This window comes from Amblyomma mixtum, chromosome 2 (genome assembly GCF_055824585.1).
Source record: "Amblyomma mixtum isolate Tamu chromosome 2, ASM5582458v1, whole genome shotgun sequence".
Classification (NCBI taxonomy): Eukaryota; Metazoa; Arthropoda; class Arachnida; order Ixodida; family Ixodidae; genus Amblyomma; species Amblyomma mixtum.
The window spans coordinates 25,007,617-25,078,294 of record NC_143013.1 but is presented as its reverse complement, the minus strand read 5'-3'; the positions used below and the strand labels follow the sequence as shown (position 1 = coordinate 25,078,294).

Sequence of the window (70,678 nt, the reverse complement as noted above, 5' to 3'; positions counted from 1 at the left end):
TTGATTGAGGTTTACTGATTGCAAGTGCTGCCGTTTTGCCTCATAGTTTTAGTAATGAGCTGTCTTTACTTAATTGTTCATTGCTCACTGTAACCATTAGCCCCGATTTTTTTTAATAGTTAGTGCATTTCAAAGACATCTTTTTGCTGTCAGCTGAGGATAACTTTCATGCAACAGGGTTCAGTCTGGTCTCGATTGGGAGCCCATGTGACAGCGGTCGAGTTCTTGGGCCATATTGGTGGCATGGGCATCGACATGGAGATCTCAAAGAACTTCCAGCGCATCCTCACAAAACAGGGCCTGAAATTCAAGCTGTCCACAAAGGTGACCGGAGCCACCCGCTCAGGCAGCACCATCAAAGTCAGCGTAGAGGACGTCAAGGACCCCTCCAAGAAGGAAGATGTAGGTCATCCACCTCTTCGGCTTTTTTCCGAGACTAATGCTATTTTCAAGACAGCCATTTCAGCTCCTAGGTGCAGCAAAACCGCTTCATGCATTCATCTAAAATGTAATAATGGCTTGATAACTTGTGTATACAAGAACTGTGTATATTTAGTTGCTTGGTGGCATTTCTGCTCTCCAGGGAAAAAGAAAAAAGGAAAGTTTTATCTTCTTTAATGTCTACTTTTCTTCAGCCATTCTCACATATGTGGGAATGGCTGTGCTCTTCCAAAGTTCGATCATGCTGAACAAGTCACGAGAGCCACAAGAGACCAAATAATCTAAATTTACTAAGAACAGAAATTGGGTCGAGTTGTCCCTGGTATCCCTTTTAGTAGGTACTGGCTCTTCCCGCTTATAGCTGTTGTTAAACAGTTCCATTTGAGTGCTGGCTTTGGTAAGCTTTCCTTATTTTCATAGTTATTGGAGTTCTTTTGTTGCACAGGTATTTTGGCATAGCAGTTGTGCAGCCACTAACCAGTTTGTGCCTGAAGGATCTTTACTCAACCCATCTGTCTTTGCCAATAAGTAAAAGCATTCAGCATGACAGTGCTGCTCTTTGCTTGAGATTTTGTATCAGTTATCCTTGAATTCTTCTCCTTCACTATCCAGAGGATGTGTGGACTACTGTATGGGTTCTAAAAGCTGCACTTATGTCATACATGCACCTTTTACATTTTCCTTTCACCTTACCTATTGTGTGTGTTTGTAGCTTTGCATGTGCTTCCCTTCCACTTGCCTTTATTTCTCAACATCAAGCCCCTCAGTACTGCGCTACTTATCAATTCCAACCAAAAGTAATAATGCTGGCCAAGCTGCTAGTATTGTTACCAAGAGCAAAAACTGGCTTGTCTACTTTCGAAAGCAGGTGTCGTCCAAGCAAGCTGACACTGCGCTGTGTGATGTCAGCGCGTGTTAAAGAACACCAAGTGGTCTAAATTATTCTGGAGCCCTCCATTACATCATCCCTCATAGCCTGTATATCGCTTCAGGACGTTAAAACTCCACAATTTACAATTTATTTGCCAGAGTGTGAGTGCTTGGCATTTATGCTGCCACATCTTATTGCTGTTTAGGTGCTGTTTCCTGCATGCATACAATAGATAGAGCCCAGTGTGGCACACGTGCTTGGCTGCATTAGATGACATGAGTGGCGACAGGCCAGAAGTGTGCATGTGTGTAAGAAACAGACAAATGCTCGTGCATGTGCAGTTGAGATAGCTGTAGGAAGTGCTGCTATAGCATCGACGAGGAGTTAAGAAGCCTGTTTTTACAGCGGCCCTTAGGGCAGAACTTTTGTGAGTATAGTTGGTGCCATTTGTGATCTTATTCTGTGATTTTTGATGGAATCTTATCACTTTTCTAGCTGGAATGCGATGTCCTCCTGGTGTGTGTGGGCCGGCGACCCTATACCGAGAACCTTGGTCTGGAAGAAATGGGCATCCCAAAGGACCAGCGTGGTCGCATCACCGTCAACTCTCGCTTCCAGACAAGCATCCCCAAGTAAGTGGTTGATCTATATTGGAACCAGGCCTTGCTCCAGTGAACATTAGAACTTTAAAATATTCATGAAAGATTGCCATAGTGACACTGCCATAATTACTGCTGGTCAATTTCATTTTGAGTGAAATTAAGCACGGTTGCTTCAGTTATGCGCACGCTCTTAAAGGATTCCATTCCTGAATTGGTAGTCTCGCAGCTGAATGTCTATTAAAGTTGAGAGTTAATGTTCTGTCATGCGCTTTGTTTACTGTGCTGGTATTAGGAACATATCCGTGAGGAACGTCAATAGGGCTGTAGTGTCAGCGGCCGCAACCAGGCAAAGAAGCTTATGCTGCTGGCATTTTGTGTTTCTGGGCACATGTTTCAGGATTATAAATTTGGATGTAACAAACCTCCACGTAGCGAATTCCTTGTTATTGTGAAATTTCTCTATTCTCCAATGCCACCCACTTTGCAGATTTTGTATTTATGGGCTATATGATTGAGAATGTTGCTGCGGTTAACCTTGATATAACAAACTTGCTATGCCAACTATCTGTTAGATAGTGCTATATTGCTTGAAATTTGGCGGAACCACAGGAAAGTTTGGCAACGATAAAACACAAGCTGCCATGAGATGGTGGTGTAGAAAACCTTTATTGCCAGTGCCCCTAGTCCAGGGCTGTACTGCCATAAGAGGAATATCTTCAATCGTAACAAGTGAATGCAGTCGGCACAACACGCCATGCTCCAGCGGGATCAGTGCCTCTTCATAACAAATGCAGCAGTCTTTACTTTTTTAGCATCACGGCAGGTGGCACTACAATAGCTCATGTTCAAAAGCAGAAAAAAAAACAACAGGACATAGCAAAGAAGACAGAGGACGACATGGAAGGCAGGCCCATCACTGGTGCTCGGTTGCTCGTGTGATTCCGGTGCCGACGGCAGATGCGCGATGGGAGCAGGGATAGCGGAAAGCGCCATTGATGCGAGAAGAAGGCAAGAGTCTGTTTCTTAGGGCATCGGCAGTCGGGCAGGCTGAGAGAGAGATGTGCGGAAAGAGGGAAGTGCTTCCAACTCCCTTGCCTCTACTCTTGTTTCCCAACATATTTTTGTCCCGTGCCTCCCCCTCTTTCCCCAAATTGCATGTAACACTTTTGTGAGCTGTGGTGGCTCCTGCCACACTTGCATTATCAACGTGATTGCGAAACATTTCTCTGTGATTTTGACTTCGAGCAATGGGGTTTACTGTAAGCAGTTCCTAGGCCATTTTGTCTAAACGTGCTTTTCATTTTGGTTTCTATTCCGCATTGTCCTTTCTAGCCTTCACGCAAAAACTGCATGTAACAAAAAATTGGGGACTTTTCTCAATTTTGTGCAGTCCAGGTTTAACTGTGCTTCTTTCCTGATAGATTTTGAAGGAAGAGAAGAAGAAAGAAATGATTACTGAAGAGAATTGTAGACTCAAGCAATGGAGTCAGCTACTCCAAAAACCTTGTTTCTAGTAAAACGGAATAGTTTGGGAGCTAAAAATACTATAAGGGCCAGCCTCTTTCCACAGGAAGATTAGCTCGAAAAGCTACGAGTTCCCTGAAAAGTTGCATCTGAATCATTGAATAATGCTTTCTTCAGAACACGTGATCAGCAAGGAACATTTTCCAAGCATATAGTACTTTACTGGTTAGCAGTACTGTGGCAAGGTTTTTTTTTTTTTTCTGCTTTGTGCTTCAGCTGGTGCATTATTGCAGTAGAAATGTGCTTCAAAGTAGTGTTTGGCCTGGTTGGCTTCAGAATTGTGCTCCACTGGCTAAATGTTAAACAGCCGCGCTAAATTTTGGGACGTGTAATCTCCACTGCGCAGGCTAATTTTTGCACTTCAAACTCTTCAGATAATCTTTGCTCAGTGTCTGTTTTCCTAATTAGTTATATCCTAGCTAAAATCAAGACGAGGAAGTAGACCTGAGCAGGGCATGTAATGCGCAGAGCAGATAGCTGATGGCCCCTCATTGTGATGGAGGGGATTGCAAGGGAAGGTCCAGACTTTGTGAGAATATTACAACCCAAAGCTGGTCTGTTTCTCAGCCATGCTTGTGGCTCGTTATGTATCTAAAGCATTCCAAATACCTTAAGCATAAGAAGAGCTCTGGTCCTCTACCTTCCCAAGGTTAGTCGTTGGTGCTAGAAGAGCCTCGTTTCAAGGCTTAGGAGCACACCTCACTTTTGACAGAGGCTGTACATGTTAGCAGGGGGCAGCAGGAAGTCTGGCTGGCAGGCGAGGTTAAGAAGTTTGTGGGGATTGGGTGGCTGCAGCTGGGGCAGGACAGGATTAATGGGATGTTGATGGGTGAGGCCTTTGTTCTGCAGTGGACGTAGGCAGGCTTATGATGATGATGGTGATGATCGTTTGCTTACTTGTGAATTGACTGAGTTTGGTTGACCAAACGTTTCTTCCTCACAGCATCTATGCAATTGGTGATTGTGTGCCTGGTCCCATGCTGGCCCATAAAGCAGAGGATGAAGGTGGGTGGATTTATGCTTGACTTATTACACCAGGCATACTGTGTGCAACGAGTGTGTATGATTCTCTTGGATGTTATGCGTATAGTATCTGTTGTGTATGCTGTGCACTGCTGTATTGGTATACACATAAACTTTTATTTTCACAGGAGGCAAATGGAATAAGCTGCAGATAAAGTTGTGAGCTTTGCAGAACTGCTGCCTTTTGGCCCTAAGCTGCCGTAATCAGTTTAAGGACATTTGAGGACATGATTGTTGCTACTAAATTCACAGAACTGACAAAACTTGTCTGGTGCCAGGTACAGATTTGTAGAGCAGCTGGCTTGGCATAGTGACATTCATCACAGACAAGTGAAACACAAAAAAGAAAATTCAAGTTGTCAGTGTTGAACTGCTCTGATTTATAAAGGTTAATTGGTGGAACAGTTATCGTGTGATTCTTTAACAACCATAAGCCAGAACTTTGGTCTTAGTGCATGCAGTTTTGAGTTGTCCTCGTCATGTTTTATTTCATTCCTGTGCAGTAATAGTTAAGGCTCCTAGCTTGCTGCAGCAGAAAATTTAGATTCCACGATTTGGAAATGTTAGGAATATAGCGTGAATTCTTTTCCGATAAGAGCTTTTCAAGGTAGCTAAAGCCACCTTCACTGCTAGGCTTTATTCCCGCTAGGAGAAGCCAGCTTTTTAATAACCTTGGGCCAAAGCACGCGCAGATAAGGCAAAAATGATATATTCATGCAGGTAAGGTAACAGTTAACTTTTCCGTAGTACTGTCATTTCTACTGATATCTGTAACAACAATGTAGCAACAATTAATAGGATCATAAATAGCATGTGGCTACTGACACTCAACTCTGTGAAAAATGCCTAAATCCACAATTTTTCACAGTTAGCTGAATCATGGGAAACTAGGGGCCTTAATTATGGTACATTTTTGATAGTGTGTTAATTGTTTTGCAGCTTGTGTTTTGAGAGACACTGCACATCCCTGGTTGAAAGTCTTCCGGTTACAGGGATTTTCTTTTGAAGCTGTATGGTGCAGTGCTTGTGGCGCCCGTCATGCTAAAAAAAGTTAGAAAAGGTTGGAACCAGAGTCTTCGTTCCATTCTGTAGATTTGCGTACTGTGGTGCTCCGTAAACACCCCACCACACGACTCATAAGCAAATACTACGGCCTGAGGACTTTTGAACAGAGCTATACCTGTCTCATAGTATTCTTTGTTGTGTGACTTGTGTCCTTACATTTGGGCCTGCTTGATCAGCAAAATGATGTAATGATGAATGATAGCAGCAATGAAAAATCACTCGCCTCATGTGCAGGCATAGTCTGTGTTGAAGGCATCGTGGGAGGTCCTGTGCACATCGATTACAACTGTGTGCCTTCAGTCATCTACACCCATCCAGAAGTCGGTTTCATTGGCAAGACTGAAGAAGACCTCAAGTCACAAGTGAGAAGCAGATTCTGTTCTCTTTTACAGCGCTAGCGGTTAGAGGAAAGCTCCCCAGTTTTGCCCGGTTTTGCTAGTTTATGCGGTTCCGCCTCTGCATTGGAGCATCCGCGATTAACTGGCCCATTAAAGAACCTAAACAGCTGACATGGCAGGTTTACAACAGCAGTGTTATGGACGAGGTGTAAGACCGCTGCGCAGAAGTCCGTGCCCAGAACACACCATGTAAAGCGAGATGAACGCACTTGGAAGTGTGCTGTGCATGGTCTTTTATTAAAAAAAAAAAAAATGAATGTTTGCTCACATTTTCCTTTTTGCTGCATGAAATGTAAGCCAGGGCCATCAAAACTTCCATATGTGTGCAACGAGCACTTGCGAGTGCTTAAATTTTGATTGGTACTGAGAAAAATTGCTACATTGGTAATTGATTTCTTCAAAGAGGGAGTGCCCAGATTTTGGTTAGTACAGTAACACTGTAATATAAATTATGGCAAGCAACCTTGATGCTTCAACAGCAGTGTGCCATTCTGGCTGAGCGGTGTTGTAAGCGCACTGCCACTTTGCGCAGGGCGTCGAGTACAAGGTCGGCAAGTTTCCCATGGCTGCGAACAGCCGTGCCAAAACCAACAATGAAACAGACGGTGTTGTGAAAATCCTGGCTGACAAGCAGACAGACAGGATATTGGGGTGCCACATGATTGGACCGGTGAGTCCCTGTGCACACATTCTGCGTGAAGGAGAATGCGTGGAGTGCACTGTCTTTCGCTTTTTTTTAGCCTTCATTTTAACACGCATGCTAAAATCGAATTGCTTGCTTTTAGCCTGAAGTATCGTGAACATGTGCTGGTGTTCTTACAACTGAGGCAGAACAATACATCACCTTGGTTTTTGCTAAATAGCACACGAGCATCAGATGTCACTGGTAGTGTGCATTTGGTCTTCCGATCATCCCCACTGTGCGGCTTCATGAAATGAGCTGTAGTGTGCGTGGAATTCAAGTGATCCTTTCTGCAGTCATGACATCAATAGCTGGTGCTAGTGAAATGCTTTTTTGCATGCAACAAGGTGCAATGCTGGGCCAGTTGCCACACCTTCGTATTGCAAGATTAGTGCAAACACAGCTACATAATCTTTTTCTTGTGATCAGCAGGGCTTCAAGAGTCAGCACAGCGTGTGCGCCTTCTTATTTTTTACCTTGGGCTCGATGTTGTAAACTGTTTTCTGACGAGGTTTCTGCGATGCCTGCAGAGTGCTGGTGAGATCATCAACGAAGCTGCCTTGGCAATGGAGTATGGAGCATCTGCTGAGGACGTTGCCAGGGTCTGCCATGCACACCCTGTGAGTAGCACTTACTGGCACTGTCTTGTGTTGCTTTTACGTTGTGCCGCTCTGGTATGGCAGAGAAGGTCACGGGGAACTTTTTGCCTTGGCTGCTGTGGGGTTCAGTCATGATGCAAGAGCATCTGGGTTCCAGGATTTTGGTGCATATTAAAGCAGACCAGGTGGATGAGATTTGTCAAAACCTCTCCACTGACGCATTCCTCATGGCACATGATAAATCCTTTGGATCTGTAAATACAGAACATTGCACACCATCCCCCCCTTCCCTTTTGTAATCATCAGTGTGGTGATAGGACATAGATTCTGTGTTGCATGCCTTCTTGGAGACAAGCGCACATTTTAATGTAGTCAGGTAGAAGACTTTATGTTTACAGAATGGTGGAATTTATAAGTGATTTTGAGCTGACTTAGAGACACGGAACCTGCGTGAATTCAGTTAGGCCATTCCTTCTTTTTTTTTTTTTTTAGAAAATCTGTGGTGCCTAACACGCTGGTGTTCATCAGCTTGTCTTTTGTTGCCTGGCCTCTGAAGTGCAATGAAGTCTTCCTTTTTTCTCTTTCAGACTGTTTCTGAAGCATTTCGGGAAGCAAATCTTGCTGCATACTGTGGCAAACCCATAAACTTTTGATGTGATCCAATTGGTCCTGATGACAGCAATGTGGCATCACATTACCAGTTGGCTGGTATTTTGCCTGAGACAGACAGGCACCATGTGCAACCAACTATAGAGGAGCCCGCGTGCATTGTATAGAGTCATGTTCTTAAAGGAAGCATTACAAAGTGCTCGAAAGTGTAATAAAGCCACTTCTAACACCTACTTGAAGCTTGGCAGTTGTTTAGAGAAGGTGAGGTTTAATTTTTGGACCTTATTATTATTTCTTTTTAAGCCTTCAAGAAATTTTTGTCTTTCATTCCTGCTTGAAATGTTAGTCTTGGGGTTTGTACTTTACAAGTGCAATATCTAGACAGAATCTGGATGAGAAATTTGTGAAGTATATGCATTTGACTCATGGCCCCATTACGAGTACAACATGCCTACAACTTTGATGTACTGGTTTTATTTATATTCTAAATTTCACTGGCCCATTATATACAGCTTGTATTTTCTGCATTTATCGAAGTACTATAACTTGCATTTTGTTTTTCTAAAAAAAGAAAATGGAGCCCAAAATAGCATGCGCATGAGCTTTGTAAGAGGCAAAAGTAGTTGATACCATGTATGGGTGCATGTTGGGATTATATGAGTGTGGCATTTGTTACAACATAGCAAAACCTCATGAGCATGTCAGTCCCTTCTGGTGATTTTAGTAGCCTTAGGTACCTGCCAGTCTTGAACATTTTTTTTTTGTAAGATAGTCAAAAGTGTTTCCAAGTTGTACAGTCTTTGACAGGCTGCATGATTTGCTTTTTGTCTTGGAGTGGATTACTTATGCCACCTTTCAAGCTCTAAACCTCTAAGGTAAGGAAAACCCCTGACCTTACCTTTTGAGGCCTTTTTCATCTTTAGGGAAGCCGTAAGTTCTTCACTATATGAGCACGAAGCAAGCCGTGTAGCCTGGTTACCTTTGGCTAAAACTGCACATTCTTGCACATGCATTATAGGTACCTTTCAGCCTTCTAGAGCTTGTGAGCTTTAATATAAGTCATTATCTATGCTACTTTTGCTGAACTTGGAATTGAAAGCGAATAAACAAATTTATTTTTACATATGTTGTGGGGCACAAAAGCTGCTTGAAAGCTGACGTGGCTCAGTGGTTATGACGCTCGGCTGCTGACCTGAAAGACGCGGGTTCGATCCCGGCCGCGGCGGCCGAATTTCGATGGAGCCGAAATTCTAGAGGCCCGTGTACTGTGCGATGTCGGTGCACGTTAAAGAACCCCAGGTGGTCCAAATTTCCGGACCTCCTCACTACGGCGTCCCTCATAGCCCGAGTCGCTTTAGGACATTAAAATTCCAATAAACTAATGTGCATTAGTTCTTGGCATGTTTTAATATAAGATGGCTTCCCAATATGTAACAATATTCTCAGAAAAAGTCATTGTTTGCAAATATACACAACATAACATGCGCCACAATACAGGGACAAGACAAAATTTTGCTGGGTTCCCAGTCACATTGGAATCACTGGCAATGAGAAGGCAGATGAATGTGCTGGAAAAGCTCGGAACAAAGAAATAAAGAAAGTGTACATTCCCTACAAAGATGGTATGAAGTTGGTGCAGTGCAAATTAAGAAATAAATGGCAGTCGCAATGGAATATCGAAAGAAATAATAAGCTACATTTAGTAAAACCCATTCTAGACGAATGGAAATCATGCTCACACCAAAAACGATTCATCGAAGTTATTTTATGCCGTCTCCGTATTGGACACACACATCTCACCCACAACTTCCTGCTAACAAACAAAGACAAACCTGTTTGCGAGCAATGCGGACATGAACTTACTGTAAACCACATACTACTATCATGCACAAAACTTGAATCATTAAGGAAAAAATATTTTGCTACATTTTACAAAGAACCATTTCATCCAGCGTTGATTTTAGCTGAACATGCACCCATTAGTATACTTGATGTTTTTAGCTTTTTAAGGGAAGCCGGTGTTCTTCAAAACCTGTAATGTTCTGACCCTGTGCTTCTCTACTTAGAACGATACACCTCAGCCACTTTCTCAGTCCTGAGAAGGAGGCTGGGGTTTTTATGAGTAGTTGGGGGCCTCGAGATCCTTGGCAAGCCAAGGATGTCCACGGAGGTTAACCAACTTTTAAAAGCTTCTGCAAACAGCCATTTCTAAAAAGTTTGTATTTAATCAGCCAGGTAATAAAAATAACTTTTAGGCCCTTTACACCACCTTTTTCATCAACTTTGTTTTCACACTCTGCTCAAGCCAATTTTTCCATACCTTGTTCTTGGCGCATGATAGGCTTAGCTGCTTATGCGCTAATAAACCCAACACAACACAACACGCAAATATGAACAAATAATTCCTTGCAATTTTGTATTACATGCTAGAGGTGAATCAAACATCGAACACTAATGACGTCATGCAGTCTTGGCTGCAAATCACTGCTGTAGGTGCATGGCTATGCAAACTATGCCAAGCCATACTCGCCAGTACAGTTATTTTGTAAAAGCCTGTAATCTGTGCAATAAACTGCAGTAAACTGCTCCACTTAAGTAGCATGTGTTATGCCAGCCTGGAAAGCCAATCTTTAACTTGTAGGCTTTAACTTTTAGCAAAGAGGCACATCGTAGTTTTTTTTTATCCTTTCTGGTCTATTCAGTTGTCTGAAGACTGCAGCAGAAACAATATTACTGCTGCCTTTAAAGTTTTTCTCTTAAGATTTTGAGGCCGAACTGCAGTTTGCAGTATGTAAAAATTGCAAATTACACTCGACAGCGCATTTACAGCTGTCAAAAATCCGGTACAAATGATTTAGCACTTTCCTTAGATGCACATTACGACATTTATGAAACCCTAGTGCAAACCAAGAATGTGCATACAGTGTGGACCATATTCAAAAATAAAATTCTCGATTTGCATGATCGATATATGCCATCATGTATAATGACGGCGTGATGCAGCAGATGTAAGCTGCGGTGTACTAAGGCAGTGCACAGGGTTACCAGGAGAGCGACTGCTTACTCTGCATACAGGAAAACACTTTTGCTACACTTGAAAAAAAAATCTAAGGAGATAAGAAAACACACAATAGGCACCTCGAAGCTAGAGAAAGACAAATTCTTGGAGTCTTCATTCAAGTATACAGAGGTGCCCTAAGCAACTCTGCCAGCTTATCCAATTGAATGGCAAAGATGCAGTGTCAATTCCACCGCTCGACAATGATGGCAACTTGATCCACAGTGCCCTTACTCTTTAGCTGATACTTCAGCCTTGTTTGCTCGTCACCTCAGCAGCCACGACTGTGAAGGGCAGATAACACATGGAGGGTATTGCTTTTGATACGCGGGGAATTCAGACATTGTCAAGCAACTGAATGCTTCAAAAGCCACTGGGTCCGATGGCTTGCCATCTCCATTACTTTCTTTGTACGCACGCCTAGTATCGATATACTACTTATGTCATTTTCACAAAATGGCTACAAGAAATTGTTTTGTCAGATGACTTGAAACTTGCGCATGCCGTTCCAGTAGTATTGTGTCGAATTACTGCCCGACATCACTCGCAAATATTAGCTGCAAATTTTTTGAACCTGCTTTTTCCCAAACATAACGAGTCATTTGAATGCTTTTTCGTTACTAAGCCCGCTGCAACATGGCTCATGCACTGGTTTTTCTTGTGTTACACAACTGACTGAATGTACGTATGATCTGGATGGTGCCCTAGACAAGTGATTCGCATTTCAATGTATTTAGATGTCAGAAAAGCCTTTGGCTTAGTCCCTCATTCTTTACTGCTTGAATTGAATTGTTCAGTTATTGCGTAGATTAAAGAATACTTACATTTAAGACACCAAATGGTTGTGTTAAATGGAACACAGTCTGGTCAAGTAGACATACCGTCTTATGTACCACAGGGGTCTGTATTGGGCCCACTCCTCTTTTTCATCTACTGAGCGACATATGTTTTGCTATTTCCTCAAAAATGCATTTATTTGCAGACTGCGTTTTATACAAGGTCATACTGCAGATAATTGTATTGCTCTGCAGAACAATCTGACATTGATTACTAACTGGTGCAATACTTGGCACATGGATATTAAGAAGAGAAAATCTGCGTACATGCGTTTCGCTACAAAAAAAAGAGCTCTCATGACTTTGCATACGGAACTAACGCAGAAACTGTCTACAGTTTTCAAACATAGATACTTCGGTGTTTGCTTTACTGCCAAAAAATAGCCTGGCATTGTTATTTAGATTATTTTACAGAAAGACAGGGTTCGCTTCGCAGAAATGCAAAGAATGTACCACTCAGTGCTTAAGAATTCTTGCTTAAAACTAATGTTTGACCTGCAGTTGGATATGCTTGTTGTTTGTGGGACCCTTGGCTGCAAGTGGAGATTCATAAGTTGGAAAGGATACAGAATTTGGCTATGCAATTTATGCATGCCAATTATTTCAAGAATTCCAATTAAAAAAAAACTTCAGGTCGGAACTACTGCAGCAGCATAAAAAATTATTGAGGCTAAAATTTCTGAACGGTATATATCGCAGCAAGACCGCTATTAATCGGGAGCATTATCTTTGCGATTTTGACTGCGTCTCACCACAGCATGATCCTGCTTATAAAATCAAAGCAATACGATGCAAAATGAAATCCTTCGGACTGTCCTTCGGAATAAACTGCCACATGATATTGCCATCATTACTACCGTATTTTTTTACCCTTTATGGAACGTGCATTTTAATTAAGCCCTTGTTCCTTCAATGTTTGTAATTCTATTGCTTTACCTTTGTATCAATTGCTATTGGTGCCTCCCCCACTGTAATGCCTCATGGTGCTGTGAGTACAGTAATGAGTAAATAATTGCAAATCATATTGTTTTAAAACTGATTCTAAGCAGATTTTGACCCAAAAAGTTTTATTTGAGATCTAGAATTCAAGACCTGGGGACTGCTAAGCCTAATTGTGATTTAAAAAAAACTAATGGAGAATGCTTACCACCTTCAAATCAATGCCTGAAGACTACGATGAATGGGCAGTGCCGCTGTATAGTGCAGATGGAGGTTGACGAAGACAATGCTCTGCAGTGCACAGCGAGAGAGTGTGGTGCAGTTTATTACGACTTGTGTTTGGCTGTGGCTATAGCCTTGTGGTCTTGAGCAACAGTCTCTGAAGCTGATCTGTTCGCATCACTGCGGGTTCGACTCCTAGTCGTGGACATTGATCCGTTTTCTTTTTCTGCCTCTTGCTATGCGGACATACATCAGCAATAGACGATTTTGCTAGGCACTGAACCTCCGGATTTCGCATTAATAATGGCATGGATCTGTGATGCACTTAGGGGCAGTGAAAGTAGTTTTCACACTGCTTGTAAGAGCACCAAACATTTCAGTGCTGCCTGAACATAGGCAGGTGTGTATCTGGTCTATATGTCTCGACACCAGTGACGCACCCAGTGTTTTTGGCTGGTCTTTTATTAGAATGGCACTGAAAAGTAATACAGCAGGCCTGCTCTTTTATCACAATGGCAAACACAATACAATGAAACGTGATGACAGTCACATGCATTGTAAAAACACTATCTTTTCATTTGCTCTGCACGTGTACCCCTGCTTTTGTATCCCAACAATAATGGAAGTTAAAATGTACTTGTACCGTGTTCTGCAACTTTATCGGCACAGGTTTGAAAAATTCTTCCGCCACAACCGTTGGCTCGTTTGTGGTGAAACCGCGCACAAAGCTTCCTTATTGTTGTCCGTTTTAAGGCATAGTAAGTATAAAAGTGGTACTTACCAGGTTTGGTCACGCGAGATGCGAAACCAGAAGCACCCGTGTTGAGATCGAGCCGTCGTCATTCACGTGCTTAAGCAGACGACATGGCCCGAACGACGCATTCAAAGCAAGCCGCCACGCTCGCTGCAGCGCTCGCCTCGGCGCTTCCGTCGTGGCGCTTTCCTTCAGCGATGCCAGATGGCGCCACCAGTACATTTCGGCAGAAATTCGATGACGACGGCTCGATCTCAACACGTGTGCTTCTGGTTTCGCATCTCGCGTGACCAAACCTGGTAAGTACCACTTTTATACTTACTATGCCTTAAAACGGACAACAATAAGGAAGCTGTGTGCGCGGTTTCACCACAAACGAGCCAACGGTTGTGGCGGGAGAATTTTTCAAACCTGTGCCGATAAAGTTGCAGAACACGGTATAAAATCTGCTCCTGAAAATAGTCATTTGCTTCCAAGGAATGAATACATTTAAGTCATTAAAACATTGCCGTGGGTGAACTTGACTACACGACAAAAAGCCTGACTAAAAAACTGGGACCACTTGGTGCACCAAAAGCTCAGGTTATTAGCACAAAGAAGGTAGGTGCACCCAAATTGAAGCAAGAAACAATGTCTGAGCTGATACTGCATACTTTTTTTTTGACAGCACATTCATATCACAGTATACATAAATTTTGCACACTCGCCTGTTCTTGTCATCTGTGGAACACAATGTTTTGCTCTGAAGGATTCGCTGCATGAAGTCTATGCAGGACGCCCTTGAGCACTGCCAAAAAAATAAAGTAAGTAGTACTTGTGCATGTGAAGCAAAAGTCGTCCTGAACACCGCAGGTGTCACTGTCCTCGTGCATCCCTTGAAAGTGCCTCACTTTTGCTCTGGACACCAGTATACTGACTGTTGTAGTCCTCGTCGTCGTCCTCATCATCCAAGAGACCAGAGCTGCTCAAGTCAAGCTCATCCATTTTCAGCTCACCGCCACGCAAATCACGGGTCACAATAACTGGCTCCCGCTCGAGCAGCCCTACAGGGCTGGCCACGTTGCTCAAGTGAAGCTCATCCAATTCTGGCATTTTCAGCTCACCGCCACGCAGATCACGGGTCACAATAATTCGCTCCCCCTCGAGCGGCCCTACAGGGCTGGCCAAGCCTGCATTCGTTGCTCTCCCGCTAGCACTGCTTTCGCTCGAGTGATTAACTGCACCCTGAGTTACGCCAAGTATGGACACCATGGGGAGCTGGTTCTCCGGCGATGACACAGGCTGTTCCAGCATCACTGGAAAACAGGCTTCTGCTACAATTTCCTCCTCTGCAACCAATGCCACAGGCGGAGATGTCGAAGGCAGGATGGGCCGGGGTGGAAACGTGGGTGACATTTTGGGGCTGCAAATGGGGTGTAAGATATGATGTTGGATGTAGGGCTAGTCAGTTCATGGTTAGAGCAAAACAGAACTGCGTGAAGACGACGAGACAAAAGAAGGCACAAATACACACACACACACAAAGCGCAGACTCGGCGAACATGTCCCCAGGAAGGGCCCGGGGCGTCGAATAGCCTCTGGATTTCGGGCAGCACATTGGGGGGTGTCATTTTGTTTAGGACAGGCATTATGTGCAAAGTACTGCTGGATCTGTCAAGGCACATTGGTTGTGTTTATAGCATTAACCCATATATACCGAAACTTGAGAATTTAGAAAAAATTTAAATATTTTTAATACAAGATGTTTGTTTTCACTTCACAATTCAGAATCACCTCGGTAAATTCATTACCTATTATGTGTGGTACAGCTTCAAACATTTGACATCGAATTTAGAATCACATTTCTCATCATGCATGGTAGTTATGAAAATGCGCAAGAATTATTTGTTTTTCTTGCAAAATTACAACGTAGTTGATGTCAAATTTCAGAAATGGCATCCAGAGAGGACTGACTGATCTTTCTGAACGCACACAATGCATAAAAGTGAACGAGCACAACACTGCCGCTGCACAGGAAAAGCTTAGACCTTCTTGAACGTGTGCTAGTGGGCACAAGCGTTTACACAGTAAACTTGTAGAAACCATTTCAGTCATTTCTTACACAAATACTTTTGCAAAGCAGAATGCAAGCAACTTAATTATCTTTAAAGATCCACAATTGTCATGTAAAAAGAAATGTGAAAACAAATTTTCTTCCACGCTATCACAAGAAACACTGCAAACAAACTGAAGTTGGCCCGTAATATGGAAAAACACGAAATATACACGTTGCCCACACCGGCCAATTCCGCAAGTAAATTACGGTGCTTCAACGCAGTTTTTTGGGTGAGGATCCCACAGGCTAGGGTACACCACCATTCACTTCGAAACAGTGATCATACAGTCGTTTCGGTGTAGACGCCATGAGTTTGAATCAAATGATGGGAAAATTTAACACAATTTTCTCAACAATAAATACGTTTTTTTTTTTTGTTGCTGGATAAACATCAACAAGCCAGAAAGAAGCATATGATCAATTTTTTACAAGCAATCAAAAATTGCACGGAGATGTTCTCAGTGTCCCTGTACAGAGTTCTAGCCACAAAGACAAACAAGAAGCTCTATAATGGCTGCTTCAAGAACTGCCATCAGGCTTGCACCCATCCTGCAACTTATCGGCAAAAAAATGTGACACGGCGATTTCATAGCTGCTTGATGCAGCGCCTGCATCTAAAGCGAGTTAAAGTTAGCACTTTCATTTCTACTGTGCCGCTAACAAGTCAACTACATTACACATCTTTCAGTCTACCCGACCATGCTGTTGATGGTAAGAAATTTCCTCTCATTTGGCACACTTTAAACTCATTTGCCGTACACAACAGTAATTCACAATATTCTGCAGCATTGTACTGTCTCCGGTGAATGCTGGAAAGCTGCAAAACTGCTGTATAATACCAGGAAAAATTTTAATATTTGCTCATGTGAGTGCGCTGGTGATGACATCAGCAACAGTGCAAGCACAAGAACGCAGTCCTGCAATCCCTGTTACACATTAATGATTTTTCTACACATGTAGGAAAAAGTAACAATGAGCAAAAGGCACTTGCCTGGCAGCCTGTGCATTGCTTGGTGTTGTGGGGAAGGGACTGAGTGGTGTCGGATTAGTGGGTTTGGTAGCCTGGCCTTGTTGAATGTCGTACCACCTCTGCAGGTCAATAGGTGACGGGCTTCCAGATGTGCTGGGGGGCACCAGTGCGCTCTGAGAGAGTTCTGTAGAGATGAAAGATTGTGTGTAGCTGACCGCTTAGCTGCAGTGGAAACTCTGAGGGGGGGTCTCAGCTTCAAGGCATATAAACACCAAATTTTTGGTCTCTTTTTCTCTTCTTTGGGATGGTAAGAAGAGATGGTACACTCAAGCCACCGTGTGATATTTACCTCTGTCAGGTAAATATTTTATAACTGATTTTTCTTCTCATGTTAGTTTTGATTTTAACAGCCAAACAATGGCTATGACATCAAAGTTTGTTTCGAGTCACGCCAGGCACAAAAAAAAGCGGTAGGGTTTTAACAGGGTTAAACCAAGTAGAAGTGCAAAAGCACTTGTTTAGCCTGGTTGGCTCAAGGTTTTGCATTTAGCTTGTGTTTGTTTAACACGAGGCGTGATCGGCTGCGGCGATAGCATAGTGCTCTCGTGCAGTGGCCACTGAAGCTGATCTGTTCACGCCACTGCTGGTTTGAAACCCAGTTGTGGCAATGTTTTATTTCTCCACGTTGACCAAGGTCACCCTCAAGGTCGAACTTCACACTGGGTTTTTGGTTGGAACCATGTTAAGTAGTGATTTTGCACTAAAAAAAACTGATATAGGTAACTGCTGCTTGATCATTTTAATTCACTATAGCTCTCATGCCAGTCCACGCCAATATCGGGTCAGAGCAACTTTAGGCTGTTGAAACTGAAACAACAGGAGAGAAGAAACTTAAGAGTAATTGCCACATGGAGGTGGATTTTACATTCAAGCACACACGCAGAGGAAGCACACACAACTAAAGGTTGGTGTCTGTACTCCTTTTACAATGTGCTCCTGAGTGGAATGGCATGCAAAGAGATGAATGAGAGTAGGGATGTAATGACATGCTGGTCACAGCACACAAAGTAAAGAATGCTCATGCATACCAAGGTGACAGTTATTTCCACCTCGACAGAAACATATCAATATATGATCAAAGTGCTAAGAAGGAAGAATTGCTAGCTGTGCATTACTTCTTGACCTGAAATCCAGAAAGAGCACAGGGAAATGGCAGTTAACATTCTGTGAGAAGCCAAATCTTCCCTGAGGCTCTGGTGCAAAAAGATCGGAGAGGACACTTAGTTGGTGACCAATCATTAACTGCCACCTGTTGCGGGTGGTCAATTTGCTCGAAATACAAAGAATAGGTTGGGGCAACCAAAAAGGAAATAAAAATACCCTAATATGCGAAAGTTGTGATGATGCCACAAGGTCACATAACCTAGGAGGCTTCTCTGGAGATTTTTCGCTCGCAATGCCACCGCCAGATTTTCTGCAGAAATGGAGCTTTAACGCTGACATGCTAAAATCATTCGCACTATTCTTTCTCATAAGCATCACTTACTCCGCACAGCTTCGTTGGGATTCTCCTTGAACTGCTGAAGCACCTGCATGCAGTGAAATTTTTGTGAGGCGACAACCTGAGATGTGCCACTGCTGTATTCCACTATGACAGAGTCATCACCTGTTCCATCTCTGGTCGCTCCTTCCTGTCGTAGCTTGAGCATTTTTGGCCCAAATGAATGAGCAAGCTAAAGATGACCTGGTTTTCATCCCCAGCATTTGTGTCTCTAAGGCTGTCTAGCTGGTTGCTCTGGGCACAGTCCTGTACAGTTTCAATCTGAAAATGACATGAGAGCAATGATTAATGGTTCAGTCCTTCAGTAAAACCACATTTTTCCAGTACATGCATCCCAACTAAATCTGAACATGTAAACCATGGGTACTAAAGGTGGACTTAGTAGATTTATCTGCGTCTTTCCCCCAAAACTAAAACTTTTTCAATGGAAAACCACATTATGAAAAAATGTGAATCTATAAGAAAACGACCCTCCTTATAACCAGGTGCATGTTTTCTCATCCTCAAGAAGCTCTGAAGCATCTAAAGAAAGTAGGTGGTACCCTTCAGGTTTCCTAGGCCTTACATGCTGCTTGTCAATCCTACCCTGTGCCTATACTCATCCACTGGGTTCAGGCCAGCACAGATGCCCATAATGTTGCAGCCGACATGCCATCTCGTTTAACAGCTGCCTCACAAACTCCCCCTGCCTCTTTGCCTCTACATCCACTTCTGATGCAGTTAACATTTTCAGCCTCCCTCAGGCAGTGTACATGAGCTCTCATTTCCCCGTGTCCCTTCAACCTATCACGAGTGGAGGAGCTCACTCTGAGGCGGCTGCGGGTAGGTGTGGCCAGGAACTTCGTTGATGTGTGCTTGTGTTCTTCAAGAGGCAGTCCTGTCTGCCAATAATGACTCGAATTTCCACTTTTGGTTGACGAAAAACATTTACGCTCTAAGTTTATGTGACTTTTTACACAAAATCGGATTTCATGCCTTTTTGTAACGTTTCATAACGTTCGACACGTTTTAGCCGTGAGGTAACTTTAGCATCACATATAATAATAATAATAAGAAGATGAAAGAGCCGGTATGGATAACTTGCCAAAGTCCTTGTCTTCCGCCGCCTGTCATACACATGTTTGCTAGTTGCAAGCTCCAGAAGGACCTGTGGGAAAAGGTTGGGGCATGAAGTCTAGAGTGGGATGTACCTCGCACTCGCAGGTTTGGATGGTCTGTCTTTTTTTTAACATTCTGGTGCACATTACACTGGGTTAAGTAATGAACAAGTATAACCAGTGACTCCAGTCATACAAATTGCAGGTCATTAGTCATAAAACTGCAAGGATTCATACACGAGTAGATGTGCAGGCTAGTTTATGGGTCATACTTCTTAAAACAGCGCAAAAGACATGGACGCAGATAGAAGGGACACACAGAGCCCGTTCTGTCTGCGTGTCTTTTGCGTTGCTTTAAGGATTCATGATTAACACTAAAATGATTCCGAACTGATTTTTTCTGCAACAATTAGCAACAAAATTAAGAACTCTGGCAGTCTCTTGTACTAAACACGAAGCCCCTTACTGTTAGTGCGTAAAGATATCTAGGTGCTTGCAAAAAAAAAAAAACAAAAAAAAACTCATAAATAAGGCCAGTGGTTATCTTTACACCTGCATACTAACAACAACAATCTAACAATTTTGAAGTATTGATATTTTAAAGTACACATTTGTAAAAATAACTTAAAAATGGAGTGAAACATCACTCTTAAACATGCTGCACCGCACTGAAGGAACGAAATCAGTGCAGAGACTGTTTTCAACCAACTATATATATAACTAATGCTGGAGGAAGAGGTGCTCATACACCTCTGAACTGCGTAGCAGCACAAATAAGGTCACACTCTACAGGAAACGACTCTGCAACAAGTAGTTTGCTTACAATTCCGTAGCTGTAAATGTCCACCTTGGTTGACAGCTGCCTGTTCTTGAGGTATTCATGAGGAAGATAATATCGAGTGCCGTGCACATGAGACACCACTACCATAGACTGATCAGCTTCAGGCCCATACCGAGTCAAGCCAAAGTCTCCAATTTTTGGCTCCAAGTTAGAGTCCAGAAGGATGTTCGCACTAAAACAAAAACAACCGCATGCCAAGAAAAAGCTGCTTCATTCAGACTACATTGCTACCATACCATGTTACCAAGCTAACAGCAAAAAAAAAAAAAAAGCAACCTGCAATAATGTGGTAAGAAGCTGGCTATTTATGACAACCTGAAAAGTTAAAAAGCAACCTGCAATAATGTGGTAAAAAGCTGGCTGTTTCTGACAACCTGAAAAGTTAAAAACTGCAATGAGTAAAGCTACAATAACTTCAGTGATTCCTGTTCACCAGCATGACTCTTAACTATACTCAGCAGGAAGACTAATGCACAATAATAATAAAAAAATACTTGCCGGTAAAATTGATTCTATAACTCTTTCCGGATATGTTGATGTTTGTTTGACAGCAGAATATGCATTCATAGCTGAGAAAATTGCATTTAAAAATTATTTCTACCACTTGATTCAGCTACATCTACGCCAACAAGGAGTCCATCAACGTTTTGAAGTGCATGGCAGTGTAACCTAGCCTCTGGAATCCGAGGCCCAAAAAACTGTGTCGATGCATGCAATTTACTTGCGAAGTCAGCTGATGATGGCGGATGCCTGTACTTTTTTTTTTCTGCGCTTTCTAGCTTGTGAAAGCTGTGCTTTCAGAGCAAGTAGCGTCTTTGTCTTTAACACATTCACGACATCAACAAAACTTTTTTAATCCCACTTCCATTCTGACCCCTCCTGCCCCGGCTGCCCTGTACTCTATGCCAATCCAGCACATTCTCTCTCTCTCCTACTGTCCTGTCGCCCTTCAGTATATTTTCTACTCCCCTCCCTCTTCCCCAGTTCTCTCCTGGCATACCTGGCTGACTTCTTTGCATTAAGAGGATTACCTTGGCCTACTGTAGCAGGGGTGGTATTCTGCCGGTGTCGCCTTTTGCGACATGTCGCATATGGGCGGGGCCTAAAAAAGTGCTTACAGATGCTTGAAGAAACAGAAAAAGCCGCCGGCACTTTCGTCTGCGGTGCATTCATCCACTCCGAGAAGCGACAATTTACCACTGCTGATTCACTAGCAGCAGTAGTTTCGTATCTCTTATAGCAAGAATATTTGCCATCACATGACGTCTAATGTTCAGAAAAACATTTGCAAATTTAATATAAACTCGCTTTACTTCATTTAAGTCTATAAAACACCGCGAAAAAGCTCCAAATCTATTTTTCTTTCGTTCCGGACGGTTGTGCTAGGTTTCGGCTGCGTTTCGGGCAGTTGCAGACGGTAGCAGTGTAGCTGGAGGTCCCATTAGGCTTGCGCGCTCCAGAATCGAGAGCGTATCTAAAAAACTAGGCTGAATTGCAGCTTAAACTTTATCGACGAAGCAAGGTAAGTCATAGCGAAAAGTAAAAACAACAGTAGTTGCCGGTAAACATGCCGACCGGAATCGCAAGGACTGCTGAATTGGCTGAAGCGGGCAGCTCTCGCTTGAAAGGACGTCGCCATGTTTTCACGCCAAGGGCGCAAAAGCCGCAACTGCCGATTGCGTTCGTACGCTAACGGTAGCCCGTCGCCCGCCCGAATCTCTTCAGCGCATTCCGTTGTTCGACTAAGCGTAGTAAATTGGGGCGACGTCACGATGACGTAGCAGGAAGGCAGGTCCGTGTCGTCACGCCGCCGTCACCGCGGCTCGAGCCAATCAGCGAAGAGCGAATGCGACATGTCGCAAAAGGCGACACCGGGAGAATACCACCCCAGGCGAAGCACATTTTGGGCACTTGATTTGCATTCTTAAATAATGTGTTTTACTACTACCACTAATCCAGGGTACAGGCCAACCTGAAAGTGGGCTCGATGTCCCTTTGATTTTGAAGTATTATTCTATGAAACAAAGAAGTACAGCCGGCCAAATGTTTAGCTGGCGTGCGCGATAGCCGCCTTTTCTGCGCTCCTGCACATTGCGATGAAGCAAACTTGCCGAAAGCTCAATATTGAGCACTGGCTTAGTGAGCCTGTGCTTAGATTTGATATTTTCGCAAGTTTGCTCCGTCATGAGCTGCAGGAGGACGGAAAACGCGGCCGCCACGCATGCCAGCTAAAGATTTGGCCGGCTGTACTGCGCATTATCCATGTTATGGTGCAGTGCAATGTGTCATGACAAAGTTTGCTTGTAGAGACTGCTTATCAAAACGTGAAAAGACACTAAGCATCCGCATCCTTACCGGCTCACTGCCTCTCATTAGAAAGATTTCGTTAGAAGAACTAAATGTCTCAAACCTTTTAATGTCACCATGAATGAGTGGTTTCCCACCGACCAAACTGGTGTGAAGGAAATACAGTCCTCGGGCAACGCCTTTAGCAATCGTTCCTCGTTGAGTCCAGATGAGGCTAGGTGTGTTGTGCTAAGAAGAACACGCAAGAGAGAAGCTTGCACAGAAAAGAATATGCATTCCTATGTATCTTACTTCCTGTGATGTAAATCTCCTGGCCAGCAATGCACAAGTACTGGCCTTTAAGCCATACATGTTAGATAGGAGGGAGGAAGGACAGTTAGCTGAAACCGAGCTCGAACAAAGACAACTCATGTAGATGAAAGCACAAGACTTTTGCCAACACTTTGGTACACATAGCAGAGCTCCTCACAGATCAGTGAATTAGAAAACATTTGAGACTCATAAAGGCCTTCCAAGGTGGCAGTGGCAAGTGATGCATTGCGATCAAAATTAGCAACACATTTGAAAGAGTACCCAGATCTGCGGCTTTTAATAGGAGTTTCTTATTAAGAAAACTTCCAACGTTCAAGACGTCTTAAACTTCAAACACGCATTAAGTTGCGGTTAATGGCAAATATGGCTTGGTATGTCAAGTGCCTCTGCACTGCCTTTCAACTTGGCTTCTCCATGCCGCGAGGCAGTGGCGACTGACGGCAAAAGGGAACAGCTTATCTAAAGGTTCTACGATAGCTTGAAAGCAAGCTCCTTAAAATAGAGAACTTTCTGATAATCATTAGCAAAAAATGAAACTGTGAAGCTATCATTTCCAAACATCTGGTCTCGGTATTAATCAGAAAGAGAACACATGCGCACCTTGCAGCGAAGCCTGTCTTCAAGTGAGCCATTCTCCATAAACTGGTACACAATACATGGCTCTGGTCCATCGAGGGAAACACCATAAAGTGGCAGGATGTTGTCAATGCGGCAACTGCGTGCATGTCATTGAACAACATAGGTCACGAGGTGTTCACTTTGAACCGAAAAGAATTCGATTCACCGACAACTATGAGAAGATAAGCGTGCAGTTACACATACCTTTGTAGCACCTTCATCTCAGTGAGCGACTGTTTGAAGCTTTGCTCCTGCCGTATGTCACCATCTTTTTCTTTCTGCATCAGACCGAACCACCACAACCACGTGCAGCTGTCTCAACAATTAGAACTTCTTACACATGCTAACAATCACTGCAGTTAAATAAAAAAAAATGACTCCAAACACCATCATTTCTTTGCTAACAATCACTGCAGTTAAATAAAAAAAAATGACTCCAAACATCGTCATTTCTTTGCTTTTGTTCATTAGGGGCACAAAGCACAAGCACTGTCACATCCCACTTGTAACACACACAATGGTACAAGAAAGTTTCGGTCGTATACTGGTACAGAACTGCATACCACTGGTCTTAATATTCATGGCTTCATGGTTGTTTTCATGCAGCGCGTATATGCCAGTAATGCTGGAAAAAGACTGCAGTTTTTGCTCTCTGGTTTCACTGAAAACCATTTGTGTTCACAGGAATTAACTTGCATACACGAATAGCCGAACGTGGTGTTAGGTTTCTCAATTGTTTTTATGGGTACATAAGCAAGGTTATCTATTATTATTCCCATTCACAGCTAGCACATGTGTTACTGCTGCTAGCCTCTGCTGCATGCAGAGGCTAGAGTTGAGTTGAGTTGTGTATGCTACAGGTGCAGAGGCTAGTAAGTTACTGTATGCAGTATGTTACTATATTTTATACAGAACTTCATGTTGTTGAGCAAAAAAAGAAAAAAAGAAAGAAGGCTCACCACATGAAGTCTCTTGACAGCAACCGTTGTGTCCTTCCAACATCCCTTGTAAACTGTTCCAAAGCCTCCTTTTCCCAGAATGTTGGCATCGATAAAGCCTTCGGTGGCCTTTTTGAGCTCTTTATAAGGTATCTGATTGACGAGAGGCTGTGCTTCACTTGGCTCTGGAAAGTGGGTGCCTGATGGGCTTCACGCAGCCATAAACTATTCACTGACCTTTCTTTAACAATGCAGAAGGCAAAACGGATTGTTATTTTGGAAGATGTGTAGGGGACACAGCCGAGCACCAACACTGCACTGCATCTTCTTCAGTGCTGTGTGCATACCAGCTATGGGAGCAATTAGTGTTGCAACCATGATGCAAAAATGAAACTATGTTAACTGTATGTCATGTCAATATTAAAATACTTATGTAGCACAGTCACCACTTGATCAGTGCCACACAGACTAGAACTTTGAGAGTAATAAGTGCAACATCATTGCTAGATTCTGGCTTATCTGGCGTTGTAATACTTGCACTCATTCAAGTGACTCATTGTCTTTACATAAAGATTAGATATTCATAGCTTCCTTAGCAAACCCAAAATTACACAACTACAGCATGTGTTGCCTCTGTCTTGACCCAGATGTTTGTGTTTTTGGCACATGACACTAGCCTCCAAACATGAATGACTGCACTTGTAACATTAATTAACGCTATACCGTTAGGGATCCGTCACATAGAAAATCTGGCAGCAGCGGCGATGTGGCGAGCGAAAATCCCTAGAGAAGCAACCTAGGTCATGTGACCTCGTGGCTCCATCACAACCTGCCCATTGGATTGCGAGCAAGCTGACCACCGTGGCAGGTGGCAGTTAAATTAATGACTGGTTGCAAGAAGTTGCCCAGGAGGAGCAATCTGGGTCGCGCAAGCCCCACCGATGCATTGCACCACTGTGCGAGGTGCGGTACAAGGACTCCCGGGGATCTATGAATGTAAATTCGAGAATGACCACCTCTGCACATATGAGCGCTAACACATCAACGCTTTCGTGTCACACCCCTAAGGCAGAGCTGAAGTGTCCCCTCCAAATTTTACATTGCATCTAATTACTGTTTGTTACGTATGTTGCACTGTTTATTTTTTTTCCACTGCATCACTCCCCCTCTGTAATGCCCTCTGGGCCAAGAGGGTAACTTGAAATAAATAAATAAATAAATAAATCAGGCATGCTTACGTCAAAATGTTGCCCAGAAATGTATATGCCCATGGACATCCATGAATCCAGTACACACTTACCTTTTGCTGCACATGCTGCTCCCTGCTTGTTAGTTCTTCCCTCTGAACTCTGAGCCCTTTCAGGAGCCACATTCTGCACTTTTCCTTCACTACTGATCAGCCTCTGGTCTTCGCTAGGTTGGAACTTTGGAAGCTGAGGGTACAAGTTGTTCCCATTCGCATAGCAGTTATTAGACACAGATGGAAAGGTGCTCTGGGGAGCTTGCACAGGACTTCTGTTGCCTTGGCCTGGCCTGGAATCAAAACACAGTTTTCTGTAAAGTTGTACAAAAACGCTTTGCTGCAGCGTGCTACAATCACTCACTCACTATACTCAAGGACAACCTTTTCTGGCAATGAAGAGAAAGCAACAGGGGCGAAGTGTCTGCAACTATGTCACACTGCCAACCATTCGGCCGCAATATGGGCACCCGGTACACTGCTCACTTGCAGTTGCTTTCCTCTGCCGCTGGTTTAGCTCGCATGCCATCTGTGGAAGCCTAACAATTTGCTGCTATCAACGAAACGGTGTTTGACGCGACTCTCTAATGCTGAAAATATGGGGTTATATTAGAAATATTCTTTAAATAAGAGTATTGCCAATATATTGAATATTAAGAGGACACTATAAACTGCAACTAGGGGCTATATTCTGCTGCATATAGCTTGCAGTTTATATGATACATCGCTACTACACTGTTATCATTGTTGAGCACTGCTGAAAATCTTGTCACATTGTGTTTACACATTAGGCATGTGTATACATAGGAATTACAACTTACAAGCCGGGACACACCATTTTGACCTTGGAGCTGTTGACTTTGGCCAGGCCTTTGTCCATGTTCACGTGACAGTCATCAGGGTAAAAGTTTTTGCTATAAGCAGTTGCACCCATAACAGACTGCAAGGAAAGAGAATAAACACAAGTAATTGGCAAAACATGCCATCAAAATAAAATGTGCGAAACTGGCTTTAAAGGCAGGCTAACAATATGAGTATTCAGTATTATTACCTATCAGAGACCACCTTCATTCAAGAACTTACACTGGAAACCACCATTACACTTTTCTGTGACCTGCAAACTGTCTGCTTTGGGTTGCTGCAGGAACATCTGTACATATCTGATGGAAAGTAAAGGTTTTCCACAATGTCAAGAGCAAGCCATTATCTGGTTGGTTGGTTTATGGGGTTTAACGTCCCAAAGCGACTAAGGCTATGAGAGACGCCGTAGTGGAGGGCTCCGGAAATTTCGACCACCTGGGGTTCTTTAACGTGCACTGACATCGCACAGTACACGGGCCTCGAATTTCTCCTCCAAAGAAATTCAGCCGCCGCGACCGGGATCTATAGGGAACTCCTCTCTCAGTAGATAGCCCATAGAAGAACGGAACTATGCATAAATGCCTACAATGCAACTTGGGACGCGCAACTTGCACATGACAGTAAAGTGTACATGAGGGCTCAACCATGGTGAACTCACGATCAGCATTTTCGCAATATAGCAACACTTAGGTACTTCAACCAATGACGCTGTCTAAGCGAGAAATCATGAATGCACTACCATGCACTACGATCCTCAACAATGCAAAGCAACACCTCAACACGAGCAGAGCTTCATACATCAGGTGGTGGTGCAGTGCCTTTCAGCATTCGTGATGAGTGAAGGTACACATTGCTGTTGCTGTTCAGAAGAGCACTGTCCAATTCTGTTGTCTGCTCCCCACCAAGGAGGTGCTGATACTTGGGGCTAACTGCAATAGGAAGTTGACAAAAGCACGAGAGGGTCATGCACACGAATGCTAGTTCCAGATAAGGAAATTAAATTCACAGATCTAGCACACAGTTTTCATCCAGCAGACCACTGGATCACTTCATTCATTAAAACGACCGGTTCTAGACCATGACAACACTGAAAAGCTGTTTTGCTCATTTAAAAAAGCCAGAAAGAGGTGTTGTCACCTTAAGTCAGTATTTTACAGTGGCTCACCATTTAATAAGAATCAACAAACTTCCTGCCTCTTTTTACTATAGCTACACTAGCCAATATCAGGAAGCCCCTCTACCATACGATTGAATATTGAATACCAGTGTTGACTCACATACAACATTTACAAGCTTCACGGTAGTTGCAAAACCCTCATTTTAAGGTTTCGTTTCCAATGCACACTGTAACAGACCATACAACCAGGCAACTCACCGAAGTCCTTGATAATAAGCATTGCCTGCATGTGCTTCATTTTGTACAAATAAACAAACAACTGGTTCACTGTGCCATTCTTTTCGCCCCATTTGTGTAAAAGTTCGTCAGTCGGGCTTTCTTTCCGGAGGATCGCTTGTTCCATGAGGCTGATACTTATGTGGTCCATGTGCAAGAAATTGAAACCTGCGACGACAGACAAACATACATTTTTAAATATTAAGTACGTAGCCTGTGGCAAGTGCGGTTAGACGCTAACAGCTTTAAGACAATACGCTGTAGAAGTGGCCGCTCGGTAAGAGGAGTTGCAACGCGCTTCGCAGTACAGGAAAGCTGCCGCGCAAAAAGATCTTCCTTTGCAAGCTATCTTAATCGAATACGAAACCGTTCTACATCGTTAACTTGATAACTATGCCAAAATATCAAGACTGACTTCCTCTAGCACTTCGTTCCAAAACTTTTGGTGTGACAACGAAATGGTCGGGGAAGGCGGAATTCATTTTTCTAACTACAATAATAAAAAAAAACCTTCGCGCCAACACACACTGCGGCGACGCTTTACCCCTACAGTGCCGAAGTACAGGCAGACGCTGTAACACTGCATTAGAAGAAATTCTTACCTAATTCCTTCCACCGTCCGCCAGCGTCCAACAGCCTACACAGCTTGTGACGCTGAGCGTAGGGCAACTCGTATATATATTTCACCTGTTGATAGCTTGCAGACGCCATTCCGCGCTTTGCGCAGCTCAGTGAGCGATGCGAACTCATACTTCTGTCAGCGGCCGCTCCGACAAAAACCTCTCAGCCCTGTTCAGTAAGACCGAGATAACTAAGCGCATCTGAACGTCACTGTTCCTTGTTTACGCACACCGATTGCGAAATGACGTGAAACGCCGAAACGCCTCCGGGCAGACCACTTTTCTAGCGTAGTTTCCTCATTGAAAAGTTTAGGCCAAGGTAGCCAGAGGAACACTGCGTGCCGGCTGCATTTAGCCACCATTTGTCGGGCAGGGCGCTCGGCGCTTGTTCATATTAGTTCACACCGTAAGCTTTAATAGCAAGACTGCCCCTCAGAAACGCAAGAAACAAAAGCCCTGCTGTTGCACAGTGTCGTGGACGCAAAATAACCTATAGTCGGACACAGCTCAAGAATGATAGATTAATTGATTGATTGATTTAAAGGACGCCCTCCAGCCAATGGCACGGACTGATTTTCGCGACTCCGCGGCAAATTCGATTTGGCCGTTGTGATTCCACATTCACCTGCCGTGTGAACGAGAATGGTGACCACATCGTCTATCGTCTCGGCGACAATCAAAACGAAATCCTCTGAAACGGCAGAAGAGGCGGCTATAGCCCTCGCCCTAGCACATACCCAAGGGAGCATCATCCTCAGCGATTCCAAAATGGGTATCAATAATTTCGCTAAAGGGCGAATTACAAACACCTCCCTTAGAATCCTTAACGCAACCAAATTCTCACCAAATTATTCCGAATTGATATGGGTCCCAGCCCATTCGGGGAATCCGGGGAACGAGGCAGCCCACAATAAAGCCCGAGGTTTCATCGACCGGGCAGTGGATGAGTCTGGCTCCCTGAATTTCACGAAGGACTCAATGATCACATATCATGATCTCACCAATCATTTTAAATTAGAGAGGAGAATTTTCCCCCCTCCAGACAAAAGACTTACTAAAGAACAAGAGGTTACGTGGCGTCGTCTACAGACGAGATCGATACGCACCCCATCACTCCTCACGCAAATTTATCCAGATCTTTACAACCCAAACTGCAAACACTGTGGCCAACGTGCTACCTACGATCACATCCTGTGGGACTGCAAAATAGAGCCACCTCCGGGTGATCTAGTTACAGCTCCTTCTCTCGAGCGGTGGGAGACCGTGCTGGCTAGCTCTGACCCCAGAACGCAAGTTTTGGCGGTGGAGTGGGCTGACAAAGTCGTCGAGGGCTATGTACTCTCGACCACTTAACGCGACCTCTTGGCAAGCTCTTCCCGGCGAATAAAATGTTTTACAATCAAATTCACCTGCCGCCCCCTGGGATTTCACATTAGCAGGTCCAAAGGGACTGGTGGAGGGGGCGATGGGGAGAATCGGTCGTCTCCATTGGTGGCTAGAGGAGCTCCTTTAAGCGGCATTTGCCGCTTCGTCCTTGGGTTGTATCCAGCTATAGTTAAATTTCCCCATATCCAACAAGCCCTGTTGCTGCAAGTTTCCAAACATATGCCCTAAAGTAACGAGAAGCTGGATCGAGACAAACGCAATCTGAGGCAGATGAGTCTCCCTCACCGTAATATATGACAAAGAGATCCAGTTAAGAAACAGTGACCTTTATTAGACTTTTTGTTATATCCAGAATAATTCCATGCAAAAGAACAAAACAAAGCCAACATCCATGGTCAAATGCCCTCACCCAAAAAGGCAACTCGTAAGCAAGGGGATCGTAATGATCATCTTTAACTGCCAAGCCGTTCTTACAAAACCATTGAGGAATGCATGACTATAATATGTAGCCTCTCATGCTTGAAACTGCACAGATAGGTCACTGTATTTGGGTCTCGTCTCCTGAACAATATGAACTGGTGAGGCTTTATTGGTTTTGCTGAATGTAGCATGAAGAAGCCTTGAAACTGAAACCATAGTGACGCTACGTGCAAACAGCTTTTAACCCAAGAAAAAAAGGCCAGTCAGTCTCTCCACTGGTGCCCACACTGAAGGTTGCAGCACTTGTAAAAAGTGGTCATGGGTTCATCCGCTGATCGTGTTTGAATCTGCATGAAATAGGCTCGTTCATGGTTGCACTTAGGACATTTTTCTTCTGTTGAATCAACATTCTCCCATGCCGCAGCACCTCCGAGCACATCATCAACGTCCTTCAGCCGTGGATACTTGCGGCTTGACATCTTCCGCTTGACGTTGAATACATATGGGCACGTGTTGCAGGCAAAACGATAGCACTCAATGCCCTCTTCCACTATCAGAATGTTGGAGCACGTCGGGCAGAACAAAAGCATCTTGACCAATTTGTTTCTTCCCGATCACTTTATGAAAAGCAAGTAACAGCCAGCCAGTACGCAGCTCACAGAAACAAAAAAGTGCAGCCGTGTGCCTATAACAGATGCTGTAAAACAGGAAGAACAAATTAAATGAATAAGAATAGGTCTCAATAAACTTGCGTCATACATGTCACTGGCATAAAATTGTTACATTACTGCAACTGTTCGTTGGCAACATTGCATGAAATCATACACTGGTATCTCAAGCAGTACGGTGAAAAGCGAAGGAATAATTTCAATCAACTTTGTAGCAGTGCTAAATAATTGCTCAACAATTTCAGCTTCTTTGTCTGGTTGTGCCAGTTCAGCTGACCACAGCATTAAAGGGGTACAGACACAAAATTTCAAATGCAAACAAATTATATCACTTGTTTCACGGGCTTAAGGAGATGCCTTCTAGCACATTTCAGTTTCAGGCATTGAGTTGGACAGAATTTAATATAATTTTGAATAATTTCCAAGAAACCGCTTGGCGTCAAGGTACACTTCAACGCCTGCGCCGACCAAAATTGCCGGTACAAAATCATTTGCAATTCCTCACTCAGTGCACTGGTGTTTTGAGCTCAGCTTCACAGTTTGAGCTGAGCTTCACAGTTTGAGCTGAGCTTCACAGTTACTAGGCCGGTACAAAATCATTTGCAATTCCTCACTCAGTGCACTGGTGTTTTGAGCTCAGCTTCACAGTTTAAGCTCAGCTTCACAGTTACTAGGCCTATACGCCTCTTTAAAGGCAAAAACACCAACACCCCAAAACTTTGTTACTGTACCCTTTTAACCCATGGTGGGTTTACAGCTGCAAGTCCTTTCAAGCTCACATTAAAAGATGCCAAAGGTCGAGCACTGTATTTTACTTATGCCTATTTCTTTGTTTTCAAAGCTGCAAAACCAAAAACACAACCCATTGAACAATTGCACAGAAAAAGCTATTTAGCCATTTCAGTCACGCATTACATTCTACATTCGAAAAATCACAAAATTCCTGTGTGTATATTTCTAACCCCCTATTTCACAAAAATAACATGAATGGCGCAAAAACTGATAAAGCACACTTCCACACTGAGGAAACTTCAGCCCTATTCTTCAAAAACATACATTTACAACCAAGTAATTATTCTCTTTATCGCAACGAAAACTCAGCTATGGTTTCCTTTAGTAAAATATTCCACCGCGCGAGACAAAATAGTTACATCACCAGACAGCACTTCCTAGGTGCACCGTAGATCTTCGCGACCTCCCTCTTTATTTCATTTTTCTTAAAAAGCGATCCTTTACAATAGGCACGAAATGACTCTACCATTATGTCGAGCAGGGATCTCAAATGTTGCCGCTATCACTGACTTCGCGAAAACAGCTCTAGACGCGTCGAAAAGAAATTTGAAAAAATTTGAAAGACGCCGTGCCAAAAAAGCTTATAGAGCTATCCCGAACGAAAACACAGCTCATTCAAGCCGGACGCTGTTCATTTCGTTCTCACCTTTGTAAAACACTCCCCAAAAACCCTTTTTTTCCGAAAGAAACCACTGCTTCAGCCGGGGAACTCTGCGCATGTAAGCACAGGTGCAGATCACCAAAAGTCCAAACACCACCAGGCCATCAAAGGTGTACGCTGCAAGGACGCATGCATATAAATTTAAAGATCCCGACAAAGAAAATAAGCGGTGTTGTATTCGAGACAACAGCGACGCGTGTCAATCATTGCAGCTGGCAACAGTAACGTGCATTCAATACTAGAAAGTGAAAATGCAACAGTTACTCGATCGGTTCTGATATCAAGTTGAAAAGCTGTTAGTAGCACCAGTTTCCTTCCTTAATGTGCTATATGGCTGAAGCTTGACTTAATTTATTTAAGCTCGGTGTGACTGATTTCACAGGCGACATGCCAGTACGACGCAAAACGCTGCAAACCAAATACGCGTCGTTTCAACTGTCACATTGTTCACATATCGCTGGGCATGCCAGCGCTTTTCAAGCGTAGTTTTCTTGAAATAGCATCATACGCACCAACAATATGAGGAAGATAATATACTAACCATTCGTCATTATTTCTCACGAAAACATGAGCACAACACCACCGAACTCAACAATCGCTACATTGAGAAGAAACCTTTCGGATTTGGCTTGGGCTTGGGTTAACTTCTACGGTACTGGATGCACTGGGCCATCGAGCTATGGATCTTGATGGTGATAGTACCACTGCGAAAGGGGTTCGTGGAGGAAGGAAAGAACTTGGTGGGGTTCGTACATTATTGTATTATAACCTCCTTGGGTTCATGGCAGGGCAGCCAGGATTCTGCACAAATACCACCAACGAAGTATACCTATAAACGTTGGATACCACGGGGTTCAGCGCGTACAGTCAAGGCAAAATTTTGCGGCGTGGGGGCTTTTGGAAATTTCATTTCTGTGTGGTCGAGCAAGCCGGTCATTGAAAGAGCCGAACCGCCGAGTTTTCAATCTGCCGGGGGCGGGGCATCAGCACCTCTCTCGTTTCCATTCATTTCATTCTTTTTTTTTCCTAATCCCCCTTTCAAACGCCCATGCTCCTTGGTAAGAGATACACACACGCGGATAAGTTCAGTACTGTGCATCTTTATCGTGAAGCCTGCTAAAAACTTTTCCGTCGCAACCGCTGCCTCATTTGCGGTAAAACTACGCACAGAGCTTGCGGACTATGGCAACTTGTGTCATGTAGATAGTTTGACAGCAGTACTTACTTGGTTCAGCCGCGCATGACTCAATCAAATCTGTAATCGTCTATGCCGGGATTCGGAGATCGATGAAGTGACAGCCGCCAGAGCACGCTTGCCACCGAATGGCGGTGGTGGCGCCATCAAGGGCCCATGCACTACGCAACACTCACCTCGGCGCATTTCGCGCCTTGTCGCTTTCCACTGCAGACAACAGATGGCGCCACCACCTCATTTCAAAACCCGCATTGGCGGCTTTTGGTTTGTTGATCTCGGGAGCACACGATTGCGGCTCTGCATCATACGCGGCAGAACCACATACATACGGTTTTTAATCTCACTAGAAGAAAAGGTTATCGCAATACCCAAGTTCTGTGCCCAGTTTCACTGTAAACGAGCCTGCGGTTTATGCAGGAAACATATTTAGTCCTCACGATAATGATGCACAATACTGTATATATCACCATCCGTTTTATTTACCTCTAGCCGAACGAATATGCTAAAAAGAACGAGAACATGGTTCTTAAGGCGTGGCTCGGAACCCAACAAAATGCAATGACAAGGTTACTTTTCTGGATATTAATAACCTTTTTACGCATAACAAGCGGGTGCTGCCAAAAAGTGACGGAATTCAGAGCCAACACAAAACTGAGTGAGCGAGTAAACACAGTGATTTTCTGACTTACCTTGGGCTATACTGTTTACAGTTGTCACCAACCGAAACGTTTGGCTGAGAAAATAGATCCATTTGGGTTTATTCATCTGATCGATCACAAGGTCTCTTCTATGGCAACATGATCAGGGCTTTTTGACCTATCCGTAAAGAAACTGTTGTAATTTATAATCTCGCAAGGTCTATCGATTCCTGTTGGATAAAATTTGCAGCGAGAACCTTCTTGCTATATTGTCAAGGTCAGGTTACACAGTATGTCTGCCTCGTCCCCGGGAGCAAGCCTTTGCTGAACTTCAAAACTTCAAGAACGGCGGAAAATATAGCAAAACTGGTGTCGTGAGGAGATTTTCATGCGAAAAGCAGGCGGAGCTACAGACGGGTTATTTTGAAAGGTCCTTTCATAGTTGATGTTACGGGTCAAGACGATTGATTTGGGTGTTGGGGGGGGTCGAAGTTTTAGAAAAGACTGTGCACTGAAGAAAAACCTCCGCTTACCAAGTGGCCATTCACACGTTTCCGCATTTGATTCGCGCTCAGAGCCTACAGCTATTTGTCATCATCATAACGCATGGTTATTTTCTGTCACATCAAACGTTGTACCCACCATTATGTAATGGGGTATTTAAGGAAATAAAATTGATTGATTGATAGAGACTTGAAACAGGAGACGTTCCCCCCGTTTCCAGTTGGGTACCCGAATCCCTTGATGATGAACTGGATATAAAAGTGTTGTCGTCCTTCTCCTTTGTTGGTGGGAGACAAGACTACGTACCCACGGCAGTTTAAGGCTGTGCTCAAGGCTGTACTGTTCGTCCAATTTTTAGACAACTGTGGTTCTTTAGTCGATTTGTTTAAAGCCGTACGAAAGAAGACACCCTGCCCCTTGACCTCCCCCCCCCTCCCCCCCTTACAGTCGGCGCCTATGGCGATGGCGCATGCGAGCTCTATTCACAGGAAAAATACCTTGCTAATCGACTAGCGAGGCAACCCAGAATTTCTTTTTCCCGCGAATCGGCATTCCTCAAATTTTTGCCAATGACCGTGCAAGTTCTAATGAATAAAGGAAAAAGTTGTTTTGATTGCAATGATAGGAAAGCATAGTGGCAGCGAGAAAGCATTGGCTATAGCGGCCGTGAAATGAAGCTTAAACTTGAGGCAATGTACGCATGGGCATCCGGAAGTGGGGGCAATGGGGGGCGGTTGCCCCCCTCCTGGAATTACGGGTATTATTTATGCACTAGTTCCTTTTTGGTGCTAACCTACCGCCGCCCCCATCCCCGGCCATTGGGTGCCCCCCCCCTGGAAAAAGTTCTGCGGACGCCCTTGAATGTACAGTCGAGGACAAAAGTCTGTAGACCACGTGTTCCTCAAACGAAGCCGATAGCTCTATTAATAGTCGGCGGCTGGAGGCCGCACTTGTGGAGATGAAAGAACAAAACTTTCACTTTCATCTCCACAAGTGTGGTCTCCAGCCGCCGGTTAATAGCAGAGCTAACGGATTCGTTTAAGGAACACGCGGTCCACAGACTTTTGCCCCCGACTGTATGCATGAGTTCGATCGATGACTTCAGCGTTCCGAAATATTGCTCACAATCGCACATTTGTAAGGTCTTGAATTGTAATTTGAACGAAAATTCCGATTAGTATAAAGCTCACGTGACATCTGACGTCATCAAAGCTGCCGAAGCAGCCTCTGCACGGCACCCAGTTTATGCAGCACCGAGGCCCCCAATTAGTTTCGCCTGCTCGTCCCTCCCCGCTCTTGTGTGAACACTTCGAGACATGCTTCAGTGTCCTTAAATTAAATTAACACATTCATTACAAACTATATCACTAATAACTGTATCAGTAATCCTTTCACTTAATCGCACGGGACAGGGGAATCGGCTTGCTCGCCCTACGGGACGGGTCTAGGGGCTCTCGCAAATGTAACGAGGGCTCCGTGCCACAGGGGGTGTCTGCTGCTTAAACCGTCGTCGTCGCTTCGGCGGGCGCGGTTTAGGTTAGGTTAGGTTAGGTTAGGTTAGGTTAGGTTAGGTTAGGTTAGGTTAGGTTAGGTTAGGTTAGGTTAGGTTAGGTCTCTTCAGGTCTCTTCTCTCAGTATTTCTTTTTGCATCTCTTTAGCTCTCCGACTTTCTGTATGGGACAGCGATTGCGGATTAGCTCGAGCCAATGAGCAGGCCCGTGCATTTTCCTTTTCATTCTTCCTTCAGTCGCAACAACAATCGCACCTGTACACGAAAATCTCGTAGAAGCATTCAAATGCAAAATTAAAGCGCATTCGTTCCAACTATTTTATTCTCGTTTGCATTACATGCAATTTGCAATTCGTTACAATTTGTAATTTGCAAATGCATGAAATTACATACATTGTTTGGAAACCAAAATGTGACAGATTTGTTGCATCGATCGCTCGTTATACGTTCCATATCTAAAAGGTGCCGCTGGGTCCCAGCTTACGCGATAAGGTAAATGATTGATTTTTTTATTCTGTCCTACGCCGTCATTTCATACCGAGTGTTTCAGCGAACGCTTAAAAAAAAACAACCTCAAAATAGGATGCTTGAAGTAGAAATAAAATATTTTCAGGAACGAACTTTCAGACGCGTCAGACGTCAGTTACTAAAAAAACTGACCTAAGTAACGAATTAAATGAACTGCACTAGTTAATCTTTAATTGGCACAGTCTGGTGGTTAGTACTAATAAGGAGTTCGAATCTATGGACAAGGCGATGACATTACAGTTTTTGAAACTAAGAAAAAGTCATTCCCTAAAACACTGCAATGCGAGGAAATCAAACTTCCTTTCCTCATTAAAACGAAACTTTGCGCATTAGGCTGGCAGGAAGCTATAGTTGGATACAAATGAAGACCCCCTTCCAGCTAATGGCATTTGCTGATTCTCGCCAACCTTCTAGCGTAAGAATGCAGGGAGTGGCAGATGAAAGGCGATAGTCGCCTCCCTGCATTGTCACGCAACTCCCTGCATTGTCAGGCTATCAGGGCCATGCAAAGGCGTCCGCAGAACTTTTTGCAAACAAGAAACTAAACACTCAGACCGGCATCAGCGTTTTGAACCACGCAGCTATGGCTGAAATTCACACACTCCTGTCAAGATAAACGTGTAGCGAAATTTTTGGCACTCGTTTTAAAGCTGTCACAAATAATTCACTGTCTATTTGGTAGGTTACAAGATACTCGTAGAGGACACGTGCACTTTAATTTAATTCGGTGCCACCACCTCGAAGACTCCATGCATCACTTTACAATTAGTAGGAGAACCAAATCGGCTTCACGGGGAGGATGTCGGCAATATGATTGCTTCTGACATTTCTAGAAAGAAACAAGCGCCATTTTGAAGAGAGATATTGATATTTAAAAAAAACAAAACAAATGAGCTATCTGTATAGGGCATGCTTTGCAAAAAAAAAAAAAAAAAAAGGAGCTCCATTGGACGGTTTACGCGACGTACCCAGTCCTTCAGCTGCGACTCTATTAACGTAGGTGGCAAACGGGGTAAAAAGGTTAGGGGACATTTGAGCTCCACCTTTAAGGATATGACGCGACAGCGGTTCCTTTTGCCCGCTCAGACCGAGGGGTTGGGGTTTTTCGACGCGCCGCTGGTGTGGCTGGCGCCATCTATGGGAGCCTCTTGGAACAGCCACCTTTTCGGCCAACCCGGATTTTTCCGTCGAGCCGACGGCAACGCCGACATTGGCTTTTTTTTTGTGACACGGGTCTTTCACGACACGGGGCCTTTTCGCGTAAAACTAGTCCTTCTGGCAAGGCGGGGGAACTACCCACTCCCGCATGACGGTAAGGAGGCAGTTCCAGTAAGTGTACGTGGGATGTTAGGATAGTCGCCACAGTGCATACATTTGGGCGACCCTCGAGCCCCGTCGAAGAATTGTGTAAAATTAGATGATGGGAAGGTGTTCGAGCTGGCCGCATGATGGTAGGTGGCATCATTCCTACAAACGGACGCTGAATAGGTGGTGGCAGAGTTCGTCGTGAGAGGCGTCGTTGTTCTCGGTGAGCACGGCGTCGTAGTTGTGTGATGCGAGCTGCGTGAGACTTATAAAACGTTTTGTCATCGGAAGGATATTTAAACACTGAGTACACACGCGCAAAAATGCACGCGCACATGTGGCGAACATGGCCACAGATGATGCTCAGCAATATGCATTTGTCCAGAGTGTTCGCAACCGTTTGCCGCTTTCACTTCAAGGTCAGTGCACATCCGAATGTAAAAAAAAATAATAAAGTGCACGTTGGCGAGGTCAGGGCGGTCAGCGTGACACCTATGCTTAATAGAAAAAGAAAATACGTGAAAGACAGTGAGAAGGAAAAAAAATGGCAGTGGTTTAGCTCTGGTTAAACCTGGAGGTTTGCGAAAGCAACGAGGAGAGAGAGGCGATGGAGAGCGCGCGGCAGCGGCGGCAGCCCCGGCATGCTAGCGCGGCGGTGGCACCTCTGAGTCACCCGCGCAGCGACGGCGCGCCAGCTGTGCGCCGTGTGACGTCATCGCTCCTCGCGCTTGCGCAGTATGGCCTTTGGTCAACTCCGCGAAATGGCTCGGCGACTCGCGTAGTTTGCTTTCAGAACAAAAAAGATAATAAACGGAGCTTTATTTTCAAGGCGAGTTACATATCTTTTCCTGGCTGGTATGGGTGAAAGAACAACAACAACAAAAAAGAAAGCTAGGCGGTTTGCGGATGATCAGCACGTAAGATGGTAGATGCTTGTGTTCAGCTATGTACACGCAAAGAACGTCTCCTCACACAACGGCTCAGTATCTGGGCAGGGCGAGGTTCTCCTTGTTCTTCTTGTAGACGTAGTAGCAGAAGAACATGGACACGACCGTGGCTCCGAGGCAGGCGACGACCACCATCGATATCCCGGCCACCTGCAGCGGCGATAGCTGGCCTGCACGCGCCATGAGCACAAACAACCATTGTATTCAGAAGCAAGCACTGTGCTGCCAACTTAGCAACCCCCACCCGCTGTTTTCGTGGCATCTTGCCATCTCGTTATGCTTGTTATTTCAGTAAGCATATCTTTAGTTTCCATGGCACCTACGGCTCATTGTCACCTGCTTCTGACTTTTCGTGTTAGGGTGATTGCGCTGGGACAAAGATGGGTTTACATGGAACATTAAAACACTGGACATATGAAGATGCGTGATATCAGTTCATCGACACGACCATCGTTTTGTACAGCATATTAAAAAGAAATCTTTCGAGATTGCTCCTAAAAGAACATGACACCGGACTTATCGTTGTTTGTCTATCATTTGCACATTGAAGCGGCCGAGGAAACCATTGACACGGGTATCGATATGGACGTGTCCAAGCACAAACGATGTTCGTTTGTGTTCCTTGTCCTCGCCGGTACGGGGCTTCACAAATTGTAGCCTTTATCAAGCAAGAGCGAGACGCGGCATTGATCTCAACCTCAAGGCTGCCGTTTGGCGAGGGAGGGGTGGTGGAGACCAATTCCATGTTGCACCCCTATTGTCGCTATGTGTTTCCTCCTCTACATAGGTGCGCACACTGGTGGACGGGGGAGAGGAGAGTGGGCTTAATTCTATTAATAGTCATGGAGAAGGGGGCGCAAATTTTGCTCCTTTCCTGCTGCCCAGAATACATGAACAGGCACCCCGCAACAACCTTTGCCTCCCCCCTTTTTCCATTATGGAGCGGCCTGTCCACGTCTATGCTCGTCTACAAGTGGCTTTAATGATGTCACCGGCCGCAGGAAAAGAGCACACATGATGCAAGTCATACAGTAGATGTGAACTGCACACATACAGCCAATCCGAGTGTCGGGATGCAATTGTTCGTGTTTCACGTTGAACAAGACCACCCAAAGAATGTTTGAGAACCATAAGGGGGATCTTCGACGCAATGATCTTTCACAGCATTTCTGCTCTTGCCCGAACGTGTATAGTAGCTCGTGCCAACGAGATTGCGCCTGGTTTTTTTAATGGCGATAGTCCCAAACAGTGAAGGCGTCCTTAGGTAAAGCTCGTACGGCATAGGTGTTCATGACTCAGCTCTCGGTATTACTTAATTCACTTTCTCTTCATTCTGTCTTCCCGTCCTGTCCGATACGCAGGGCGTTTCAACTAACATTTTGCACAATTTTTAAAAATAGGCTTTTTGAGTTAGAATATCGCTTTTTCGGCATAGCATTGTCAGCGAGGAAACATCAGAATACAGCCAAGGCGTGCTAACTAGCTGGCTGGTTAACTAATAATGAGCATTTTAACTATTACTGTTAGGCTCCTTACTTATTGAGAGGCGTGTAGCCCACTGTAAGTAATATCAATATCAGTTTTTGGAATTTCGAAAACTCGATTTCCTTCGGTGCTGAGGCTCAACAAATTCTGCCTACATCGCGCCAAAATACATGCGCTTTCTAGAAGCTTGCAAGAAAAGCAGCCTCTCCAGTGCAGGTAACTCGTGAAAATAACCAGAATTTGTTGGGCCAAAGTGCCGAGTGTAAGCGCGTTTTCGAAATTTAAAGAACTGATATGGATATTACTTACGGTGGGCTACAGCCCTTCGATAATTAAGGAGCCTAGCAGTAGTCGTTGAACAGTTAGCTATTCAAAATTAGTTAACCAGCCTGCTAGTTAGCAAGTCTTAGCTGTATCCTGATGTACTCCACTGCTGAAAATATTATGCTATGCTGAAAAAAGCGGCCTTATAACTTACAAAGCCTATTTTTAAAAATTGTGTAAAGTCTTAAGTGATACAGCCTGTATTTTCATGGCACACTATTATTTCCTCTTGCCCGCGTAAAAGTAGGAGGCTAGAAAAGCAGCGTTTTCTTATTTCTGTACGCCATGTTGTCAGAATGAGGCCCATGGTGTCGTTCAGGTAAGCACAAGTAATGAATTCAAGCATACGTGCCCAAGCAAAGCGAGAGAAAGGAAAACCAGCACAAAGCAGCGTGCTGAAACCCACCGATTAGCTGTCCTTCGCTCTGGGCGTTGAAATCGTAACCGCCGGCACCTTGAGCAGAGACTTCAGTGATGACGGCAATGAAGCCTGAAAAGGAAGAGAAGGGAATGCTACAGAACGTTGCAACCACGCCAGAGGAAGCGTGACTCACATTGCAAGAAGCCATGCACATACGCGCCTGAATCCTTATCTCAAGTATTGTGAGTAAACGCTTCCGCCATGTTCCGCTCGCTTCTGTTTTTAGTTTTTACACTCTCAGGCAATTTTCGCAAATGACAATGGGGAAATAGTAACGTTTCCTCGAATAATGAGATTTTGAACCTTTACGTCGAAAGCGCCATTCAGTGCTCTGCAAAAAAAAAAAAAAAGTACTGTTCGCGGCCAGCCTTATTGTCGACAAATCGCATGCAGTACGCATTCGGCAGCATGTCGTTCGTGAGGCATAGCTGCCCAAATTAAGCCAATCCTACTTCTAGACCTCACCCCGGGAACCCAAATAACATAAGCGCTTTTAAACTATACACTGCTGAGAATTATTACCACAATACAAGATACGGGGTTGGCTGTCATCTTGACGCCGAGTGAAAAAAAAAGAACATAAGAATACAGAATATAAATTTTTTTTTTCCATTTGTGTGGAGCACGTAAGTTATGTTATCTCCGGTAACAGTATTTAAATGCGACGACCCCTGCTCAAGTCGAAATCGTGAGGAACTAACAGGGCTCCGTTATCTGGTCAATCTTCAAGGTGTACGCGATCATATGGCACATTGGTCCTGCCGTCTACCGACACCTATATCAGACGCTTCTACGCTACAAATGCAGAACTACAATGCTATGAAGCTGTCGCCGCTTCACCCATAGGACGGTAACAATGGCGCCCAACGCTAACCTAGGGCGTCGTCCCGCCAGAGCACTACTCACCCAGCAACGCACTCAGTAGAAGCAGGCCCATGGCGGCGCACTGATACTCCCAGGGGAATCCGACGCTTCCTTAACGCACTTCACTGGGTGCTCCTGTCGTGACGGTAGCCCACGGCAAGCTGTCAAAGTCTCGCTTGGTTTTCCAGGTCGCAGCGAGCGAAAGAATCCCGGTGGTGTCAAGAATGTCCGCAAGAGACGCAGCGCGGTGAGGTCTTATCGTGGGCCTGAGGCGGGGCGCCGCAACGGTCGAGTCTCCGTCGACTAAGACCTTTGGAACTCTCCTCTCTCCCACCTCCTCCTCGTCGCCTTCTTTTATTGGTTCTCTTTAGGCGACGTTAGCGCAAACAACGCCGTCACTGAGCGTCGGCCCTTGCTCGTTGCATGCCGAGGCATCCGGCTGAGCCCGATAACGGCCCCACCTGAGCGAGCCTTGGTGCCCAGCTTGGGCACGAGCGGGCGCCCCTGTCTGCGCGCCGAATGCGTTTCCCTCAGAGACCCCGTTGTGCTGCACACAGAGTAATCCAGCTTGACTGGGACTACCACCCGATCACGCCACTAGCTACTGCTACCAAGTTTAAACAGTTCTGGTCGGCACATGTATTTAGAATTCATTTTATAGAGTCAGTCATTTGGCATCGGCAATAAGAGTTTTGCCTGTTGACAAAAAAAAAAAAAAAAAACTTGGCGCCCCTTTTGTTTGACTCCAATGTACCTGGAGGCAGATGACGAAACCCTGAACCACGGCGTCCCTCATAGCCCGTTTGCCGCTTCGGGAAGTTAAACCCCACGTATTGCTATTACTGTAATTGCTTTGAGTCCTCCAATTTAGATTTCAGCCACCGCGGTGGCTCAGTTGTTATGGCGCTCGGCTGCTGACCCGAAAGACGCGGGTTCAATCCCGCTAGGGCGGTCGCATTTCGATGGAGGCTAAATTCTGGAGGTCCGTGTACTGTGCAATGTCAGTGCACGTTAAAGAACCCCAGGTGGTCGAAACTTCCGGAGCCCTTCACTACGGCGTGTCTCATAGCCTGAGTCGCTTTGGGACGTTAAACCCCATAAACGAAACCAAACCAACCAATTTAGATTTCAACTTGCAAGCGCCTAAACAGACCTTATTGCAAGGTTAGAGCAGTCTGGGCTGCACAACGACCTTGCTGCCCTGTTGCAATGGCGTTGGTGTTAATCTACTTTGTCTAAACATTTGGGTTCGCACTGGAGAAGTACTGTGGGGGACTACTTTACGGACAGACGGCAGTTTAAACGGAGCACTACAAACTGTTTATGCAAGTATCATAAACCTTGCACACTAGAGATAAAAGCTCGGAGATGCAAGCGGTGCGCCGCTCAACCACGAAACGGCTTTAATCTTTCCGCAGAGGAGAGGAAAGGGCAGTAACGATATGTGCAGGGCGTTAGTCAGAGAAATGGCGTGAAAACTGAGGTTGATCACGTGACTGTCGTCTCTTTTTCGCGGGACATTCGAAAAGCTCAAGGTGATAGTATGTCTTGGCTTTCCACCGTCCCTTTCCGCCAGGTAAACGTCTTTCATGAGTCGCAAGACAGATGGTCAATTTTATTTTCACATTGCCATTTTAATTCCTTCACGTGAGGCCGATTGGACGAGCTCGCTCGCTCTCTTCTGACCATGTTTTTTCTTCTTTGTTCACATTCGGAATATGCACCAACACAACCAGCTTTTTTCGATTCTGTTACACGGACTGTGAAGTCTGTGTTATCATGCCCATATGCAGAATCATTCATGCGCTCTCTGTCCGCTTAGCGTTAGACCATCACGGATTACTTTTAGCTTCTACGTGAATAGTTCCCGGCTTTATTCGTTCAGTAGCGTGTTCTTGAGACATAACTGCATCGTAAAAAACATTCACAAAAGGAAGGAATCATCTTAAAACCAGCCAAAACTACCGTGATTCAGTACCAGCTCGCCCATTCTTAAGCCTTGTTAAAAACTAAGGAAACACGCACACATGGACGAGCGCTCGTTCTTTCGTCCCAAAAGTTCGTTTTACAGTACTGTGTACGTTCATTACCCCTGTACTGATAAACCACGACGGACAGGATTGCCATGAACAGTCTTACCACTTTTGTGATAGTTTCGGCTAGAATCGAACGAAGAATTAAGAAGCGGTGACACAAGCCATGCGCTTTATTTAAAGCTACCTCAAAGCGAACGGCAGGGGAAAGTGAAAGGAGGGTGGAGGAGGAGACAGAACAACGCGTTGGTGTCTTGATGGCACCATTCGTTCCGACTGCACACACTTCGAAACAGAATTTTGCTTTCCAAAGCAAAGCAGGTTCTTAGATAAACACCGAAAAATGTGTGCCGAATTTTCCATAAGTAAAAGCCGAACAGTCCGACCCTTACTTACAGTATATTGTTACACGCGGCTCCTTCTTTCGGCTATAGCGCTGCGGTCGCTTGAGGCTTAGGCCCCGAGCTAAGAAACACTCGGACGCGAGTGTAAATTTCGCACCCCATGCACTCCCATGCTGACTGCTGTTTCCAGTGGCAATGAACGTTCGAAGGCTTTCTAGAAAACGAGCGCCTTATCTTCACGGAACAAGTGTCGCTGTGTATCGGTTCCTTGAAGGCCACCGATAAAGCAGTCGCGTAGCGATCCATTCCGCCAGCCACCCGCAAATCTGGCGGCCAGGTCGTCTTATTACGATCAAAAAGTCCGATACGGTATCAGTTTTATTCCGTGGCCAGCGGTGAAACTTTTTCTGCTCGCCATTCACAGAAGGCGTTGGAGACAAGTTGTTGCGAAGCGGCATTTCTAGCGTTTGAAATGCATTGGACGAAGGCTTTGCCGGAGGCGACAGTCACTTCAAAATGATGTAAGTTTTCAAAATGATCGAAGTTCTGTTCAGTGACAGCATGAGCAGAAACGTCGGTAGCTTATGCGTCTTTTAAATCTACCCTAATTCGGAGAGAAAAAGGGATGATAAGATGTAGGGAGGAACCACACTACAGCGGACTTTACACGTCTACGGATTTGGGCGGATAGAGACGGATTGGCATGGGGCTTGGTATTACTTGCGTCATGTTCGTGTCATCTAAGCAATCTCGGCCTTATTTGCTAAGTTTTGTTTCCGCGATCATAGTAGCCTGAGCCAGGTCAAATGCTCTCATATTTCATTTGTACTGCGCACCAAGTCCGCCATTCTGACACCTGCAAATTCCCCAACATTACTATTCCATCTGATTCTGCACCACCTGCAAACAATTGAACGGAATGCTGAAGTTACAGAATGAACAAACAATATAGAGAAGGAAGAAAGGGATAATGTAAAACTCTACACTGATAACGTATCAAATAGACTCGCGACATGGGCGGCTTCCGGACGAGTGCGGTAATTTCTTGCTACAATTCATCATGGCGTTAGGCTACATTTTCGATGTCAGATCAGCGGCGGAGCAGTTCCTTACCTGTAGTTCATGATGATGTCATCCTAACACGGTTTTCAACTCCATGCATACAAAGTGTCGTAGCACCGCTCGTTGCTGTAGCGTTCGTCGCTAGTTCGTTGTTGGTTAGAGATTCTTAACCTGGACGCTGCGGAAATTTGGTAACTAATGGGTCGACTTGATCACCCTCATTGCTGGTTGTTTGTCGAAATGGCATCGAGCGCGGTTACAGCTTTTCTGCCGTACTCGAGATCCAGAGGGGTCAACTGAGCTATTTTTTGTGTGCGTGTGTGCAGCCGTGTTGCGAGCGAATGCCACCAGAAAGAGGTGGAGGTGTGTCTCGTGATTTATGATGGATGATAACGTGGTAGATAGTATAGCGTGTCTATGAGGGCCTCGAGTAGGCGTACTGTTTGGCCATTCGTCGGCAAATTTCAGGCCGAACTTCTGCACTTCTGCGATGATTTAAGCCGTCGCAGAAACTTCCTCACACAGTGGTGTGATGAACCTTTGAATAGAATAGATAAATTTCGAAACTTTCAGATCAGTGCTTGTACATTTGACTAAGAACGCAAAAGTGGGCGTCAGACAGTCGCAGCTCTTGAGGCGACAACGGCAGCGAGAAGAACAAGACGCCAAGACAGCGTTGCTAGAGGGCCTGAGCGGAAAAGACGCGATGACTCAGCGATGCTAGCAGCCGAATTGGAAGCAATGCTTAGAAAACACGCAAGCGGAAGCGAGACGGTTGCCACCCTGCTGTCGCCTGCTGTAAGTATAATTGCGCGTTCCGATTAGATTACTCTTTGTAGGTGGCATAAAAAGGAAGTTGACGTCCGTACCGGGAGTTTTTAGAAAGGCGATTGGCCAAATCAATGACTTATAAGCGCTTTTATTGAAGCTTAAAGTATGGTGGTGTTCTTCACTGCTGGAAACGCGGCATTTTTGGTCTGTTTAGTCCGCAGGCCTTCCACGACCATCTAATGCTCCGCTGTGTCAAGAGAAACTTCCGAATTTTCTGAAAAATAAAATGCGGAAGTGACAAAGAACTCATTTTTGTTGCGGACCTGAATACTTCTAGACAGGCTGAATCAGCAGACGCTTAAAACTACTAAAGTCACGGGAATGACTACTTTGTTCTAGGTTTCTCAAAACATCCTTAGCAACTAATTAGTGTGGTCGTGCATTGGTCACGTTGCTCATGGACTCCACAAACGAGATAAGCCTAAATGCATTCTTGAAGGTAACTTAACGCACCCCTGTTTTGTCGCCTTACAAGTGGCTGTGGAAACGTATGTAACTGTGAAAGATGCAGAAGGGTGGAATCTGATATTTAGCGCTAATTTTCTGGGTAAGCGTAACGAATATCTCAGTTGACATTCTCTCACTCGTTAGGTACAGAAACTGCACGATAGACTTAAATGCTCACACAATCAATAAAAAGTACAAAGCCCGGAATAGATTATGCTGCCAGGCTTTGGTTAGATAGATTTCTTTACAGAACGTTTTAGTTCAAACAGAGAATGACGAGAACAAAGGCATGCTCAACAGTCCAGGTGATGATGTGATACAGAAGGAGTTTCGACAGTTACATTACAAAATTACTACAGTCCGCGAGTTAATCTTTTCCAGCACATCGGTCGGCATGTGGCATGCGATTACGCTGGGTTTGTTTTGGTTTTTGTGGTATATACAGAAGGTTCTGAATAAAAATTCTTGTAGTTGCGTGTAAGCGTTGTGTCCCCTCTGTGTCGTTGTTTGTTAGCGCCTGGATTTTTCATAACGAATGTGTACCAACTAGCCCAGCTTTCCGCCCTGTTGCTACAAAAATAAAGCTGACTAACGAGTGCTCTCAACAAGTTCAGATTTCAGCCTTCCGCATAGATAGAAAAAAGAAATGACAAGACTGATTGCTACTTTTGCTGTGCATACAAACGATATATCTTCACTGGTAGCCGCCCATTCATTGCACGCTGAAAAACTGCGTCCACGCTTCCCTCCTAAACGCGTTCGCATGCTTCGTCAGCGTTGCGATTCATCTTCCTTTCTTTTACGACAGGAACACAATCGAAATCTGCAGTCGGTGCGCTCAGTTTGCAGTTTTGGGACCTATGCAGCATGGCAACAATGACACAATGGCGTGTCAGTGAGGCACCCAGTTAATGCGCTGTTTATTGAAAGCGTTGAATGATATGAACCCATTTTTTTGAGTAAATTAGCTCCTTGTCATAAATTAAATAAAATGTTCAGGCTCGTTTCATTAATGGATGATAAAAGGGCGCGATATCGTGAAACTCATGTATCCACATGCATATGTCTGTCTGGTAGCTTGGATGAACCACTTCACTTGATTCGTCCGCTGTCTCAGTGCTTTTGGAGATCTTATCTGGGAGAGGACCAAGGTTGCTGCAGAATTATCAGAACCATCTTCGTAATTTGCATTCCATTCTGTTTTGATGCTTCAGTGTGTCTTAAATCTTTCATTCGCCTTTGCGGCAACTTAACTAGCAGCCGACAACTAGCAAGCTAGCAGCACGCAAAAATGATTCTTAAGATGTTATATTCTCTTCTGGATGCATTAATATTCACGCCACCGAAAGCGCGCATTTCCTGTACTTCTCGTCGTCACTCTAATTCACTCCATTCCTTTTGTTTTTGGTTCCGCCCATTCCCGGCTTGATCACCTCGCGAATTTTATTGCTGACTGCATCCGTTGCGCACCAAAAAAAAAAAAAAAAATGTCGGGCCTTTCCGGCACAACCGACGCCACATCTGCGCGGTTCGCGTTGACCCGAACTTTGTGCGTGGAATTGGAAATAAAGCAGTTGCTGTCGTTATCATCGCGCCCAAGCAAGGGGACCCCCGCTCCTGTCGCTGCTCCGGACACGCCAGCCTCCTTGGAAAATATTCATTGGCGTGGCCGGCAGGCGCCACTTGGGGCCGGCTAATCAGGGCGTCCAGTAGCTCGTTAGAATTGCTGACGAGCTCCGGGCCCTGCCGGATCGGCGGCGCGAACGAGGCATGCGCCAGTGTAACACCCCCTCTCCTATACCCTTCTCCCTTCATCCCTTTCCGTTCCCAGCTATTCCCTGCCTCGAGCATCGAGCTTTCGTCGTCGTCAAAGCACAGCTGACGCCAAATGCCCTCTCTCCCTCTACATCCCCCTCTCCCCCCCCCCCCCCCCCCCCCCAATCCGTCGATGCACTGAAGACGGCGAGCGGGAGGAGTATAGTGTCACGATATAGTTTTTTTTTGTTCTTTCGCTCACTGCAGCGATTCTTTTCCTGCGTTTATAACTCGGTATAACCACACCTTCCAATGCCTCTTCTTGGTGGGAACAGCCGAAATAACAAAACGCGGACACAGAAAGGAATACACAGAACGTAGACGTTTTGCTATTTCGGCTGTTCCCACAAAGAAGTATGAACAAACTAGCTCAGTTTTCTACTCTTTTAACTTCCAATGCCATCAGCGAGGAGTGGGGTAGGAAACACGCCAACTTTTGATCACCGCCTTTGAGGCGATCACCGAATTAATATGCAAACGGGCTGTCTTGCTGTCACGGTTTTTGATCGGGCGCCCCTGCTGGCACTGGTGTGCTTCGCATGCTTGCTGCAATAATTTTTGTCTTGCCAGGGGTTTCACTTAACAATGTTGTACTAAAAAAGTTTCTAAACTGGGCGACACTGTTCGGAGGAAGCATGAGCTATCGCTGCGTCCTACAGGGAAGTGATTAATTCTGAAAGCTTCGTCAGTCATTGCTCGGTGCTTCTAGGTTCATTATTCTAATGACTCTGCCATTTTTCAGTTGCTTTGCCTCTTGCGGCCGTCAAATGGACGAAAGAAAAATTGAACAGCACGCATGTATCAAATTTCTTGCCAAATTTAGTGACACCGCGCTAGAAACAAAAGATTACTTCGATGACCATTTGGCGGTCACGCTTAAAACGAGAACTGTGGGAAATTTCACTGCTTTTGTGCCATGAGAGTGACCGATTCTGGCAAAACAAGTATATATGTCAAGCTTGTTTTCGTTTTTCAATCATCGATAGATTGGTTTTATCGGGTTTTAAATCCCAAAGCGACTCAGGCTATGAGGGACGCTGTAGTGGAGGGCTCCGGTAATTTGGACTACGTGGGGTTCCTTAACGTGCACTGACATCGCGCAGTGTGCGGGCCTCGAGCATTTCGCCTCCATCGAAATGCGACTGCCGCGGCCAGGATCGAACCCGCGCCTTTCGGGTCAGCAGCCGAGCACCATAACCACTGAGTCATCGCGGCGGCTCAGTCATCGATGGAGTATTTTGCTTTAATTTGACTTCCGCCCCCCCCCCCCCCCTCTTAAAAAAAGAGATATGACTAAAAGCTCTGGATATATCATTTGACGTTATTAAAAAAAATTTAACGCTCAGAATAACTTGACTATACAAATATCTGAATAGTAGTCATGCGTCGCAGTTTAGCGAAGTGTGGCCCCGTTATAGACCGTACATGAATGACAATATTCACTTTAAACTCCCTGTGCGATTTGGGGGGTATTCACTTCATAAAACAGAATATAAAATGCAATGCGCGCCACGTCAACGGGCTCATCCCCGGCTGCAATGCGTCATCTCCAAGTCGTCACTTTCCCTTCTTCTCTATGCCTATTACTTTCATGTGACTGGTTCTTCGTGCGAAAGGGATGCTTACTACCAATAGAAAAAAAAAAGGTGGTGAACGCGCTGATAGAAGCAAAATCGTAATGCGAGACACTTAAGCACTTTCGACTAGGTGTGATTTCGCAACCCGACTAAAGGCGAGAATAATGCGCTGCGAAAGGCACGGAAGGGAGAATGGCGATCTGCTTTCAGCCTATGCTTAGAGGCGGGAAACTTATTTATTTTCTATACTTTTAAATTGATACAGTAAGCGAAACGCAATATAAAGAAAAAGCGGTGAGCAAATGACTGCAAACTGCCACCAAGTTCGCAAATGGAGCGATCAGATGATTCAGCTGCAGGAGTGAGGCAATACCACGGCTCTTTTTTTATTGTTCCTCTAAAGCACTAGAAGAAACAAATGGGGATGGATGAGAAGCATCAGATAACGTTGATGGGGACTCAGATGAAACGTTGGCTGCTTCTAAAACAAATAAAAAGAGCCAAAATACATAATGATTACCGCTTAATCGCGCGTCCCGAAAAGAGCGCGAATCTCAAGAAAATTACGTCAACATATAAAAGTAGCAACTAACAACAGTCTGTAAACAAATACAATTTGAACGCGACCACAATAAAATAAAACGCCTGTGAGTTTAGTGTGGGTGAAAAGCGGCTAAATCATTATAAATGCGTCACAGGACGTTAGGCACTAGTGGGGCTCTAATACGGTAGTTGCACTGGTTGTACTTGGTCTACATGGGCCTGATGCGTTTCAGATTGGACGGACGACGGCTGCGTCTAAATGAGAGAACGCCATTCTCGGAATGGCTATGCTTCTCTCTGAAGAAGCCGATGATCAGCCATTAAGGCCTACAGCTTACTTCCTTGTGTTCTGTTACTGAACACGAGGTTGTGGGTTCGAACCCGGATTTGGCATCCGCATATTGCTGGTGGCGAAACGCAAAAGCCTGCAGGGTAATTGATGCTTCATATGGACTGCAGTAAGGTATTCCTTTCTTCAATAAGATACCTTTCGTTGTTCTTTCCTATTTTTTTTTTTTAATGGAGTTCTCATTGAGACCGATGCATTCTTCGAGGCCTTCATCTTCGTATACTTCTCCTTCGTCTTCTGTATTGTATTCTTCCAAGTTCTCCTAGATAGCTTCGATAATAACTTGAATGACCTATTATCCTGCCTACGCGGTCATGTGTGCAGTGCACGTTACACGTGGCTGCGTATAAAGTGCACATCGGTATATAAATGAGTATCGATCATGTGATATCCAGCTGGGGTTGAACCTGTTTCATTGTGAAGGTAAAAAATGTGCGGACACTGGAAAGTGGAAATGTAGACGTGTAATGCAACTGGTGCTGTAGAAGAACGCAAACAAGCACTGAACGAGTGACTGGGGGCAGTGTTTCAAGCAGTCAAAACTTGTTCCCAAGGATTCCGCCATAGAAGCCACCTCCAGCTTTACGCTAGCCTGGTTACGAGACTGGCTGGTGGACCTGCCGCCAAAGGCCATAAGAAATGACCGGCGAAACGCGCAACATAGGGCATAAAACAAGGAAAATCAATAACTGACGCATGTGAAATGCATGTTTCCGAACGGTATAGCAATACTGAGAAGAGATAGTTCGGGCGAAGTCGCCTTGTTTCGTTATAAACCTTTTTGGAGCGGACATGTGCGGAACAGAACACGCAGAAGCGTAACTTGATTGAAAAAATTGCGGGGGACACTTAAGACTACTTACGTGATTTAAGTGTGAAAGCATTATTGTTATTATTTTAATTTCCTTTTAATTAGTCTATTTATTAAAAAATATTTTCCTTTCTAATGGCACACCAACTCATCAGCACACAGTCTCAAAGAAACGCATATACTAGGTTCACCTTTGTTCGCCAAGAAGCAACGGGCTTTTGCTGCCTACGGGTTGCGTGCTGGGTCTAGCAGTCTGAAAGTCATGAGTTAGATTCCCCGCCGCCTTCGGAAGAAACTTTGTCGATTCCCCGCCCCCTTCGGAAGAAACTTTGTTTTTCTTTGACACCCCGGTGACGTCATCTGGAATTGTTTTGACCACTGCTGCTGGTCAACGCCGACCCTGGGTTTCGTCGCCGACGAGCCACATAATGCTTTCGCATTAAAAGCACTGCTCCTAATGCTATGTTTAGCAAGCAGTAAGCTGCCGGTTATGAATACTAACAGCTGCATCTCTTCATACCGCTTGCAGTTCGGAAGAAAGTAGTGGCTACGCCGCAGCACTACGCTTTATGCAGCGGAGCATACTTTACAGACATAAACACCACTGTAAGCAAGTAGTGGCTTTTTCGCAGCACTACGCTTTATGCAACGGAGCCCACTTTACAAGCATAAACACCACTGTAGGCAAGTCAAGGCTTTTTTGCAGCACTACTTCTTATGCAACGGAGCGCACTTTACAGGCAAAAACACCACTGTTGGCAAGTAGTAGCTTTTTCGCAGCACTGCATATATGCAACGGAACACACTTTACAGGCAGAAACACCACAGTCGGTGGGGTTGGTCGGGCTAGTCAATACGCAAATAATAACACGGGTGAATTAACCAGCATGTTGTCTTTCATTACCATTGTCGCCATCATAACCACCAGCGTCACCACCACGTCAAGCCAATTGAGGTCTGCTGTTCTCTGCAAAAATATTGCTAACAGCCGCTTGTTGCTTAAGGATTTCCGGCAAATATGTCGCTGCAGGACAAAATAAATTTCCTGCTTAATGAAGGAAAACTGTCGTGCGTCAATGTCACGATGACGTTTAAGGTCACGCAAATAAGTAACGCACTTTATATTACTAACGACAAAAAGTTTTGAAGTTAATAAAAGAAGCGCCAATTTATGGAGTTTGGCAAGACTGGGCGTGTTTCTGCCATGCTCAGCGGGTCGTCATCCGCCGCGGTTTACATAACCAGCAAGGTACGAACGTTCACAGACCACTAGGTGAATTGAAAAAAAAAAAAAATAAATGAAACGAATCTCTATGAAATACGGCTCCAGGCAGTTTTTTTTTTTTTAAGAGCGACAGTTGTGTTTTTGTTGATGCTTCAGATCAACATTAATATTACTCTCTTCTGCATTTTTCTCTTAAAACTTCGCGGAAGCTGTGGTGACTAGAAGCAGTAGCGGAAATTAAAAAAACAACACAAAAACAAGCGGTACAATTTAAATGAGCCATGTTTTGCGAATCCTTAAGCTAGACAGTTGTTTATTGGAGGCCGGTTCAAGCACAAGAAGGGCCGTTGTACTGTGCGTTCGGACCCTTGCCGGGCAGGCAACGCTTTGAGAGCATAGACATATTCTCCCCTGTTTAGTGTTCTGTTTGCAGTACGGCGCTTATCAAGCGACTAGCCAATGTTCACATGACATGAGATTTCTAGAAAGAGGGATAGGGGAGAGCAGGGGGACTATATCCGTCTCACAAAATCTGCCTGTCTTTTTCTCTTTCTCGCTGCGAGACATTTGCTTATTTCTTGCTTATCCTATTCTATTGCTGTGCTGTCTTCTTGGGGGAAGAGGCCGGTCTTTGACGAACATCTGAGTAGCTATCAGCGTGGTTACTTTTGAGGCGCATCTATAAAGGTTGGGAAGAATGTCTTCAAGAGAGGAACGCTTTCCACAATCACGAGAACAGCCAGGAAAAATGCGCGAAATCGAGCCCACTGCGTTCCGGGGGGCTTCTGCCTGACTACGAGGGAAGAGGAGATCGCGGCGGTGGACCGCAATTTAAGTCTCACCACAGAGACGCAGAAAGAGGAGGAGGAGGGGAGTAGGGAGAGGATAACCCCAAGATTGCCTCCCAGCAATCAGGCCTAGTGACGCCGGCCTCCGCGCCTCCCCTGGGGAGCACCGCACTCCGAGGCCCAACCGCGGTCGTAGTCTTCAACTTCCGCGCTTAGATTCCCGGCCGCAGCGGAAACCATGGCTTCCGGAAAGCGGGAAGGGAAGATGGGGAAAGCGGGCTCGAATAAAGCCTCGCAATCTGTCTTTCCAGTTGTGTGCACAACGGCGGAGGCAGCCATCTCGTGTGTATAAAACACAGGCACGGTAACACTTCGTGGCCACAGCTCAGTCAGTCTGTAGGTTCACATATAACACATGAGGAACGCGAGAGTAGCACGGAATCCTTCGGGTTCTGGTCATCGAGATAACTTATCGAGATGTAACACACCGCATTGATCATTGTCACAAAATGGTCATTTAATGACTGGAGCACTCGCTCAGTGCTCAAGCGAAGGCAACTTTCGCTCAGGCGGTCAAGCGCACACAAGACGTGGGTGCATCACTTTCTAGTACAACACGTGAATCGTTAAAATTCGCTAAAAATGTACATCTAGGTACTGTTTAAGGTTTTTATATGCTGTAAACAACATTTGTTTTATGATATACACATGTTACTGTATTATTTTTGGCGCTACACCTTTGCAATGCTTTTGGAACTGAAGGAAAGAACCAATAAAGTATTCCAGGTGAGGAATGCGTTGGTGCAGCGTGTCGAGGCGAAAGCGCGAGTGGCCCTTTTTCAGGCAGCTCGGGCTTGGCCCTGCTGCACTGATTTAGTGATGCGCTGTGTTTGCGAAACGGTTTCGACTGGGGAGCGGGAGCCGCTTTCTCCGTGCATATGGCCCGGCAGTGCGCGAACCCGATCCCCGCTACTCGCCGTCCAGGGAACTCGGCGAACTGAACCGGACGGGGCACGCTGGAGAGGAGGAAAGTTGTGCTAGCTGGGTCGCCTTGTGCATAGCGACACAGTGCGACTCTCTCTTAGAAAGGCTGCGAAGATGGCGAGAGCTGTGATCAGCATGTGTGTGCGATGTTGGCAGACTCGCGTAGTTAGGTGTAGAATGAGCACGGTTATGAATTGTTCGCGTATAATTTTAATGCAGCATGCATTTAATGGCAGGTGAATTGAAGTGCATTCATTGCATTTAATTTATCTAACCTGTGGTTGTCGAATTGTTGTCGTTGCTTCTGAAGCGATGGCAGATACCCAGGGTGGGGGATTGGCGAGGGTTTATTGCAGATGCAAACAGGATAAATATACAGTCGGGCTTATGTAAAGCGGGTCATAAATAAAATTAAGGAATCTGGAAAAAACAACGAATTTTGAGAGGTTTTGAGGTGATTAGAATGAAAGTCGAGGAAACAGAGTAGAGAGTTGAAATAAATTGTTTAAAAATAATAAGCATAAATAAATTTTGAGGGAAAAGTAGAGGGAAAGAAGAGTTTACACAAAAATCTCCTGGTCCCGATAACATGCAGTAATGCTCCGTCCCTGAGAGTACATAAAGAAATAAACATAATCCAGATCACTCCACTATGGCTCCCATTTTTCTTTTCCTTCTTTCACTCTTTCATTCATCTTTTTCCTCAAGGCACAGTTGAGGTGTAGTGATAAAGTTAGCGCCTGTTCTTTCCTCATAACCAATTGTCTTTTCATTACACAAATTGGACACTACAGTTCAACACATAATATAATGTTTTATCTTTTGAGAGAGAGAGATAGAGAGAGAGAGAGAGAGAACTTTATTTAAACACCGGTCAATGAACGCCAGGAGAGAAGTCTATCTGCCCCGTCAACTCTAGCCGTCTGCCTGAATTCCACAGCCAAAAATTGAAATAAAAGAGAAAGTTGGAATAAATAAGTGAATCTACAGTTGAACTAGAAGAGCACTAGATTGCTATCAGTAACAATATTTTACATGCCGAGCTTATGACCAATGGAATAACGTGGCTAAACAACAATAGCGAGAACAACAAGCTAGAATCGACGCAAACGACGAAGTAGAAATAGCCTTGTGAGTTGGCAACGTAGAACGTTGGTGCTAAGAAGGTTGTGTCAGCGTCTGTGCACTTTGGTGTTCCGGCGTGTTCCCCCTGTCTTGGTGTTCCCCCTGTCTGATGAGATCCATGGCTATAGTGCCTAGAATATACTGGCTAGTGTGCGCAGCGCGCGCGTTTCGTACGGGAGGGCGAGGCCCCCGCCGCGATGCCTGCGCGGAGAGGCCGCAAGGGGCGCTGCCGGTCGGGAGGGTGCGCGAAAGCCGCCGGACTCCCGTCGTCTGCTGTCGCGCCGATACCGCAGCCTCGCGCGATAGCTCGTGTGAAATCAATGGTTGACAGGCATCATCTCTTGGATTGAGAAGCTGGAAGACGCTAAACGTGAGCAAAAACATCCTGAAATGTTAAAGGCTAAGCGGCAATGCAAAGAGAGCACGTGTTTTGTTCCGTTGTGTCGAAGCGGTTATCGGTCTAACGAAGAAAAGGCGTCTTTGTTCACTGCACCGGCGGACCCAGCACGGCTTGCTGAATGGGCAAATGAGATCAAGAGGGCAGACAGAAGGCTTACACCGAAGGCTGTCGTATGCGAAAAACATTTCCAGAACGAATGCATCGAAAGATATCTTTTAAGATTACGGTGAACGGCATCGTGAATGAACTCGCCCGAATGAAGCCAGGTCTGAAGCCCGATGCTGTCCCTACAGTATTCGAAAATTATCCACCTCATCTTGTACCTAAAAAGACGGTGAAAAGGAAGGTGCGAAAGATTTGCGACTACGGACCGGCACCTAAACAACGGAAGCGAAATGTCGAGCTGGTTGATCCCGAGTTGTGCCCTGCAGTCGACGGTGATATGATACGCGGTTTGACTCCGTCGCTCGTGGAGGCGCATCAGAGAAACTCCAGAAGCGTTCCGATTCCGAGCAGACAGACATTGCTACAGGACCGGTGTGTGATAGCGAAGCGATACTGCAGTGTCCGTGCCCAAGTGATGTTCGGCACCCGTTCGATGGAATTCTGATTCCGATGACATGGATGAAGTTGCCTGCTGCGTCAAATGACGCTTTAACTTATGCATGTTGCGAGACCGAAGCTGGTGACTTCTCGAAACTATTCTTCGAAAGAATGGTGACTTTTGGAAAGCCTTTGAGTGAGCACGGTTCTGTAATTGCCACAATTTACTTCCGAGGAAGAGAAAAGGAAAAGCGCGTGCTTACAGCCCGCCATGAAGCAGAGACATTAATCAAAGAAATGGCTCTGCGTGGCCTCTGTAATGGATGTGGCATGATTCCTGTTGCAGACAAGCACACTTCATACAGAAGTATGTACTTTGCAGAGAAATGCTTGCTGACCACCGATGGAAAAGGAGAGTCATGCTTGCACTGCAAATATTTACGGAAGCTCTCGCAGGACAACATGTACAGAAGAAAAAAAACGAAAGATCCTTGCAGTGACAAAAAAAAAATCAAGAATTTTTCTCGTGCTTTGAGAAAGACAAAGAAAAGCGTGGCCAATGCTCAGTAGCATGTGACTCAAATGAAGGAGCAAAACAATGCAGTGAGCGAAGAAGCACTCGAGACAAAATACAGTCACTCCTGAAGAAGCATCAGTTAGCTGTGAGAGCTTGTTTCCTGGCCGCAAGACGAGAGTCTCTGAGAGGGATGCCTTATGAAGATGCCTGAATTGTGGAATGTTTGCTAATGAGGATGTGGAGCCCAAGGCTCTACGAGCACCTTCGGAAGCAGAGCATTATGATTTTGCCTGGGCGAAAATGCTTGCAAAAATATCTGCAACGATTTAAGGGTGGCTTTGGTCTGAACACGAAGGTTTTTGAGGTTTTAAGCGAAAAGACCAAAAAAACATGGACACGTTCAGCCGTAATCGTAACAAGTTCTCTTTACTTGGAACTTTTAAAATTTATATAAATTATAGGCTGCAATGGATTCATAATAGCGTAGTGTCCGTACTAATATAATCAAAAGCTGTAAGTTTGATATCCTGCCGCTGTGGCAAATATAAAATGTGCTACTCTATCACACTCAAAGCTAATTTGTGTGGGTGAAGCCTACACAGTGTCTATCTGTTGCTGGCTATCTGTGACATTGTCTATCTGTTGCCACTACAATTGAATACGCGCTTTTTCGTACTTTCTGTTGGCCAAAAAGCGTTACCCCCAGTCGCACTTCCCCTTTGATTAAACATGCTGCATTCATTCTATTAAACCGAATTGTGTGTTTTGTGAAACGTGTTTTTTTTTAGTTTGAATTCCATCAACCGCTTACGCTCGCGTGTGCTTACATTTGGCTAGCGTTTGGTTTGGTTAGCCTTTTCCAACCCTCAGCGGCGCGACGCGTGCGAGAAACCGGCTCGCCCCGACGCGCGCGCTAACCCTACACCCTCTCGCACCACAGCGCCGCTATGCGGCCGCCGCGGCAGGCATCAACTCGGGAGCCACCGCGCCGCCCGCGCTCAGCACACTAGCCAGTATATTCTAGGCACTATACCATGGCTACGAAGAAGCCGGCGAAACAGCACGTTCAGGTTTTTGTGTGGTGCCGGTAATCTTATTGTCGTTTCCGCCACCCGTTACGCGATACCAGATTCGTTACCCTGCGAGTGAGCCTTACCGCTTTAATATCCTAAATAGTTTAAGAAAGTATTTTTTATACACAGTGAGCTTATGGCAACCTCTCTGCTTACGCCCCCGATCGCAGTGGAGAAGAAGAGCGGCTTCATTGAGTGATCGAGGTTGTCCTGGATGGAAGAAAAATCCCTTCGAACAACCACGACGTGCCGGAGTGTTTATCCGCAAGGAAATGACTTTTGACAAACTGTTTCGTCCCGAAGAAAGACAGGTGAGCTCTTAATCGGAGCATGAATGTTTTTGTTCCCGCTTACTGCAGCAACTGTCTTTGACGCACTGACTCTGGCTTGAAACTCTTTTTTAGTGCTCGTAGATCGCAGTGTACAGGGCAGTCATGGGGCCCGCTATAGCCGAGGTCGTGTACCGGGCAGTCATGGGGCCCACTATAGCCGAGGTCATGATGGGCTTCAACTGCAGTGTGTTCGCGTGAGTGTAGTACAATCTGCGGCTGCATGTTCTTTCAAGCGTGTCTCTGTTACATGAAACTAGGCATCTCTTTGCTGGTTTGTCAAGACAACAGCGGTTTCTTTAACTGTGCAACTGTGCGATGTGAGTGTCGGTAGAGTAGAGTCCGCGCGCACACACTCACGCACGCACGCACACGCGCTCGCACGCACGCACACGCGCTCGCACGCACGCACAAGCAGAAACGCACGCTGCTTTTCTTTATCAAAGTTGGAGCGGCCTGAACAGGGTAAGGTTGCTTTGAATTTAATCATGTCTAGACTCGTTAATTTTTTTCCTGAAATACTGGCTTCAAAGACAATGAGTTATTCATATCTTGATTTCAAATTTATGCAATTATCCAAGATCTAACATTCATACTGCAGCGGCAGAATAAAAGATGCCACTATTAAACTAACATTTTTGGTTGCAGTGTGTCGACTTTGTGGGTAAGCTTTTCCTTTGGTTGAGCATATCAGACCTGAGTAAAGAAGTGGTGCAGCTGAATGGTAGACATTGTGAAACATATGTGCTGCATTCAAAGTTGTTGCCGATTGTCTAACTTGGTTTTTGACCAGAGTTTCTATTTCAGCCAAATTCGCTGTCAGATTTTTCACCAGTTATGCACAATAGACTTGCAGTAATTATCTGGATATACTTCTTGTTTATTCATATTTTCACGTAGTGGTGACTGCAGTCCGGCGAACAGGAAAACAATGAGAATGGCTCCTAAACGAAACTCTTTATTTGGGCTGACTTGCACCCGCAAAGCACTGGATCACTCGGCGGCGGCGTAGCAGCAAGCGTGCTCGGCGGTCGTCGAACAGAATGCCCGCCACTCTCGGCCGTGCTCTTTTTAAATCTGATAGCGAACTTTCGAGATAAAGGTTGGAAAGTTACTAGAACGCTCTAGAACAACGTAGAGTCTGCTCCGCCTGGATGCGATCAATCTAGATAAATCTAGGCGTATCTTACATCACAAACAAAGCGATAACGCGGCATGTCGGCAGCTTTGATGAATGAACAAACAAACACTACAAACATTCGCGGCAATATTTTAGCAGCTTTACTGCCATGCTCAAGTATATTCGCTTTTAGGCTCACTCCGTGCTGCTCCTGTGTTAATGCGGGTTAAAAAATCACTGCGGACCTGTCACGAGAACTGTGGAGGTATTTTCTAAAGTTCAATATCTGCACAACAGGTGAAGCACATTTTGTCATCAGTTGGGTACTGACTGATTACCAGTGTTTATTTTTTTTTGCGTTCCCGAGAATTCTTGATAACCCAAGGCTTTGAAGAGATCACGATGCGCAAACAGAAGGAGGTCGTCTTCATCCTTTAGAGCGATGCCGCAAAGCACCAGACTGCGGCTGCACTGCTAAACGCAACCTGGTCGCACAGGCGCGCGGCGTTTGCAGTCCGGGTCCACATCCATGAAACGACTGATAACTTGGAGAAAGTGATCAAAAACTGGAAGTTTCAACTTTGTAACAGGCTAAGTATTTCAGTCCCCATACTTTCCAGGGCTGCCTATGATGTGAAGTGCGGCGATATTGAAAATCTATCTGTTATTGCGATAGCCACACGATGTCACAAAAATAGCCACAAAATAGCCATAAAAGTCACAAAAATCCTCTTTCCGCTAATGGGTTTCATCAAGTACCGTCAGACAGAGACCACCACAAGTCCCCTGTCCTTCGGCGCCCCATTTCCTAAGGTGAGTTAATGCACATATTGCGCTTGTGATTAACGGAAATACTATATTGTTTATTTAACTCTCTCCTCACCGCTTAGTTTCGCCCTCTTTTAGTTTCAAGTTTGTTATCTTCTTCATCTTCTGAGAGTTTAGCGTTAAACCTTGGCTGCGTGCGGTGCTTTAGTCGAATTTAGGAGCGCGCAGCGTGCTAGTTAGGCGTGCCCCACCTTTGGGCGAACTTCTTTATTCCACCATCCCGCTTCTCGTGTGACTTAGGTGTTACATCAAAGTTATCTATCTCTTACTCGCGCCATCTTCGACCACCTAAAGTTTGTTTTTGTTAATGTGGCTGCGGTTCACCCTCTAGAACGCGCGAACCACTGCGGTCTCTAAACAGCGCGCACGAAACTCTCCTTCTATAGAGAATGCATGCGCTGGCTTGAGAGGCGCGCCTTATTTCCAAAGCTTTGGGAGGCACGCCTCTTCGCGCAGCCCAGTGCGGGACTTTTCCCCCCAGGGACGTCGCTTCCGCCGTTGCCCAGGAAGCTTCCTGAGCCCCTCGGGACAGAGGCGTGTAGTTCCCGGCTGCCCGCCTCTGCGGTCGCCTTCCATGGCGTTGCTGTGCGTCGTGACGCCGAGCTTATCGCAACTTCCCTATTCGCTGTCTATCGCTGCGAGCGCTCAATGGCCTGCCTAGTGAAGAGCTTCAAACTTTTCGCCTCTAAGGAATACCTTTGGGTGTTTAGCTTCATTGTGCTATCTAAGAAGCAATACAGAAGTTCTTTAAAGAGTGCATGTTTTCTTTTTGAAGTCTTCGCTCGGGGGAAAGCCCTCTACGATACCGTCTTGCCAGTGTAGCACCGAGGAGGCCTAAACAGTTGAGTGTGGCTTTATTTTCCTGACTTACTTAGTTACTTCCGGTTGCAAGCTTATAGCACTGTTTTCGTCAAGCTTTTTAAATTTTTAAAACACATTTTATAGCCGATTTTAAGTGAAAACACATACTTCTTTAAACTGACGAATAATGACGATTCGGTAATTATCATTTCACGAAAAATGACAATTCCACTGCAACATTCGTAATACGTGCTGATTTCTGACATCTGAGGCCTAAAGCTCATCTCCTGCCTTCGGACCTTCTCATCCCGACCCGTTAAAATCTGCGTAAGGCAAACAGCCCTATTTTTTTTCCTATGTCGACCGACTGGACTAGACGTTGTGGAGTTCTAGTACACGACCGGGCCTAAACGAAGCTATAGACATCAGCGATGCATAAGCCATTCTTTGCTGCGTGACAGAGAAAAAAAGTGTGAGAGTATAGTGAAAATCATCACAACGCTAGGCAGACAAGAAGCACAAACTGTAGTTTTTTGGCTTGCTCTGTTTTTGTCAGGTGAAGCAATGCGATAACCTGTATGCAAACGATCTAACGGCTTTTGAATAATACCCTTCGAAAATATGAATTTGGGAAGTTCTCCATTCGTAGTCTGTAACCTCATGCCTGCCACTGGGTCAGTGCTTGCAGGTTCCGGCTGGAGTGTGCGTTGTTGCTTTTTCTTGTTCTTTCATTGCTGCGGTGTACGACTTGGGGCAGATTTTGCTTTTCTGTGCGCTATAACTGCATTGAATGCCGACTGAAACTTCAAAAGGTTTCGAAGAACCTGACTAATCACCAGACAGCGACGGAGAGCGACTGCACCTTTCGGGCATAGCTGAGAGAACGCGCCAAGCAAGCTGGTGGCCGCCCCGGTTCGCGCACTTGCTCCCAGATGGCAGCAGCAGCTGCGACGCCAGTTAACTTTGCCGAGTCTCGACGGCGTGAATTGGAGCGGAGTGATAAAAAAAAAATCGAGAGAAAAGCTCAGTCTCTGGCGAAAGACAAGGGATAGGACATGCGGGATAGCTTCAGACCCTCGCGACGTCAGGGAGCTGAGCGTCTTTCAAAAGATTTGTTCTGCTCATTTAGTTCGTCTACCAAGCTGCCAACTCGCGCAGGCATTTCGTATTGTCAACTTTGGGCACACAGTGAAGATAGATGCACTTACTGCGGCTGGTAAAAAGCTCATTATGGTGAAGTCCGTAATTCCTATCAAGCGCTTTCACAAAAAATATGTGTGCTGATGAGCAACGTAAATCGCTCACAATGGCTTCCCGATTTTGCAAGAAATCACGAAATAAATTCGCCGAATGGATCTTTGCAGCGACTATATCTAAGCACGATGCGGTTACACTAAAGGACTATGGATAATTTTAGTTGCCTGTTTTCTTCTTTCAAATGATGCGGTAGACGTGAAAATACTTGGATCACTGTATGGTATTTACTTACACCTGGTTGTAATTGAATTTCTTTTCTTATGTTTTTATTTTCCGATTTCACCAGCCATATGATGGCTGTGACCTGCAATTTAAACTCTGATAAATGGTTTTAATCCTCTGCAACACTTAAACTAGCCTGCTTCAGGAGTTGGAATAATAACGAACGACGTATTAACAGTTATACGAGGTCTGTTAGAAAAATATCCGACTTTATTTTTTTTGCGAACACCTGATTGATATGAAACAAGCGCGCTTGCGTCAGGTGACCTTGAACCTTCATGCGCATGCACGAATTTTTTCCCGCCTGCCGACAGCGTCAGTCGCTGGGACGCAGCATTTGAGTGAGGCATTGCGCAGTGCTCTCGTCGGTTTTTTATTGCAAGGAAAATGGCGGAGTGAAAGGAGCAGTGCTACAGCATCAAATTTTGCAATAAACTGGGCGATAGCCAAGTGGAAACCATTCGAAATATTCAGACTGCTTTCGGTGACGATGCTATGAGCAGCACACAGATTAAGCAGTGGTACAATTGATTTAAAGATGGCCGCACCTCGGTGGAGAACGAGCCACGCTCCAATCGGCCATCAACATGCCAAAATGACCAGGTCATTGCCGAACTGAACGCTATGGTGATGCGGGACCGTCGCGTGACTATCCGAGAAATTGAGGAAGAGGTGGACATGAGCAATTTCTCCGCCCATTCCATTATCACCGAAGATTTGGCCATGGAGAGAGTTGCGGCGAAATTCGTGCCGAAGCTGCTCACGGTGGAGCAAAAGCAGCTTCGTGTTGAAGTCTCACAGGGCATGCTGGATTCCGCAAACAGTGACCCCGACTTCATCAACATCATAATCACTGGTGACGAGTCTTGGGTGTACAGGTACGACCCGGAAACCAGATCCCAGTCGTCACAGTGGAAGCATTGCACGTCACCAAGACTTAAGAAGGCCCGCCAAGTGCGCAGCAATGTGAAAGTGATGCTGACTGCTTTCTTTGACACCCTCTGTGTGGCAGACCACGAGTACGCACTCCACAGGGTCAAACAATGACCAAAGAGTACTACAGGGATGTCCTCCGTTGCCTACGTGATGCTGTGCGGCGCAAGAACCCGGAGCTGAGGTCAACAGGAAATTGGCGCTACCATCGCGACAATGCTCCTGCACATTCCTCGCACTCGATTCAGATTTTTTGGCGAAAAACCAGACTCCTGTAGTTCAACAGACTCCTTACTGTCCTGATATGGCCCCTGCGATTTCTGGATAGTTCCCAAAATCAAAAGGCCATTGAAAGGAGCGCGATTTCAGACAAGGAAGAACATTATGGCCGCAACGACAGCTGAGCTAAACTCCATTCCGAAAGGGGCCTTTTCGGAATACTTCCCACAATGGCAGCACCACTGGGAGAAGTGTGTGGAGTCCCAAGTAGACTACTTTGAAGGTGTCTAGGTTTGCAACGCTCCAGTTATGCAAGTTTTTTTTCTACGGCCAAAGGTCGGATACTTTTCTAACAGACCTCGTATTTTCGTTTTTTCGGGACTCACGTGATCTAAAGGTCAAGTACACGTCACAGCCGGCGTTTGGTGGACGAAACCGAGACCGAAACAGCGTCAAGAAGAAACTCAGTTATATATTATTTAGCGGTCTTAGGTGTATATCACGCGCTGATCCATGGATATTAATGCCTAACGCATCATTTGAAAGAAGAAAACACGCAAGGAAAAAATTGTGTGTAGCCCTCTAAGGAGGGAAAAGACAACCTTAGTCCGGCCAGCGAGTGCTCTGACAAGGAGTATAGGGCAGAATTACAGAAAACATGGCATGGTTATAAGATGTTTCTTGTGTTTAAAGAACTAATTTTGGGTTATACGGTGTCACCTTCTGCCGTACATAGACGCATGCACTAGAATGACGCTCGCTCCTCATCAGTGTTAAAGTATCTCTGCTAGAACGTCCTCTGAAGAAATGAAGAAGAGCCCTTCTGCAGAGCGATGCTTATTCTGCGGCGTTGCATTCTCCGAAACCTCGGTTACAAAGTCGGCTTAAATACAAATCAACGGAGAGGATTCTGGAGAGGGCCTCGCCAGTAAGCTTCGTGTAAAGTGCACTCGGATGAAGGCTATTGATTAAATGAGACACAGATTAATTTGAATAAAAAATAGCCAAATCACCAACTCATTGATCTTAAAATGTGGTTTAATTATGTTTATTCTGATGCCAATATTAATAGTACGCTTAGGGAAGATAAAGAAAACCGAAGGACACATCGTCAAAAAGTACGTGCTACTGAGGCTGCGGGGATCCTGTGCAAGCGATTCTCGCGAGTAATGGCTTGCAGTGCGCTCAAATGACAATATAGAACACCGGCTGGTCCTGGCCTGGTCGAGTGTGTTTCTTCATGAAGAGCTGAGGTATTGATTACTTCTCTAAGCACTTTGCTGAGAAATTTTTCGTTTGGAATAGATAAGCTAACATTAAAATTCAGGGGGGCGCTTTGTTGACCTAAAGTGCGGTGAGTCGGAAGCCTTAAGCGCGGTGGTGCTGCTTGTGTCACTGATGTGTGGTTAAGATGTTAAGCTTCGCCTCTAAGATTGGAACGCGACAGCGTCTTGCAACGCTGCCAGGGAGTCCACAGAACGCCATCGCCCGTTCGGCTCTACGCCTTGCTCGTCCGTAAATCGGTTTTTGAGGAAAGGAAATGTATCTGTCTCGCATATCTCGGTGACCACCTGAACCTCGCCGTAACGGGAAGGGAGGAAGATGGGAGTGAACGAAGACACCGTATTAGCTAGACGCGTCTTTGTTCATTCCAAGCCATCGAGCTGGCATGGCGGAAACAGGCAATAAAGACAAAAAAAAAAGAGCTGCCATGGCGGAGTGGTAGCGTGATCGTCTCGCACTCCGGAGGCTCTGGTTCGATTCCCCAACTCGACCAATTTCCTACTCCGTTTTATTTATTTATCTGGTCTGACTAGAAAGGTTAATTAGGCTACTTGGTCAATTAAGCAATTAACTAACCTCAGTCCCACTTGGAGCATCACTATACCATCCCTTTAATTAGTTGCTTAGTTACTACCCAAAGTACAATTGGCCCGTTTGAAATTCGCGCACTGTGACGTCACGACCATTTCGACCAATTGAAAAGCGTGACATTTCTGTCGAGAACTCCTGCTTACAACGATGAGGTATTAAAGGCTTCCGCCTTAAAATTCATGTTTTTCGCCTGGAGTATTACTAAGTACTGAGTTGTGTGCTTAAAAATGAATGCATACAGATTAGAATTCAGGGTCAATAAGTTAAGGTTACAACATGTAATACCTGCAAAAGTGGTCAAAAGAACGAACATGTACCCGCTAGCTTAGGTCGACGTATTGTCCAGCTAAAACCCTGCAAGCACCGCAGCAGTTAAAGAGGCCACTGAGACGCCCAGTGTTGCGAACATTTACGCACACCTCACTGAACAAGTTAAGCACGGGAAACGACACCACGAGCAAAGTATATATACTCAACGCACCGGCAAAAAAGAGACAGACTATCGGGATCGGACAAGGTTCATTTGAAAGTAGTTTATTTCCTGCTTGTTGCTTTTTCGTAGTGCTGTTCATCTTAGCGGGTTCCAAGGGGTTCAAAAACAGCGCAAATTCAAGCGTTGCTATTCAGGGACCGATCTTTGTAACTGCTCTTTTATCCTGCTATGTCCTTGGTCGCTAGCTCTTGTGACATTATGGCTGATTGTTAGCTAGCTATATAAGTCACTGGTACTGTTATCAGAGCTCGTTCTGACCGTTGAAAATAAGAAAAACAATTAATACAAAAATAAATTACTGAGACTTGAGGTCTCAAATCTTTTATATAAGCCAATGCACACATTGCTAAGCTTTCAATCCTCATGTGTATTCTGATAGCCTCGAATTGATTAAAACCGCCTCAAGGTGCTATTCGTTGTACCTTATTGGAGAAATTTTCGTTTATGCTTTTTTTTTTCCCTTCACCCTTTCCTCACTCACGCGGGTAATCGTCCGCGCTGCGAAGCCCACTCACAATGGCGTCTCGTCTCGAGAGCCTCGCGCCGCGACCCAGGCGAGCCGCTTCCAGCCGCCGCCTTTCTTGTCGTTGATCTGATTAAGATTTTCCTTTTTTTCCGTTCCTCGTGGTCGAGAGGAAGAACGTCCTGGCTCATCTCCTTCCCCTCGATCGCTTCTCCCGACCGTCCCTGTGGCGTGCGCGCGTGCGCAAAGGATGAGCGGCTTTGTAGCGCACGCCTAATTAAATCTTTGCCGAGGCAGGAGGGCGCAATGCCGCGGCGGCAGCCCGCACCGGAGGAGATAATGCGGCTCGGAATATGCACGGCGTGGCCGCCACGACGCCCCTTCGTCCTGCAGCATAGCACCCGCTTCCACTCTCCCTCCCTCTCACGACGTCGTGGTGAGGGTGCGCGACCGTGGTTTCAGCCTGGAAGGGTGGCTCACGTCCAGCGACGTCACCGAGTGTCCCCCGTTACAAAGTGATGCCCAACGCGGAGGCCACGAGATGGCGCGGACAGCGTGCGGCGGATGACGATTGCGATGAATCTGTCCCTTTGCGGCGTCCTCCGCCGAGGTGGGTTGGCTAGGTGAGGGTTGCTGGAACAAAGTGGCAAACTGAATCCTCTCGGCAGTGGGTGCCACGTTTTAAGATGATAGAAACTGAGACAACTCTCGTTAAAGTTAAATTTTAAAAACTCGTTCGAGAGAGCTGCCTGTAATCGAAAGCAGAATAGTACTGATCGATTGATCGCTGCGTTTCTCGTAGCGCACTGTGTCGCACACGCTTCATAGATACAGGTTACTGCCGTGTGCATAAGGCAGTTCCCGTAAACATCAATTTGCTGGCTGTATATTGCCAAGACATTCAAAGGAAATTCAGCAGTATGTTACAGGTAGCGCAAAATATGCGTTCTTCCCCAGTTATTTTCTGATGGTGCAGGTCGGCAATCAGCGATGTCGCCGCGTGTAAGCACCCTAGTTAGTGGTTCTTGGTCCGTTCCTCGAACAGACATGGTGCCATGATATGCGGCTAGCCTACCCACTACGAACTTCGCTGCTTTCCATGAAGGGGTTGGTCCTCACTTGTTAAGGATTTACCACTACATGAACGTGATGAGCTGATTAACTGGGTATTCGCATGCCGATGTAATCAGGTGCAATATTTTGTATTAATATTTTTATAGATACATATTTGACGGTTTTTTGCATGCACTATAGCTTTGATAGCAGTCAAATGCATTGCACTCCAGTGCGCGAAGTCCATTCAACATGCCTCAAGTTTAGCTATCATTTCGAAGAGAACAGTTATCTCGCGATGCTTAGCTTGCGCCTAGTTCATCAGGTTATTTCACTATGTTATTTTGCGCTGACGAATTCCACTATCCCCCGAAAGCCCAATGCGCCTTTGACGACATGTGCTCTAACGGGATGCTGATGATGTTGTAACGAGCACAAGGACTGAAGACTGCTTACAGCTAACTCTGTACTTACGTACATTTGCTTGCATTCGAAGGCTGTGCCGTTCTAGTTTTTATTGCACACAGATGTGGTACCAAAATTTTTCAGGGCTCGCCATGTTTTGTAGCGAAAACTACACTCCTGTAGCTGGGACGCATTTCGCTGTGAGCCTCTGAATAACCTTGAAACGACCTTGAGATAAGTCATGGTTAGTGTTGCTATGCACATATACCTAACCATGTGCGGGCCACTTAGTAGACAACATTTGACCTTGAATTTTGACCTTGATCTTGATTTTGGTCTTGCCCTTTGACCTCTGGTCCTGAAATTTAACCTTGAGCTTTGACATTGAATTCTGACCTTGGAAGTTATAGGCAGACGCAGTAAGATAGCCACGTGGTAATCACGCTGTGTCGCATAATTAAATTCACAGCTGTGACGTCAGGTATGGGATATATATAACCAGAGATGTGCGCTTGATTTCGACGATATGGAGGAAGGAGAGCGCGCTGAATAGCGCACATGTAGTGAACCTCATCTTCGAACATTGCGACAACCCGCTTCTGACCATCCGTCAGACAGCGCTTGCTTATGTAGCTTTTGCTACGAGAGACTCGGTTCGGCAGAGTTGAATCGCTGCGTAACTTTTTTATGCACGCGATTTATTTATCTATACGTTTACATGCTATCAGCCTAAAAATAATACCCTTTCAAAGCAGTACAGCACTGTCAGCATTCCCGACTGCTGGAAGGTGTTCTCGTTTAAGAAGCACGTCTGGCACCGTCTGCGACTTGCGCTAAATTTTCTCAAGGGTGTCAAAACGACAACCTTTGAGCTAGATCTTTATCTTTGGGCTATGTTTGAAGGAGATAAATCTTGCAGGTAGGTTGTGTGCTGAAGTGAGATGATGTTTTTTTGGGCAGTGAGCAGTTTCAGGCAGAATTTAACGAGCGCACTTTGCTCTAACATGCTATTCATGATGACACCGCACACGTGGTAACGCACGGGGTCTCAATAACATGAGTTCCACCTCTCTCGATGTACACAGAAAGATACCTTTTGACAAACCGACTTATGAAGGTTGATGCTTCCTCTGACTGTGCGTGTAGCCTTGTGCTGCCCTTTCTTAGCGTTCTGCAAAACTTTTCTCAATTCTTTTGATACTACTTATACCGGGAATTTTTTTTAGCGCTTACAGATTTTTATTTTAAAACATGCGAGAGATACCTCGATACGGTCTGTGCAGGTGTATAGTGAAGCAAGACGGACATTATGTCTGTGAGACAGCATTACGATTATACGATTAATGAACTAAAATTAACCAACCAACTTTTTAATTCTTGCTTGTAAGGCTCAGTATTACACTGTGAAATTGAAGGTCACGATGATCGAAGTTGGGCGTACTTTTTAAATTTTCTTAATCGCAATTGCAGTTTGAAATATCGAATGCTAGGAATACTCATTTGAAAGTTTGTTTAGTGAGCTTTCCTGCATTGCATATTTACAAAATAGCGTCGCTGAGCGTGTTGTCGTCGCCAAAATCATCTTCTATATCATCAAATACCCAAACTGCGTCTTTATTTGACGCATAATACATGCGGACGACTCCAATTTATAAATATGCAATGCGGAAAAGCCAACTCAACGAGCTTTCAAATGCCTATCATTTGGAGTTCGATATTTGGAACCATATTGCCGAAAAAGAAAATTTCAAAAGAAGTTGCAGCTTTGAGGTTGACGGCCTTTAGATTTCACAATATGATATTGACCCTTAAAACTGAATGAAAGGTTGGTTAGTTCATTCTAGTTAATTAATCGCCGAATCATTAAGCTGTATTATGTACCATCTAAAGATCAAAAAGTTCTTTGAAGGTGAGAACAGGGGTTCTTCTTACCATACAGAGATTTTGAGCTTGAGGGCTGTCATAATAGCTTTAATATACGACTGAGAAGAAAAACGTGCAGCCTGGTTACTTTTGACAAAGACTGTACATGATGCCCGCCTTGCTGTACCACTCACCTGCGCAGACCACACAGGCGTGTCTCTCAGAA

General features: G+C 45.1%; 5 protein-coding genes across 5 annotated transcripts in view; 1 reads left to right on the top strand and 4 right to left on the bottom strand.

Moving 5' to 3' along the window:
• LOC149358724 (dihydrolipoyl dehydrogenase, mitochondrial) overlaps positions 1-8,047 on the top strand; it is an 11,171-nt gene extending 3,124 nt beyond the window's left edge. The window contains exons 8-14 of the mRNA XM_089570885.1: positions 178-402; positions 1,808-1,944; positions 4,382-4,443; positions 5,761-5,888; positions 6,457-6,594; positions 7,137-7,226; positions 7,793-8,047. Of these exons, the coding sequence (XP_089427011.1) occupies positions 178-402; positions 1,808-1,944; positions 4,382-4,443; positions 5,761-5,888; positions 6,457-6,594; positions 7,137-7,226; positions 7,793-7,858 (846 nt within the window). The 3' untranslated portion in view covers positions 7,859-8,047. The remainder of the gene's footprint in view (positions 1-177; positions 403-1,807; positions 1,945-4,381; positions 4,444-5,760; positions 5,889-6,456; positions 6,595-7,136; positions 7,227-7,792) is intronic.
• A 5,972-nt stretch (positions 8,048-14,019) lies between these two features.
• LOC149358723 (pelle-like serine/threonine-protein kinase pik-1) lies at positions 14,020-28,727 on the bottom strand. The gene is made up of 15 exons (XM_089570884.1): positions 28,459-28,727; positions 27,839-28,024; positions 27,262-27,392; positions 26,424-26,542; positions 25,663-25,895; positions 24,384-24,547; positions 23,629-23,702; positions 23,407-23,521; positions 22,598-22,722; positions 20,170-20,359; positions 19,334-19,396; positions 18,355-18,510; positions 18,235-18,277; positions 16,710-16,872; positions 14,020-15,025 (listed from the first exon to the last, which is right to left on the bottom strand). The coding sequence occupies exons 1-15, from the start codon at positions 28,604-28,606 to the stop codon at positions 14,479-14,481; spliced, it is 2,457 nt and encodes an 818-aa protein (XP_089427010.1). The 5' UTR covers positions 28,607-28,727; the 3' UTR covers positions 14,020-14,478.
• Positions 28,728-30,167: 1,440 nt separating this feature from the next.
• Positions 30,168-30,872, bottom strand: Polr3K (RNA polymerase III subunit K). Its single transcript, XM_089570882.1, has one exon. It carries the CDS (start codon positions 30,870-30,872, stop codon positions 30,546-30,548), a length of 327 nt encoding a protein of 108 aa, XP_089427008.1. The 3' UTR covers positions 30,168-30,545.
• On the bottom strand, positions 30,842-33,062 carry LOC149358721 (protein kish-B-like). Its single transcript, XM_089570883.1, has 3 exons — positions 32,945-33,062; positions 32,389-32,520; positions 30,842-30,979 (listed from the first exon to the last, which is right to left on the bottom strand). The coding sequence occupies exons 1-3, from the start codon at positions 32,952-32,954 to the stop codon at positions 30,897-30,899; spliced, it is 225 nt and encodes a 74-aa protein (XP_089427009.1). The 5' UTR covers positions 32,955-33,062; the 3' UTR covers positions 30,842-30,896.
• Positions 33,063-38,882: 5,820 nt separating this feature from the next.
• Positions 38,883-42,507, bottom strand: LOC149358720 (uncharacterized). Its single transcript, XM_089570881.1, has 3 exons — positions 42,167-42,507; positions 41,246-41,329; positions 38,883-39,200 (listed from the first exon to the last, which is right to left on the bottom strand). Exons 1-3 carry the CDS (start codon positions 42,195-42,197, stop codon positions 39,064-39,066), a joined length of 252 nt encoding a protein of 83 aa, XP_089427007.1. The 5' UTR covers positions 42,198-42,507; the 3' UTR covers positions 38,883-39,063.
• Positions 42,508-70,678: the final 28,171 nt, after the last annotated feature.

What these genes read in the sequence shown, in the direction of transcription:
- LOC149358723 (XM_089570884.1), bottom strand. Translation starts at nt 28,606, where the DNA reads ATGAGTTCGCATCGCTCACTGAGCTGCGCAAAGCGCGGAATGGCGTCT. An exon ending in GAGATGAAGGTGCTACAAAG is followed by an intron (nt 23,522 to 23,628) that starts GTATGTGTAACT and finishes ACATGCACGCAG; the next exon opens with TTGCCGCATTGACAACATCC. An exon ending in TCCCAACGAAGCTGTGCGGA is followed by an intron (nt 16,873 to 18,234) that starts GTAAGTGATGCT and finishes TCATCTCTACAG; the next exon opens with AACTCTCTCAGAGCGCACTG.
- Polr3K (XM_089570882.1), bottom strand. Translation starts at nt 30,872, where the DNA reads ATGCTTTTGTTCTGCCCGACGTGCTCCAACATTCTGATAGTGGAAGAG.
- LOC149358721 (XM_089570883.1), bottom strand. An exon ending in TTGGGGAGTGTTTTACAAAG is followed by an intron (nt 30,980 to 32,388) that starts GTGAGAACGAAA and finishes CCTGTTTTACAG; the next exon opens with CATCTGTTATAGGCACACGG.
- LOC149358720 (XM_089570881.1), bottom strand. Translation starts at nt 42,197, where the DNA reads ATGGGCCTGCTTCTACTGAGTGCGTTGCTGG. An exon ending in TCTACTGAGTGCGTTGCTGG is followed by an intron (nt 41,330 to 42,166) that starts GTGAGTAGTGCT and finishes CTTCCTTTTCAG; the next exon opens with GCTTCATTGCCGTCATCACT. An exon ending in GAGCGAAGGACAGCTAATCG is followed by an intron (nt 39,201 to 41,245) that starts GTGGGTTTCAGC and finishes TGGCGCGTGCAG; the next exon opens with GCCAGCTATCGCCGCTGCAG.